Raw genomic sequence first — 72089 nt, 5'->3', positions numbered from 1 at the left:
TATTTTGATGAAATCATTCTTGGACATGAAATAAAATATTCATCAATATTAGTCAAATATAGTTATATAAAATAATACACGTCAATGAAAATTTTTCCTTGTGAATTTGTATATCCAGAGTTAATTATACATTGGAAAAATAATCAAATGTGTTTCAAATGTAGAGTTATATACACTAACAGATTGCAATATACTGAGATTGGTTGACATTATTTGAGCTGTATTTCAACATCTCATAAACTCAATTTATTTAATTATGCATTAATCCAGCTACCTATATAATTTTATTTCATGTCCATTATTACTATGAATTTATGAACAGTAAAACTAAACTGTAACTTTTTATCTTACTCTATGAATTGGTGATCATTCTTCATGACATTAATAAGAAGAAATTAGAGAAAAGGTGAAGAAAAATGGAAGTGGAAAATAAATATATGTTTCTATCTAAAGTTGTTCTCATTGCTTGGAAACATATGTTTCTGATTGATATTTCTAAAAAAAAAATAAAAGCTGGACTCAGATCACTGTGTTCTCCTTTTCAATGAATAATTTGCCTATTGTTCACAACTTGGATAAAAGATCAAGAGGAGAATAACACATTAGACATAGTTGATATCAAATTTTATTGGTAGTGGTATTCTTGAGCAGTTGGAACCTCATTGTATGTTCACAGTTATAATCACATCTGAATACTTACCACTATCAGGGCCAGAAGAATAGATCTGTTAGTCTTATATATCTATAGCTTAGTACTGTGACAATTTTACCTTCTGGATTAATAGGGCAGACAAATCTCTCTCTTCCACCAAACATTTCTTAAGTTATTAAGAATATATGTTACACAATTGTCTCCTTAAGTATTCATATGTTTTCCAGATTATTCATACTCAATTGCCTCAACCATATTTTATAATCACAGTCCAAATGAGAATAGAAAAAATAAACTTAATCTGTAATGTGTATGGTAATAATATGATGTTTTTAATATGAGATCTTTTTACTATATTTATTTTAAAAAGTGGTAAAGAGAAATTGAGAAGAAAGAGGTAGAGGGAGAGAGAAGAAAGACACCTGCAGCATTCCTTCACTACTCAGGAAGTTTTCTCACTACAGGTGAGGACAAGGGATTTGAACCAGGGACCTTGTGCACTGTAACATGTACACTCTACTGGATTTCCACCACCCGGAACCCATACCACTCTCTCACCCAACATCTTTCTAGTCAAATAGAAATGTGGGATACCTACAAGACCCCTTCATCTTACTTTTAATAGCAATCATGAGTTTTCAAAACATTTTCTTAGTTCACTTTTGTTTTACCAATGATGAATCCATGTCACATTGTGGCTCTTGCCATAACTGACAAAATTTTCCTGCTACATCTGGTAGTTTCACCACTATTCTTTACCACTGTCCTTCTCCAATCTATCATATGTTCCACTGAGAATTACCAGAATGTTTTCCTTTCTACTCTAGAAGATTTTTCTCTGTGCTATTGAAGAAAAATGTCCTTCTCCCACCTACAGTGCCATATGCTACAGAGCAGAACTGACACATGTCCTCATTTTTCACACATACACTCAAGTAGTATAGATTTTTACCTGATTCCCCCTTTGTTATAAACCTCTGATCCTTCAGACTCACCCCAACCTAAAAAAAGACAAAAGACAAGAAAATGTGAATGACATTTTGCTACCATGTAATCAATATTACCTCACCTCTGCCTCTGACCCTTGTCTCCCTTCAAGTTTGAGCACAGATCTCTCTTGAATGTGAACTCATTCCCCACCCACCCCATCCAGTATACCACCAAGTGCAAATGCATACAGTAGTTTCTCATATTTCTCAAAGACTATGGGCCTTAGTCCTTGTGAATTCTCTAATAAAATATAATTCTGGATAAAATTGAATGCCATCCTCCCAAGAAAGCTTCTTTGCTTTCAGATATTCAAGGGTACTTAGATGTTCTCCTTGGAATACCTTCCATAAAGCTGACAAGAGATAGAAACTCTTTAATCTCTGATATTTTAATAAGTCCTTTTAGCAGTAGAGTTCTACTTTGTCAAAGGATGATGTTCAAGTGCTTTATATAATTCAAGACAGAATTTTTTCCATGTCTGATCCTTTGCATTTTATGTGCAGTTACTGGTCTCCCTCCATTGGCATCTAGTGGAAGATCCATTCTTTGTTTCAGATTGCCTTATTAAATTAGATGCTTTATAAATATCAGTTACAGGTCACCATTTAGTACATGATATTGAACTGATACATAAAGCCAATGGCCTGCAAGTTGAAGTAATGACAGTCCAGCTCAACAAAATTAGAAGCTTTTTCAGTTTGAATTTTCCCTTTAGTTTGCAGATACACAGCATGTTTATTTTTATGTTCGGTAGAGTAACACATATTCCTTCACTATTTTTAAGGTGTTGTTTATGGAAAAAGAAGCAATGTGTACTCACCCTGTAGCAGGCCAGAGAAACAAAAGCAAAGAGAGATTTAACACTGTGTTTGAGTGGGTGTTGGGGGTATTTTGATTGGACTGACATACATGTAAAATGAAAATTGGTAAGGATTGAGTAAGTGCCTATCTTCTGGCATGAATATGTGGTCAAAGGTGATCATATACCCAACTATATGCATATCCCTTAAACTGTGATGCTGATATTAAAGAATCATTCCTCTGGGTGTTATTTCTAAAATGTCTCAGTAGAAATGCAAATTCTTTACCTAGAAGTAATGGAACATTAAGCCATTTATAGTCATTTAAATTTTAGGAAGCTTATAACATTGATATAAAGCAAAAATAAATTCTGGAAAAGAGAATATATAAAAGAATTATTAAGAAGATAGAAAGTAGTACCACAAAGAAAGCTCTGAAAAAAATTGGGAGTAGAAAAGATACAATACTCTCATGGTGCAAAAAATGATCAATAGGTTAATAAAAGGATGTAAAAAAAAAAAATCAAAGTACACCTTCTCAAAATTCAACAGATCACCAAAAGCTAACTCTGATATGATAGTTAAACCAAAACTTATTAAACAGAGTATTTATTCCATGTTAGCAATGATTATTTGTTGACTAAGGACAATCTAAGTTCCAAGAAATCTCAAACCTTAAACTTGTCCTTGGAATTCTTAGAATATGCCAGAGTGGGCGGGGGTAGATAGCATAATGGTTATGCAAAGAGACTCTCATGCCTGAGTCTCCAAGTCCCAGGTTCATTCCCCTGCACCTCCACAAGCCAGAGCTGAACAGTGCTTTGGTAAAAAAAAAAAAAAAAAAAAAAAAGAATATGCCAGAGTTCCCTTTATTTAATGGAAATAATTCCATACATTTTTTCAGTTGTCCTCTTCTTATTATTCAAATTTTCATTGATATAACTCAAAAAAGTAAAAGAAAAAAATTAATTCAGACCCAGTTTAATATACTTCATTCAACTATAGCAAAAATAGAGATTGAACCCAATGCCACTGAAAAGGTAGAGGATTTATAAATATTGAAATGAGCTAATGGAAAAGTATTGATGAACAATCTATGACACAAAGAAATTTGTCTGTGTGATCATCTCATCTACTTTTACTCATTGTTACTTATTGAATATAGATTCCAGAATCACACAGTTATTTATTTTCAAAAGACCATCATTCAAATCTTTGAAAAAGGCAATTTCGGGTTAAAGGGAGAAAGAACTTAAACTTGTCAATTTTCTGGTGTAAATGCCTAAGAATGGTGATGCCTTGCATTTGAGAAGACAGCTCAGCAATAAGTACAGTGCAGGAGTGGGAGGCATGGGGTCCCAGATTTTATACCCAGTTCTGCATATGCCAGAGTGATACTCTCTTTAGTTAATAATACATTAAAAAATAGTGAAGTCCTTTCATGTAGGTAGAACCTTGCGTACATTTAGTCAAATTGAGGGGACAATTAAGGCTGGCTTTGTCAAGAGAGAGCTTCCTAATGTTCCTTATGTTTTCTATGATTTAATGCCAGCTTAAATATTTTCTCCTTTATTCTAAATAACCACTTAAATGCACAAAGACACATATAATACACGCTTACACGGTATTTGATAATTTTTGGTTATTAATCTTTTATCTGTATGCAATTTATAAATTATTTTTTACAATTACTTTTATTTTTACAAAGCTACAGTATAACTTTTTTCTCTTTATCACAAACTCAATAAGAATAAGAAGTATTAGTTCTGCAGTTTGGAATACGAAGTTTTTATAATGCCAAGTAGTAATTACCACTAAAGAGCTCATTCATTGTCTAGTCTTATAAGACTCCTCTTCTTTTTTTAACCATTATATTGAGGATTTAATGGTTTAAAGTATAGTTGCTGGTACATGGGTACAATTTCTCATTTTCATACAACAGGTGTCTGCAAAGCACTCTCATCCCCAACTTAGATCCTTAGGTCTTTTTCCAATATCGTGCACCAGGGCCTCAAATCCTATTCCCTCAGCCTCCTTGCCTTCCAACCCTAGACTCCTGTTTTGGTAAAATACACCAAACCCGGTCTGAGTTTGACTGTGTTTTCCCTTTCTGTTCTTGTTTAAGTTCATCTGTGAATGAGATAATTTTGTATTTATCCTTCTCGTCCTGGTTTCTTGAAATGCACTGAAGCATTTCATCTTTTTTATTTTATTTTTACTTATAAAAAGGAAACACTGAAAAAAACCATGAGATAAGAAGGGTACAACTCCACACAATTCCCACCACCAGAACTCTGGATCCCATACCCTCCCTTCCCTTGGTAGTTTTCCTATTCTTTAACCCTCTGGGAGTATGGACTCAGGGTCATTATGGGGTGCAGAAGGAGGAAGGTCTGGCTTCAGTAATTGCTTCCCCACTGAACATGGGCGTTGACAGGTCGATCCCTACTCCCAACCTGTCTCTTTCTTTCTCTAGTAGGGTAGGGCTCTGGGGAAGCGGGGCTCCAGAACACATTGGTGGGGTCTTCTGTCCAGGAAAGTCCATTTGGCATCACAGTAACATCTTTTTTTAAAACTCAAAATAGTATCTTTGTTCCATGAACAAAGAGAAATAGTGCCAGTGGAGTTAATGAAACCAGGACTGAGCTTGATAAAGGCAACATGTAAAATGGTGAATCTTTCCATTTTATTCTCTGAGGAATAAACTTTCATGTTCTTGTCAAGTGACTATGTGAGTGGTAATTCACTCTTAGAAAAAAATATAGAAGAAAGTGGAATTGCTTAGCAGCTGCCCTGCACATACAAGTGTTAATGTCAGTTAACAGACACTGCTGATTAATCGTCGTAAGTCTATCAACAGAGCAACAGTCATTTTTAATATTTTTTCATGGATCTAGATTTAAACAAAACAGTAATTTCCTTAAATTGCATAAATTCAATATTTTGCACTTTCTTGGATATTTTGCCTTTGACAGTTAGATATAATTTTCATGAGCTCAGTACTATCCTCAATAATCATTGCACAACTTTATTGGGCACTTACTGTTGAAGACGTATCATAGTAGTAGTGAACTAGACACACATCTGGAATTAAGGAAGCCCTAGGTTCAAGGTCTAGCACCACTGTAAGTCAGAATTAAACAATTCTCAGATCTCTTTCTCATTCTCATTAAAGCGAGCAAGTGGGAGTTGGGCGGTAGTGCAGCAGGTTAAGTGCAAGTGGCGCGAAGCCTAAGGACCTGCATAAAGATCCTGGTTGGTGGCCCGGACTCCCACCTGTAGGGGTGTCCCTTCACAGGTGGTGAAACAGGTCTGCAGGTGTCTTTCTCTTCCCCTCACTTTCTTCCCCTCCTCTTTCCATTTCTCTTTGTCCTAACTAACAACAATAACTACAACAATAAAAAAGGGCAACAAAAGAGAAAATAAATTTAAAATAAAGAAATTTTAAAAAAATGTTTAAAAAGTGATTAAGTAAATCAGTAAAAAGAAAAATGAATGAAAAGTTTTTACTCTTAAGATAGGGTGCAAAAATGGCTTTTACTTTTACTAAATACAGACATGATGTTCATAAAGATTGCTAAAAAGTATTTTTTAAACTAGAATTTGACGTGGTTTTATGATTTTAGTCATTTGGTCTTTCCTCTCTTCACTAATACCTTTATTCCTCATCTTAGAATGATATTCCAATGTACTCTTGAAAGCCAGAGAGATTGTCAAATAATAGTTATTATTTGTTGTTAATTAAAGAAGACTTATTCTTGCCTGAGAGCAGAAAGAGTCAATCATAAGTGAAAATACTTGATCTGGAAAGTGATGAGGCAAATTGAGTAATTCTTACAGGTTAAGTCTGAAGTCTACTCATTTTTAAGAATTTTTATAACACTAAAACAATAAAAATGCAGCTAAAATATTTCGTTTTTTTCTTTAAATCACTTTTTTTTTTTTTTTGCCTCCAAGGTTATTACTGAGGTTCAGTGCCTACACTACAAACCACTGCTCCTGGAGGCCATTTTCCCCATTTTGTTGTCCTTATTGTTGTTGTTGTCATCACCATTGCTATTGTTGTTGGATAGGACAGAGAGTAATCAAGAGAGGAGGGAAAGACAGAGAGGGGGAGAGAAAGACACCTGCAGACCTGTTTCACTGCCTGTGAAGAGACCTCGCTGCAGATGGCGAGCAGGAGACTGGAATCCGGATCCTTACTCCGGTCCTTGAGATTTGCGCCATGTGCGGTTAACCCGCAGCGCTATTGCCCGGCCTCCTATTTTTTCTTTACAGCTTTAAAACTTGCATATATTCATACATTCATGTAATTCTTATAGAAATTTCATGTGACAATCAGAATTACTATATTCCTTTTAAAAGTAGGGTACTATAATGCCATTTAACTTTGTAAGAATGGAAGTATGGGGATCCATGGTGTTCCCACTCTGATCCCTATTATATTAGTGTGACTGCCACACTACTATATTTAAACAATTATGTTTACTAAAAAATGCAATAATGGTCTGTAGATTAGAACATAGACAAAACAGTCTTAGATGCAATTGTAAAGCTGAAACAGCATATTTTTGAAGGTTCTCGATGATTCCCATTGTGAATATATTAAAGTATTAACAGACTAACTGTTTAGTTCATGCCAAGGTGAAAAAAAAAAATGGGAGTGATGAACTCTAAAATGAAATAGGTAAAAAGATGTGATTTGATCAACACTCTCCCAACAGCCATCCAGTTTCTCTCTTCTGACATCAAGGAGCTTTTAGTTGCAATTACAATCAACTGAATTGAAGCAGACCACCTGGAGGCTGGCAAAGTGTCATTGGTTCAAGCCCCAAATTCATCTCATTTGGTACTATTTTTTGAGTGCTGGGACATGTTTTTCTGAGATTCATTTTTAGCTTCTCCTCTCATATCCATGCCTCATGTTGAAGTCGGCTTCAAAGTACGTTGTTCCTCCTCTTAAATGTGATTCACTAACAATGAGCAGTCAATTGAAATTCTTGTCTTGCAAAATTCAACACATCTCAAGATTTGAAAAAAAAAAATCCTTTTATGTCTCTGAGGCTTATCTTAGTGACTAAAGATAAAAGAAGCCTGGGTCAAGAAATGGCTCAATAGAAAGAGTACACACCTCATTACCTATGAGGAACTGGGATTAAAGCATTGGCCACCATATTGGCAACACCACACAAAAGAAGTTTCAAGATAGGTGAAGTAGTGTTGTGTAGTCTCTGTTTATTCTCTCTGACTCTCCCTCTTTCTTTCTTTCTCTGTTTCGTGTTATTCATCTGATAAACAAAATAGACAAACATAATCTACCCTGAGCAGTAAAACTATCCAGGCATAAAGTCTGTGAAAACCTGTTGCAAGAAAGAAGGAAACACCTAGGAAACTAAATGTGTAAATTGTGTTTATAGATATTCAACATTTTATTTGAGAATAAACTGACCTAATTGTTTTCACAATGGTCTTGTCAAGTAAGACATGCATTATTATGATGATTTCTGCCTAAACAAGCTTGAGAGTATTGAGATATGAGTACACTGCACATTGATATAGAAACTTCCTGTGTTGAATAGTTGTTTTTCTTCTTGGCCCAAGGTTAATGATTAATACTGAGTGTGGGAGCAAGTGAAATAGCACCAATGGTAACACATCACATTTTCTTGCTTGAGCAAAGACGGGTCCTAGGTTCAATCCTTAGCACTATCACAAGCCATTTTTGAGTAGTGCTCTGATATAATTAATGAATGAACTTTGGGCCCGGGCACCCAGTAAAGTGCGCATGTTGCCATTCATGAACATCTGAGTTCAAGGTCCCAGTTCCCACCAGCCAGCGGGGTGGAAGCCAAAGAGAAAGTCTTGGACTTATGGTACCAGCATAGAATCCCAGCGATAACCTTGGTGCCATTTTTTTTAAGTTATACTTTGACAGATTCATAGTCCTTTCATAAATTGCAGATAAGTAGATACACAAAATAATTTTGAAATTTATGTTAATTTCTCCACTTATTGAAATTATATATTTATGTTTCTCAAAAGCTCAATTGATCATTCATTCTCTACAAAATTTTCTGGAACTAGTATTGTATTTCTGGGAATTTCTAAGACCACCAATTTAAATTTGTTGAATCTCGTTAGGAAAACTAACTTGCTCCAGAAACAATTTTTTTAAAATCTTTATTTATTTATTGGATAGAGACAGCCAGAAATCAAGAGGGAAGGTGGTGATAGAGAAGGTGAGAGACAGAGAGACACCTGCAGCCCTGCTTCACCACTCCAAAGCTTTTCCTATGCAGGTGGGGTCTGGGGGCTTGAACCAGATCCTTGTGAGTTGCCACATGTGCGCTCAACCAGGTGTGCTACCACCTGGCCCCAGAAATAAGTGTTTTTGTCTAAGTCTTTAAATTTTGTGGCACAGTTAATTAGCATACTGTCTTTGAGATAGTTATTCATTAGTTCTATAGTGTTTTGCCGGTCTATTAATATTTGCCTCTTTCTTGCTGTTTTACCTCATCAATTGTATTTGTTATCAATTATGGAATAATCAAATTTTGACTTTCCTAATTTAATTTTCTCCTTTACTAGATATTGTTTTATGTTGCTAAATTTCACTATCATGGGTTGGGCAATGGCGCATCAGATTAAGCACACGTAGTACAAAGCACAAGGGCTTACTCAAAGATCCTGGTTTGAGCCCAGCTACACAAATGGTGAGGCAGGTCTGCACATGTGTATCTTTCTCTGCTTCTCTGTCTTTCCCTCCCCTTTTACTTTCTCTCTGTCTTACCCAATAAAATGAAAAAAAAAAAAAAGTCCACTAGGAGCTTCAGCAATACCCCTAGAGGCAAAAAAAAAAAAAAAAAAAAAAAAGGCAGTCTGCTTATCTAATACCTTCCTTCCTGGATTACAGTTACTTTTAAAAGCATTGAACTAAGAGTTTAGTTTATTTATTTTAAACTATTCTGTAGCTCTAGTGTAATACTGTAAGATTATCAAAGTAAAGTTTTTAACTGTATTCCACAAACTGTGCAGTATATTTTAGTTTAAGATTAAATTTTGTAAAGGTTGAAATCTTTCTGGCTTGGAGAACTTAAAAATATATGTATTTCATTTGTTTTTTTAAATTCAAGAATAAATTTAAATATATTTATGTGCTGAAACTTTAACATGGTGGTCTGGGCAATGGCACAGTGGATAAAGCATTGGACTCTCAAGCAGGAGGTCCCTAGTTCAATCCCCAGCAGCAGCACATGTAGTAGAATGATGTCTGGTTCATTCTCCTTCTCCTCCTACCTTTATCATTAATAAATAAATAAAATATTTAAAATAAACCTTAATATGCAGGGGCCAGGTGGTGGCATACCTGGTTAAGTCCACACATCACAATGTACAAGGACCTGGGTTCAAGCCCTTGGTCCTCACCCACAGAGGGAAAGCTACACAAGTGGTGAAGCAGGACTGCAGGTATCTCTCTGTCTCTGTCCCTCTCTATTTCCCCTTCCCATCTAAATTTCTCTCTGTCTCTGTGCAATAATATATACATAATTTAAAAAAAAAACCTTAAAATGCAGTTCATACTGCTTCTTTAATTTTTATTGAAGGAATGGTACTGGGCTATCTTTCAGCTGGTACTGGGCTAGCTTTCACACCTGGGAGTGTGCCTGTTCCACCATGCATAGGACCCAAATTTGTCTTTCTAGAAAGTAGGCCTGCTAGTATATTGCACCAAAGTAAAAGAATCTGGGATTGGGGTAGGGGGTCAAGTCCTGGAACATGATAGCAAAGGAGGACCCAGAGGGGTTTAGATTGTTATGTGGAAAACTGAGAAATGTTACACATGTACAAACTACTGTATTTTACTGTTGATTGTAAACCATTAGTCCTCTCAATAAAGAAAAAAAAAAAAGGCAGAACTGTATTTGTTAAGTCCCAGGATAGACTAAAAGGGAAAAAAATGATACTAATATATTTTGAACTAGAGTAAGTGGATTTTGTCTTATTTTATAAAAGTGCTAGCTTTTATAAATGCTCAGTGTGAGTCCAAGAAAATTATGTACTTAACTAGTTTTGGGCAAATACTTCTGTACGTGCTTAAAAAGTCAAGAGTGTACATTTCGCTCAATAAAAAATAAGCTGTAGGGTTTTTGGTTGGTGGAGGGAGATGATAGATTCTTTGATTTTGGGAATATTCCTAAAATATTTAGTAAGATTGTGAATTTCCAATTATTTACCTATTTTTCTTTTCAAACTTTATCAACTTCAAAGATATTTTATCAGATGGATGCATTTGTTATAACATTATAGCTTTCTACTTAATTCTTTATCATTAATAGTTTCTGTCTAACCCTAGAACAAAGTAATTTTCAAGTCTACTTTGCTTAAGATAAATGTATTTACTTTGCTTTGATGAGTATTTTCTTAATCTTTGTCTATTTTTTTCTTTCAATATTTACAAAGCCTTATGTTTTAATTGCAATTCATAAATGACATATAATTAGATGTGAATTTTAATTAAGTTTAGATTTAATAGTAGATACAATTATTAGCATTTCATGATTATCAATTTGAATGTCTTCTTGATTATTTACCTCTTAAACTGTTGTCTAATGTTTTCTTTGCAGTTTTCTCCTTAATTTTTCTCTAAAAATTAAAACAATGTTATTTTATTTAAAGAAGTGTGCATTTAATTACTAGTGAGAAAATTAGAGCATCACACTGCTATACATGCTGTCAGGGATCAAACTGGCAACCTTTGGCATGGAAGTCCTACAAGCTACCAGTGAGCCACCTCCCCAGTTGCACAATTTGTTATGTTAATTCTCCTCCTCTTTCTCCTTCTCTTCTCCTTCTGCTTGTTGCTCCCCCACCCCCACCCCAGAATGTCACATAGTTCCAGAAGTTAGTATGTCTGGGAACTGAAATTTGGAACTCTTGCATCTAAGTCTTGTTTTTGTTTTGTTTAGTCTATTTTTGTCGCTAGGATTGTTGCTGGGTTCAATGCTAGCACTAAGAATCTGCCATTCCCAGGGCATTTTATGTTTTTTTTGTTTTGTTTTGTTTTGTTTTGTTTTCTATTCTATTTGACAGGACAAACACACACACACACACACACACACACACACATACTTGAAAGGGGTGAGAGAGATAGAGAGAAAGAAAGCTAGACACTTGCAGTCCTCCTTCACCACTCATGAAGAGATCCCTACAGATGAAGAGCTGGGCTCTCACCCAGGTCCTTACTCATGGTAATGTGTGCTCAGTGAGGTTGCCACTATCTGGCCTCCATCTTGTATCTACATCTTAGGATCTAAGACTGAACCATATCCCTGACTCTAAAATATCCTTAAGTGAGTTTTTTTTTTTCTCTCAATTTCTATTTTAAGTTTTTTTGCATCATATTTTACTAATTACTCTTTCATCATTAATATTTAAACTATAAATATTAATATTTTGACACATGTCCCCAAAATAAAAGGCCCATGAAGCAATTTATATCTGATCATTCTTCCCTTAGTGTATTGTAGTCTATTTTACTGTTATGTAATTATAAACACATAATATCTCTATGTTCATGCATATAACAACTTGTTGACATATGTACACACATAATTTGTAAAACATTTCATTTTTAATTTCAAACTGTGTACTTCATACCTTAATTATTCATTAGAATTACACTTGGTTATGGACACATTCTGGTACACTTTCCTTTCTTTCTTTCTTCTTTTTTTTTTTAATCGACTCTGGCTTAAGGTGGTGTGGGGAATTGAACCTGGGACCTTGGCGCCTCAGGCAGGAGAGTCTATTTATATAACTTCATTTCTCTATTTATTTATTTCAATGTCATCTTTGAAAGAGATTTTTGTGGGAACACATTTCTGTGTTCTTTACCATTTTCTGTCAAAACATTGAACACTTTTTCTTTTTTTTTTTTTTAAGAATTTATTTATTTATGAGAAAGGCAGAGAGAGAAAGAACCAGACATCACTCTGGTACATGTGCTGCTGGGGATTAAACTCAGCACCTTATGGTTGAGAATCCAGTGCTTTATCCACTGTGCTATCTCCCGGACCACTTGAACATTTTTTCTGACTATTAATATTAAAAAAATATCTTTATGTTTGTGCCATCTTTTCACTTTAAGATAATATTTTTGATGTCTTTCCTTTAAACTTACACTATATTTTGGTGTGCATCTTTGCATGAGTACTCAGTGGTAAATGGTATATTTCTTTTCTACTTATTATTCTGAATGATTATTCTGAATGATGCTCTTTGCTAATATTTCTTTTTTTTTTTCTACTTACTCTTGAGAATCCATACGAAAGTTATCTTAAGCCCTTTCATTCCATAGTTATCTTCACTTCTTATCTATATTTCTGTTTTCTTTTATTAGTATTGATTTTATTATGGACAATATAATGCTGATTCCTGGTAATCATGACTTGTGGATTCTATAATCTTGTGCTTGTTGATTTTTGTAGATTGGATATTAGGCAAGGGAAGCCATGTGTGCATACATTAGGAAGACTTTCCTACAGAAAATAGATTTCCATATACTTCATCTGGGCACCAGTGTCTGCTAATGGCAAAAATTCAGTGATCCTCTGAGAGCCCTAGATCAATGTGATGTTCTTGAAGCAATTTCCTTACTTCATTGGATGATAATGGGTCAGTATCAAGAGCTCAGTGAAGCTGTCAGCTCCTACTTGCAGAAAAACTGTCCTCCTGTCTACCCACTTATCACTCTTGCTTCTACCTATGACTACAGCTAATCCTTCCTTTTATTTTTCCCTCTCTCATATTTCCTGTCAACTAGATAAAGGAAGTTTTTATTTTCTCTCCACTTCTTTTCCAGTAGTAAGATTTTTTCAGTTTTAAAGCTGTTTTATATAAGTCCAAGATTTAAAATTAGAGGTATATATTACATGATTTAGCCATATGACATTTCTTCTATTTCTTCTTCTCCTTCTTCTTCTTCATCCTCTTCTTCTCCTCCTCCTCCCTCCTCCTCCTCCTCCATTTCCTCCTCCTCCTCCTTCTGCTCTTCCTCCTCCCCCTCCTCCTCTTCCTCCCTCCTTCTCCTCTTCCTCCTCCTACTCCTATTCTCCCTCCTCCTCCTCCTCCCCCCTCCTCTTCTTCCTTTTCCTCTTTTTTCTCCTTCTCCTTTTCCTCTTCCTCCTCTTCCTCCTCCTCCTTTTTTCTATTGACATCAGGGTTATCACTGGTGCTCAGTGCCTACAAGACGAATTTGCAACTACCAATGGTCTTTTTTAAAAAAAAATTAATAATTGTATTAACATAGAAAAAAATTAAAAAGGGAATGTTGAATGAGATATAGAGGGAGAGAGGAAAAAGGACACCTGCAGATTGGCTTCATCACTTGTGAAACTTTCACACCTGTAGGTGGAGAATGGAGGCTTGAATCCTTGCCCATTGTAATATGTGTGCACAGCTGGGTACACTCTCACCAGGCCCCTATCATATCACCTTTCAACCTAACAACAAACAAGACTGATTTTGGAGGCTTTTCTTTCATTGTACTTTAAGTAATTTGCCATGTCTCCCATTAGAGAAGTGCTTGTAATGGTAGTGGTAGATGTAGCAGTAATGGAAGAACAATCAATAGTACTAATGATAATACTGATAATAAGGTGCAGGGCACCCCTCTAGGTATTGTAAGTACCAATCTAGATGAGAACCCCAGAGTAGCCTTGCAGAATAACTCAAAGTATGTTAGTATAGCTGGTATTATAAAAGTTTCAGTCTAGGCAAAACAAATAGCTAATACTGGCCTTGAAATCTTTTGCAAGAAGAGGGGTCATGCTGTAACCACATAAATCAAATCGACCCTTCAACTGGGAATAGTTGATGGGGAAGCAGTACCTGAGGAAGAGTTATTGATTGCTTGGCCTCTAAGTAGAGATTTGGGATTAACACTGTTTTGAAAGATTAACATTTTGAAAAATCAGTAATATGGAAACTTGTGATCAGTATTCATTGTATTCATTCTCTTATAAATTAATTAATTGTCCTGTATTTTCCTCAATATCATCATACCCATGTTAAAATCCAATCATTTTTTCCTCTCACTTTGTAAAACTCAGAGTTAGATTTTCCACCATGTCTTCTTAATAGATTTTTACAATTTATTTACGTATTTACCAACTCAACAGGGATTACTGGTGGTGTTGGAGATAAAACCTGACATTTCTCACATACAAGTTCTATATTCTAGCCTTGTGCAATTTGCATATCTGAATGCTTCTGTGCATATATTTAATTATTTTATTTATCCCTGTTACCACTATGGTCATCACCACTCAGCAGGGTGATTGCAGCTGGATCTGTATGCTTCCCATTTATACAACTGATGTGTGTGTTTCTTATCCATATGAATAGCTTGTGTTTAATATTGTCTTCCGATTCACATCTGATCCTGCTACTTTCAGGACTTTGATGTTTTTTACTGACATCTCAGTCCTGTATCTTTTTTTTTCCCACATCACTACACTACATACAACTATTTCCCAAATACTGCTAAAATATGGATCTTATTCAAATTTTGGGAGATTGCAGTAAGTGGGTATGTCACAAAGTAACAATAAAAATAATTGTGACCACTTGGTAAGAATATATATATTGCAAAATGTATACTTTTTTCCTTGGGATCCCCCCCACATACACACACCAACTCCTTTTGTAATCAAATCAGTTAAGGGATGTAGCTATTCAAGTATTGTTTCCTTGAGTATATCATGCTCCACCCATAGGTGATAATTATGATTTTTCAGCTATACATTTTTTCTTTGATATTATGAAACATAGATCTTTTTTTTTTCTCTATGCTTCTCATTCTTTCTCATGTGTCTTATCACTTTTAAAATAGTTAAGACCTTGATTGCACATCATCCTCTGACTTAAATACTCTACCCTTACTCCTGGTCTAATTAAGTTATGTAAGTCTCAAGTCCAGTGAACATCTCTCTATTTTGGAGAAGATCAATTGGAAGAACATGAGATTTCCATGGACTTTAGTGTATATTAACACCTTTGTAATATTTACAGGGCAAATGTATGCCACGTTTCTTAAATTTTAGCTATCATTTTCTGGCACTATACAATGTCATTGATGGAAATGAGTAGGTCTTTTATATAATTTTGTGCAATGAGCTATTTTGTGCTCCTTAAACTTTTATAAATATATCCAGTTGATTAAGTATTGCTTTAAGCATAACAGAGGAAGACTTCATTTATTAATATACCATTTATGAAATCACAAGAAAACATTATAAAATGATAATTACTGGCATAAGAACACTAAAATATATTTATAAATGTCAAGCACTTTGTAAACATTGTCTCTAACCTTCATGATCACTCTGGGAAGTATACATTAACATCTTGATTTTGTAGATGAAGAAATTAGTCTGACGTCTAATAAATACAGAATCATAAGGAAAAAGTAGAATTGATATTAGTGGACATCCTAGAAGAAGGTCTTTTTGATGAACTGTAAAAAATTTAAGATTTGTTGTATATCATTTTGTAATTTATTTTATATTTCACACTTGACTATACTTTCAAGAAATGTTAGGAGGTTCAAGTAATAAAAATAGGAATTTCGAGTTTAACTGTCAAAGTGTTAGGCATATAATTCTTACTAATCTTTAGGCACAGAAAACAAAAATAAGGCAGAGAAGTCACTTTTGAAGTTGAGAAGGGAATGCAGGTCACCTAATTTACGGTTACAATGTTGAACATTAGGTCCTGGCTATCCACTACTCACTGCATGATGTTCTTCTGTGACTTGGTTAATCAGGTTTCTAATTATCTAAAGGAACTGATTAGTAAACATATCATTTCACAGTCTGAGAGACTTATATGAAGACTTTTTTGAAGAATTATAACACATTTGTCATTTCCTTCTCTTTATACTTTGAGTTTTTAAAGAATTTTTAAAAATATTTATTTATTCCCTTTTGTTGCCCTTGTTGTTTTTTATTGCTGTAGTTATTGCTGTTGTTGTTGCATAGGGCAGAGAGAAATGGAGAGGGGAGGGGAAGATGGGGGTGGGAGAGAAACACACCTGCAGACCTGCTTCACTGCCTGTGAAGCAACTCCCTTGCAGGTGGGAGCCTGGAGCTCGAACCGGGATCCTTACACCAGTCCTTGCACTTTGTGCCACATGCACTTAACCCACTACACTATCACCTGCCTCACTATACTTTGATTTTTATTGTTTGATTTCCTTTTTGTTTTTTTGCTACCAGATTTATTGCTGAGACTCAGTGCCTACATCAAGACTCCACCACTCTCTGTGACCATACCTTCTTCTTTTTTTTTCTGGAGGGTGAGAGGCAGAGTGGGAGAGATATCAAGAGGGTGAGAAAAACTTGGAACACTGCTCCACCATTAGTAATGCTTCTCTGTCTATGTGGGAACCCGATGCTTGAAATCTGTTCCTTGTGCAAGGTAATTTGTGCTCTGTGAAGTGTGCCACCTCCTAACTGGACCCTCCTTGTGTTAACTGTCTAGAGATACTACTGTTGAAGAGGGACAGAAAAGATATTTCAATTAAAATACACCTTACTTCAAATTGTGTATACGTCTTTAGGTCTGAGATGTATGTACCTGAAAAACATTGAGTAAGGGTAGAGCAGGTATTTCATACATTAAATGGAAAATAACTATTTTATATCTAATACTATGAGAAGCATTGGGAGAATACAAGTGAGAATAGGGAGGGAATACACAGAGAGCAAACAGCGTATCAGTGGCTTAACATGTGATTTAAAAACAAACTGAGAATTTCTGTGAGTGAGGCAGGTGGGAGAGGAATGCCCAGATGGATGTCACAGCAGGAGCACTTACATAGACTTCCAGGTTCCAGGGTGCCCTGTAAGAAGTGTCATTCCACCAGAGCAACCTTGGAGATGTGCAAAGAAGAAAAGTGTGTAGAAGGAAGGAAAAAAATTTCATGAAAAATGGTTCATGGCAATATCTTGTGTGTTTTGAAAAAGGTAGAGTATTTATGGCTGAGATGTGACTGCATACAAATTGTTGTCCAAGTCAATATATAAAGCAAAACAGGAATGAGGGAATGAAAGAGAACATCAGAAAAGTCTTCTCTGGAGCAGGAGACAGGTGCAGAGAATGAAAAACAATTATAGTGCTTGCTGCTACCTAATATTATGTAACACTTGAACTTTGTTTTTTGAGCCTTTTGTTACCTGTTATCTCTTAAAGTCTCCCATTAAAATGCAAATGTGTTTGAAAGGCATATTAATCACAGCCTCTTTACAACTAAGAACCTGGTAAATTTTAGAGTAACTGAGGAATATAGGTGGAAAATTGCCAAAGGAAGTTTCACCCATTATACAATTTTTGCTGCAGGCCACCTCTACACCTTCTTACTCCCTAGGAGAAACTGTACTAGTGCCTTAGTGCCAAGACCTTAAGGCGGGGGCTTCCAGGCTGGCTGGAAGCAAACAGAGAAAATGTCATCAGCATATCCTCAATAGATTTCTACCAATTTCTGCAGACTCCAAGAAGTGATTCTAAAGTTTTCCGGGTAAGCGTCCAACTCTGGCCTTCTGAGATTCACCCATCACCAGTCTTTAATCCTTTCAAATGTTTGGAAATGATAATCGTATCCCTCTTCCCTTGAGCTGTGAAGATTGCATTTTACTTGGTTCTTCATAAATCAATCCTTTCTGACAGATAGGCGAAGTCTTTGCAAGCAGACAGATTTACAATTGCATTGTTAATTTGGGACAAGATCAGTATATCTTCCACGTGCACGCTATTTTAAAAATATATATGAATGAAAGGACAGAAAGAAAAGTGTGTTATATTTTAATACAATGATATTGATTGATGCTGTATTTTGATATTAATCATTCATCTCTACCTATTAACTTTAAAGATTTGTTTAGAAACCTTTAAAATGGAATTAAAATGGAATATGCATATTAGTTACACAGTGTTCCTTTTTTTTTTGGTTTTCAGTTACTTTCTAAACTGTGACTTTCTGAGCCTAAAAAATGAATTTTTTTCCAATTTTTTTGGAAAGTAAAGAGAGTTTAATAGGGAGTAGGAGTATGTGGAGAGAAGAATTTTAAATGTGAGTTATTTACAGATATCTCTAAATAGTGCCCATAAAGATATCATGAACATTTAACTTTATCATAATTCATTTCCCTCTCTCCCTTCCATCCATCCTTCTTTCATTTTTCTCCTGTGATAATGACTGATAATGATTGATAAATTAGGCTAAGGCAGTTTGGAGCAGGAGGAGGAAACTAAAACATTAATTTCTATAAGGTTTGAACAAGGAGGGGTTTAATCTTCCAGAGGAGTGCTTTATCCTCTCACTGAGTGTGTATTCTTAGGATAATAGATAGAAAGCTGAAATAAGGATAAAAATTATAATGTGCATTTTATTTATTTGATTGTAAAGCATTTTGATAGAGACCACTAAGACTCTCTATACTAAATATATAATACTCTGTTTTGAAAAAGTGAAATATCTTCAGTATCTATTTTTTTGCACAAATACAATTACTGTATCATGTAGATATTTTATTTTATTCCCAGATGATTTTTTTTCAGATACAAAGAGAAGGATGGAGAAAAGAAAGAGACTGCGGTTCTGAAGCTTTCCCCAGTGCGATAGTAGCTGAACTTGAGCCTGACTTTTTTGTATGGTAAAGGGAGAACCTTCCCAAGTGAGCTGCCTTTTCAGCATTCAGTTCAGATAGTTTCGGTCTCCCCTCGTCATTCCCCCTAAGACTTTCTTTTTTTTTTTTTTTAACGTCAAACTAGATATATGCTTTTGGCTGTTGATTTGATGAAATGAACCAGATAATTGCCAAATTTTTACTTTATTATGTACCCATGTAGACACAGTCTAATTGGGCCATATAATGAAATGTTTAAATATATCGCTACATTTTGCTCAAAATGAAACCCTAGACCAATCCTTCTAAAACTTGGTCACTAGGGTATTTAAGGATGCACAACTGCAGCTGATGCAGAAGTTCTTTCCCAGATGTTCAATTTGACCTGGGGCAGCTCAATCAAAGTTTGTAAGGTTTCCAACATTCCTAGTGGGAATTTTTAGAAAAGAAGGCATATGGATTATTCTGGCAAATGAATATACTGATAGGAACTTGTGTACAGTGGCTTTAGAACTTGAAATGTCTCTGAAAACAAATAAAATAATACAATTAAGTGCAATGATAATATTAATAGATGATGAAAGGCAAAGTGGTTTCATAGTGCTGGCACCATACTCCAGCAATAACCCTTGAGGCAAAAAAAAAAAAAAAAAAAAGACTCAAAAGCAAGTATTCTCAAATCAATCAGCTTTTATTCTATGACTTAATGGCAAAATGCCCAGGTAATGTTGATGCTATGAGGAAAACAGGTAAACTGGGGCTAGGTGGTGGTGTACTTAGTAGAGTATACATGGTGCCATGTATAAGATCCTGGGTGCTTGCTCCTGGTCTCCACTTGCACAACGACCATTCATGAGCAGTGAAACAGTGTTGTAGGCTCCTCTTTTTCTCCTTGTGTTTCCTCCTTATTCAACCTCTTTAGTTCTCTCTGTCTGTACCAGAAAAGAAAAGGGGGAAAAATAAACAAAAGATTCACCTGGAAATGTAGTGTCTTTGTGCAAGCACTGAGCCCCAGAAATAATACTAGTGATACAAATAGATAAATAAAATATAAAGGTGAAACATAAATTTACAAAGAAATGCCTAAATGTGAACTGTTTCTAAGATCTTATGAAAATTATGTGGTTATCAGTAGGGGTTGGAGGCAAAGGACTTTGGTGTTGGATTCAGTGTGGAGTTATACTTTGCAATCTTGTGATAAAAAATAAAATAAAAAGGTTAGGGAAAAGAAGCATTGAAATCAAAATAGAAAATTTAAATTTGAAAAAAAAGAAAAAACAGGCAATTTGAGGTGTCAGTAATTTCAAACCAACAGATACACATTGATAACATCAAGTGTTTAGCATTGTCCTAAGCACTCGGGAGGAAATTAGTTCAGAGGTTTAGACTCAATTCTAAATATAATTAGACTTTTGTTATTTTCAAAACATTTAACTTTTAACTCCATTTTCTTCATTTTTAAATATAAAGATCAGAATTTCATAGCCTTTCATTTGTTATAGAATATGTATAATACACACACACACACACACATATCCTACTTCAAGTTTCTAGCAAACATGGGGGAGATTAAATATATTTGTTCAATTTCTAGAAAAGATAATGAACTCATGCACAATTCCCATATTCAATATTGTAAGGAAATACAGTTGTTCTAAGAATGGGAGAGTTCAATTATGATCATAAAAGATTGTAGAATGTCTTCTAAAGTGTACACATTGACCTGAGTCTGGAAGATCTTATCCAAAGAGGACTGAAGAGAGCATATTCTCAAAGTCCAAAACAAAGAAAAGTGAATCAATGGCACTAGGAGTATTACACTATAGACTTGGGTAAGATCTCTTTGATATGATACTTCATTGTGTTGAGAAAAACTATAGCAACAGTAAGGTAAGACTACAAAAGGAACTTAAATTCATAGAAATTAAAGAGATAACAAATGTTTAGAATTATCTCCCTCCCTATCTCACAAAATTTATGATGATTTCCTGAATCTTTAATTTGCTAATGACCTTCACTCCCCTACCATGTTGTGTTTCTCCCCTCACAAAATTAAGTCATTGACTCTCTCCTCATTGATGAAATCACATGGAATTGTAAGCATTATCTCTAGGAATTATGATGTAAGATAATGTGTGTTATGCATAGAACTGTGCCTTCCCTTTCCCACGAAGTAGACCAACCATGTCAATCTATGGTTGTAGGTCCAGATATATGGCAGAGAAGGGAGGTTGACTCAGAGACTGAGTCTATAGAAAACAGTCCTATAGCTAATAAGAAGAAAATAAAGAAAAATGGAAAGATTCCCCTCTATGTTCAGGTATAAGACAGGGATGCTTTGATTGCTATATAGCACAGTTTTGGAAGTTCTAGCCATAAAAATCAGGCAAGAGAAAGAGATTTAAGAGATTCCTATTTCAAGAGAATGAGTCAAACTGTCATATTCACAGATGATATGGCAATATACATAGAATATCCAAAATAATTTCTCAAGCATTATAGTAATGCTGTAGTCATAATAGAATGCTGCAATAACATACTAAAAAAGTGGCATTCTCCTATGAAAACACCAAGCTAGAATAAGAAGTCCCAACTAGTGATTCCATTCATTACAGCAGCAAAAACAATAAAATATCTAGAAATAAACCTAACAAAGGAACTGGTATGAATTAATACTGAAAAGTAGAAGACAGTTTTAAAAAAAGATAGAGGAAAAAGACAAGAAAATAGAAACTCATCTCATGTTCATGGATTGGAAGAATTAACGTCATCTAAGTGAATCTACTACCCAGATTCATATATAAGATCAATGTAATCCTTATCAAGGTTTGACTAAATTTCTCCAAAGAGTACAACAAAAGATGCAAAAGTTTATTTAGAGAAAGAAAATATTCAGGGTAGCTACTGCAGTCTTGAGAGAAAAGAACAAGAATGAAGTCATCATGCTTCCTGACCTTAAAACATACTACGGATCTACTATAATGAAAAAAGTCCTAGTTCTGGAATGAAAATAGACATACAGACCAGAGGAATAGACCAGAGGAATAGAACTGAGAACACAGAAATTAATCTCTATTCCTATGGACACCTAAATTTTGACAAGGGAGCCCAAAACATCAAATTAAGAAAAGATTGTCAATTAAGCACATGGTTAGGGAAAATTGAGTTGAAACATAGAGAAAAATGAAACTAACAACTTTATCTCACCACACAAGAAAGTAAGCTCCAAATGGACCAAGGATTTGGATGTTAAACCATCAGAAACAGAACTCTTTTCTATGAATGGCTTAGAAATATGTTGGCCAATTCAAATCCAATTTCAAGGAAAACAAAAGAAAAGCTGGCTAATAGGACAACATCAAACTGAAAAACTTCTATGTAACAAAAGGAATAACCACCATAAAAGAGAGACCTCTCAAGGACTGGGAGAAAATCTTTATGTGCCATACACAGGACAGATGGTTAATAAATAAAATACACAAAGAACTCACCAAACTCAACTTTAAAAGGACCAACAACACACTTAAAAATGGGTGCAGTGGGGAAGACATAAACAGAATCATCTCCATCAAAGAGATTCAGAGAGCTACCAGACACTTGAATAAATGCTCAAAGTTACTGATGAGCAAGGAACTGCAAATAAAAGCACCAGGGGATACTACTTTACACCTGTGAGAATGTCATACATTATAAAAGCCAAAAACACCAATTACTGGAGAGGCTGTGGTGGGAGAAGGACTCTCCATTGTTTGTGGGAATGTGAATTGGTCCAGCTTCTGTTTAAAATATTCTGAGTATTTATCAGACAGAACACTAGAAATGAACCTACCTTATGACTCAACCATCTGTTTCCTGGGATTTCACTTAGTGAAAACAAAGACACTTATCTGAAAAGATCTATGCATACCTATGTTCATAGCAGCACATTTTCTAATAGCCCAAACTTGGAAGCAACCCAGATGTCCAGCTACAGATGAGTAGCTAAGAAAGTACTGGTACAGATACACAATGGACTAATATGAGGCTGTTACTAAATCTTGATCTTAACTTGAAGGTATCATGTTGAGTGAGACAAGCCAGAAAGAGCAAGACTAATGCTGAATGATCTTACTTCTAGGTGAAATTTAAGAATAAAGGACAGTAAAGCAAAACATAAGGTGAAACTTGAACTGGGTGTTGTATATTGCACCTAAGCAAAGGACTCTGGGGAAGAAGGATTAGGGACAGGATAAGGGCCATTGGGGCTCTAGTGTAGTCTGGTGGGGGGAGCTCTAGGTTGTGAGAGTGGGTATCTCTCAGAATTTGTGGAGAGATGAGGAGTTGTACCTATGTGTAAGAGACTATACTGTAAACCATTAACCCCCTAATAAAAATAATTTACTTACATAGTAGTACGGGAGGGGGAAGTGAACCAGAGCACCACCCTGGAAAAGTGATTTTAGAGAAAATATTTCAAACATATGAATAGATCAGTTGTCTTTTTTTATGTTACACTAATACTCGAAGTATTTAAATTTTCTAACATGGCTTATTCTCTTTCGTCTACTAATTGTTCAATAATACTGTACAACAAGTCAATATTTGCATCAATTTTTGTTATCCAGTTTTTTTTTTAAATACTTAACCTTAGTATATGAGTTACTTCAGTATAATCTTTGCACGACAATTGCCATGTATATGTAATAAGTAGGATGGCATTATTGAATAAGTAAAAGAGAAATTATTTTTAAAATAACATTTTGGAAAATTGGATGCCTATGGATTAATTTTTTCAAAATTAATCATTTATATTTCTGTCCCTGTATCTTTAAGACAGTTGAAGAATGTTATTTTTTCCTTTTAGCTTAGAACTGAGCCTATACTCCAAGATTGTCTTCTACTAAAAAAATCAGTGTCATAAGATCATTCTTTCTATATATTTAGGCATACTGCCCATAGTTAAATTTAAAGTACTTTAATTCATGGATTCACTATGATATATTCACCCATCAGTTGGAACCAATTTTCCTTTGTCATCTTAGTGTAGGTGAAGCTCTTTGAACATATGACTGATTGAGTTTTTGGGTTTATAGACCCAAATCCAATGGTTGTGTGAGAGGCCTCCCTAGATCACTGGGCAATTCTCAGTTACCAGAAGGGTAATAGCATTCACCTCAGTTCTGACACAATCTAAGGGAGACAGCATGACATTCCACAAGTTAAAGGCTCCGTCTTCCCAAACTGTCCTAGACCTCAGAGGCTGACCACAAGCCCAAGCTGCCAGTGGGGTTTTGAAAAACTATATACACTGATGGATCCCATTACCCACCTTAACAGACTTCCCATTTTTCAATACAAGTACATGTGTGCTGCTACTCATTTGCTGGCTATGAACCAGAAATTTCAGAATATTCTGTTCAGGTTTGCTTAATATATTGGCATCATACACCAAAGTCAGGAAACTTTTTTACTCATTCTATCACCAAGTCACTTCACTAAAAATGTGTAGGGAAAAGATATGTAGCTCCCTGCCTTCTTTCTTTATTTTAATTTTTATTTATTTATTGAATAGAGACAGAAATCAAGAGGGACAAGGGAGATAGAAAGGGACAGAGACAGAGAAACATCTGCAGCTCTATTTCACCACTTGCAAAGTTTTCCCCCTGCAGGTGGGGACTAGGAACCCAAACCTGGATCATTGAACACTGTAACTTGCTCTTAGTCAAGTGTGCCAACACCCAGTCACTGCTTCCTGTCTTACCCAGGCACACCAGCACACCATTCTTCCTCAAGTCTTCATTTTGTTACCAATCCAGAAGCTCTTTAAAGACCGTCTTTAGGATTTATTGGAGGTTTCCTTAAAGAGGTGTGACTCATTACTCTTTGGCCTTTGGCTGTTGATCTACCTTGCCCCAGAAGGTCAGGAGAAAAACTGAAAGTCCTAATCCTATAGTCAAATTGGTTCCTTAGGCAACTCCACCCTCAGTGGTTTCCAAGGGTTAGGCTCATTAGCATTACAATAGATAACTTTAAACAGTTTCAACTCAGGGAATTCCAAGGTTGCTTGAAGCCTTAAACAGAACTCTGGATATAGGCCAAGTATGTTTGGGGAAGGAAAAGTCATATATATGTACATATGCTTCAAGATGGCAGTAGCTGGATATCAGAGACCCAAACTGGTGAGGATTATACTGTTTTCAACTTGAGGCCTACAAGGCACTGTCATTGGTACATGAAAGAGTAAAGAGTGGGAAATACAGAAAGTTTAGGACCAGAAAAGATTTCTTAACCAAAATCCACACACTGAAACTGCTAATATATTCTGGATGACTTTGATCACATAAACAAATCTAGCAGCTAGACTGTGAACACCAAAAACAAAGCTACACATAGTTATCATTTTCTGGTTCTGATTTTAACATAGAAAAAGGGGAAATGAACAACAACAACAACAAAACAATAACAAGGGATTAAGTAGTGGTGGTGCTCCTGGTTGAGGAAACATGTTACAGTGCAGAAGGACCCAAGTTCAAGCCCCTGTCCCCACCTGCATGGGGAAAGCTTTGTGAGTGGTGAAGCAGTGTTGCAGGTGTCTCTCTGCCTCTTCCTTCTCTATCAACTCAATTTCTAGCTATCTCTATCCAATAAATAAATATATTACAAAAAATTTAAAAAAATAATAAAATAATAGCAATTATTACCTTAGATGTTATTAAGATCTTTAAGGGTTGTAGAGGATGGAATACTATAGGAATATCTACAGAAGAGGGAAACAAACAGTGACACACCTGGTTAAGCACACATAGAAAGTACTAATGGTAAGGACCCAGGTATAAGCCCCCATTCCCTACCTGCAAGGAGTATGTTTCACAAGTGGTGAAGCAGGTTTGCAGGTGTCCGGACAACAACAACAACAACAAAGTTTCAGGACATTGTTGAGTGGCAAACTGAGTCTTTAGGAATGAATAAGTCTGTAGAATAACCTTCCCACCCATTCTAAAATCTCAACCCAGGGGCTGAGGATGTGGTTAACTAGAGCTTAGGCCTTTTAGCCTTGATACCCTTGGTTCAATCCTAGGAACCATATGGCGACGCCATGAACAACACCAAGGATGGAAACAGATGGAGCTCAGTGGACTGTGCATTTATTTTTCTTTCAAAATATAAAATAAAAATTGGTAAGGAAGTGAAGCAAAACAAACACACTATCTGGGTGAACTATTTGCTAGACTATGAAATTAAATTAGTTTAAAAACAGCTTTGGCTTTTAAACTTTTTTTTTTTTTTTGCTCCCTTAGGATATACCTTCAGGAGAGGAATTGCTAAGCCTACACTAATCTCAAAATTGTACCTAGACTTAGTGTTCAGAGAAAACCAACAGGACCTACAGACAACACAGAACAATTCTAGTGACAATAAGAAAGGCATAGCTTACAATCCTGAGCAGGAAGGACAGTTTATTTTTCCCTTTTGTTGCACTTTTTTTTTTATTATTGTAGTTATTATTGTTGTTATTGATGTCGTCATTATTGGATAGGACAGAGAGAAATAGATAGAGGAGGGGAAGATAGAGAGGGGGAGAAAAAGATAGACACCTGCAGACCTGCTTCACCACCTGTGAAGCGACTCCAGGGATCCTTATTAAGGTTCTTGCACTTTGAACCAAGTGCGCTTAACCCACTGTGCTACCGCCCAACTCCCAGGAAAGACAGTTTTATTGTTAACTCAGTGGACAATGCAAGTGTGTCTGGCCTTCCTTTTTCTCAGCCTGAACTAGAGAGCAGGTTAGAGTCAACCTGGTAGTTGTTGCCTCACCCCCTGAAGCAATCAGGGAACCACTCCTAAACCCACTTACCAACACAGCAGAGAATTGCAGAGATAAGTATTTTGGGAATTTGGAGAAGTCTTGTCAAACCAAAGGGCTCCTCAACTGGCAATAAGGTAAATAGGCTATTGCTTGCTTCCCACAAATCTTCTACACACTAGCAACATTATTACTATTGAGTGTGTGCATATGAGTACACTCAATTTGGGTTTTATTTTTCTTTTGTTTGTTATGTAGTGTGTATTCTGTTTGTCTTCTTTGCCTCCCATTTGAGAGTATGTACATGTTCTGTTAGTCTGTTTATTCCTTTACTGTGTGTGTTCCTTTGCTGTTGTAACTTTTTTTTTCCTCTTTGTTTACTTATTTGTTTTTATTGCTGTCCTGCTTATTTGTTCCTCTATACAATTTTAATACAGGAGGCCCACCTGCCTTGGTAGTAGTTACTCCCACCCTATCAGATTTCTGTTTCTTACAATCTTAACAGAACTAACCTTTCAGTGGTAAGAAATGTTACCTGGTTCAGCTTGACTTCAGGCAGTCTTTCTTTCCCATGCTGCCTCAGTTCAACATTTGAGATCAGTATTTCAAATTTTTGTTCATTACAAAAAAATATATATGTGCTTGTGAATACCACATGGATCCTATGTGATGATAAAATTGTTAAACATTAGAATCTAGTTAGAACAGATATTCTTTTTTTTCTTAAAACTTTCAAGGTCTAAACCCAACTCACAGTAAATAGCTCATAGTGTTCGGTATACATTTTATTAGCATAAACTTAGTTTCTCAGGACACTGATTTTTTTTTTCACTAACTTTGTGGGGGTGTGTAACAATGGGGTGTTGCATATGTATAGTTTCACCGCTCCTGAGCAGACTTCTTTCATTTATGTTTGTTTATTTGTTTATTTCAGAGAACAGAGTAAGACTCAGAGAGAGGTAGCAACACCATAGCTCCAGAGATTGATTTCTGGGGTAGTATTTCAATGTGCTACTGGAACTCCTATCTAGGCACATACCCTTCTGGGTGGACATTCTTCCGGTCCTCCTGGTCTTTTTTTTTTTTCCTAATTGTTATCCATGCTATTATCTTTCAGAAAATTATATGAAATTACTCAATGTGTAGTATAATATAATGTAGTACAATGAATGTGTGATGTAAAGATGCAAACATCTTTCACTTTTCAATAAATAATATTGACTAATATAACACTAAACTTGTGCTAACTATGCAATTGATAAAGCGAAGCAGGCTTCTGCAGATATTTAGTTAAAGTACATGGTTTGAGGAGGGAAAGTAAACAGGGTTAGAGTAACTGAAATAACGGCTTACTTCTCCATTGTACAGCAATCAAATTATATTTCAAAACTTGCCATCTAAACTGCCACTCTTAATAAGTATTTTCCACATGTGGAAATTTGCCACTTCTTCCCACTTGCAAGCAGATGGTATAATAAAGGAACCAGGAGAGTAAACAGCTACTTTTTTTTAAGAGTGCAATGCAGTACTTATAATCATTTCATTTTCCTCATCTCACTGGCCTACATATCTAGCCATAACTGACAACAACAAAGAGTATCTTAAAATTAACTATAGTGTGTGTGTGAGTGTGTGTGTGTGTGTGTGTGTGTATTAGAAGTGAATAAATATAGGAGTTTGGCAGTCTTTAGCACCCCTAATTACAGATAAAAATACTCTTAGTTTATTGAGGGGCAAATGCTTCATAGTTCTCCTTCTAGTTGTGCAGATGTCAGAAGATGCTGCCAGAAATGTAAATTGCCCTCAGGTGTAACTCAAGGATCTACTAAGTATAATCTTTTTCTCTCTCTTGATCTGCATCTTAAAAATCAAGCCCCTACTTTTTTCCCTTTTAAAATGCTACATTAGCAGAACAGTCATTAGAAACGTCCTTTTAAGAAAATAATTTGGATTCTAAGAGTTAGCTAAGCTAGCAAGGCAAGTAACTTGACTTGAAGGGTATATCACAAATGGTGGAGTGGTGCTGTGATATATCTCCTCTCTCTGCCTGTTTTCTTCTTTCAAAAAAAATAATAAATAACAGTAGGGAGCTAGGTGGTTGCACAGCAGGCTAAGTGCACATGGCTTAAAGTGCAAGGGCTGATGCAAGGATCCTGTTTCGAGCCCCTGGCTCCCCACCTGCAGAGGGGATCACTTTACAGGTAGAGAAGCAGGTCTGCAGGTGTCTATATTTCTCTCCCTCTGTCTTCCCCTCTGTTGGGACCATGTGTAAGCCTGATAGAGCTTAGGGAGAACCTCCCCCTTAGGGAGAACCGTCCTTGGATGGAGGTCTGAGAAGATAACCTCTTGGTAAGTCTCTCTCAACTGAGGTGAGCATAAGGGGGGAAACTCAGACTTGGTTCTTTCCTTCTTGACTCTCAGGCCCACAGAAACCCCAGTACTTCCCTCCATTAACCACAGGCCACATGGCCACAGATTCACTTATTCAAAGTCACCTTCTGATCACAGAAGAACACACCTATCACACACTTCATCACATACCTCAGACCCCAGACAAGAGAAATTCCAAACTATATGGCTTTTTGATATCCATCTTCTCTCTGTCTCACCCTATGGGTTTAACCCCTATGCTTCTCTTAAATACCTTTGGATAATTAAGTTGCTTGCGTCATGGAGAATAACTGTCTTGTATCTCATCAATTCCTGTCTACCAGCCCCCTACCTTAGGGGCATGCCGACCGTTAAGAAACCTGTAATTTCTGACATATTTCAACAATAATTCCCTTCATTGCTTTTCTATTTAACTCATGTCCACTTTGCAAATAAACGTATTCTAGGCACGCTAAGAGTCCCCTGGTGTCTTTTACTTCGTGTCACCCCTGTTGTGAGCGAGAAAGAACCAGCCCGTTGCCTTTCCCCTGGAGATCACCCCGCTAGACCCCTCCTCTCTCAATTTCCTTCTGTCCTACCCAACAACGACAGCAATGATAGTGATATAATAACCACAATAACAATAAACAACAAGGGCAACAAAAGGGAAAAAAAAAGCCTCTAGGAGAAATGGATTCGTAGTGCAGGCACCAAATCCCAGCAATAACCCTAGAGGCAATATATGCATATATATATATAAATTAACTTTAGAAAATCTGAGAGAAAGAAAAAGAAAAGACACTTGCAAATAATAATTATAGGAGTGAGCTAGAAAGGATGTGGAGGCAAGACTGTTGAAAAAAATGGAGACAAATAAATAAATAGGGCCTGGTGATAGTGCACCTGGATAAGTGCACATACTGAAGTGTGTGAGGACCCATGTTCATCCTACTGGTCCCCACCTTCAGGGGGAAAGTTTCAGATTAGTGAGGTAGGGTCTCTATATTTTATTGTACAGTAGTACTCCATTGAGGATAAGTTGCATAACTTATTTATCTAGTCATCTGTTGGCTGGCATGTAGGCTGCTCCCAGTCCTTGTCTATTGTGAATAATGTAGCTATGAATATAGAAGTGCATATGTCCCTTCAAATTAATGCTTTCATGTCCATTGGATATATGCCTAGGAGTACTATGGTTGAATCATAAGATATTTCCACTTTAATTTTTTGAGGGCTCTCCGTACATGTTTCCACAGGCGTTGCACCAGATTGTATTCTCACCAACAGTGTACTACAATTTGTTTTTTTCCACATCCTTAACAGCTCTTGTCATCTATTGATTCATTGATGTGAGTCGTTCTCACAGATGTGAAGTGGTATATTATTATGATTTTAATTTGCTTTCTTGAATGGAAAGTGAAGTGGTGTGGTGCATTTTTTTTTCCAGTGTGGGCAACTCTAGTTGTCTAACTCCAAATGCTTAATATAAAGATTTTTTATTAGTTATTTAATAATAATCAGCAAGGTTGTAGTATAAGAGGGGTACAATTCCATACAATCCCTATCACCAGTGTTCCATATCCCACCCCTCCATTGTAAACTTTCATATTCTTTATCTCTCTGGGAGTATTGACCAAAGATCTTCATGGGGTACAGAAGGTGGAAGGTCTGGCTTCTGTAATTGCTTCTCCACTGGACATGGATGTTGACAGTTCGATCCATAACCCCAGCCTATTTCTATCTTTCCCTAGTGAGGTTGGGCTCTGGGGAGGTGGGGTTCCAAGACACATTGGTGAAGTCATCTGCCCAGGGAAGTCAGGTTGGTGTCACGATAGCATTTGCAACTTGGTGGTTGAAAAGTAGTAAGGATATAAAACCGTGGAATGATAATTCAGGAGAATACAATGAAAAATCGGTAAAAGTTGTGTTGTGTAATAGAACATAAGTGTGGGAAGTTAAAAGAGAAAACCTATCCATGCCTTTACTAAAGGTATTCTTTAGTATGAAAACATGAACTAAAACATGAACTGGCAACATAGCTCAGCTGGGGAGTTCAGCTGCTGTGGAATGTGCACAAGTCAGGTTAGAGCCTGTCTACCAACATACTGAAGGAAACACAGGCGGTGTGATGTCTTCCCCCCTCTCTCTCCTTATCTAAAACAGTGAGCTTACAGCTGTGAATGATAAAAAGTAAAGCAGAATTTACATCCATTAAATTATTAACATAAAGGGGCTGTGCAGTTGTGCCCCTAGTATAGAGCCAAATATTATCATGAGCAAGAACTTGGGCTCAAATCTAGGCCCCCATTGTCATGGGGGAAGCTGCATGAATAGTCAACCAGTGCTGCAGATGTCTCTCTCCCCTTTTCCATTCCTCTCTTCCTTCTCAGTTCATCTATGTCTCTCTCAAAAATAAAGAAACAAAAAAAAATTTGACATAAAAATTTAAATGTGTCTTTCTATCTAAAACAGTTGATGTGGAGCTGGTGATGATGGAATGAAGGAGAATTTATTTCTATTAAGTTATTCATGTAAAAACATAGTTACTAGAGGCCTAATGTTGTGTAACATGTCACAGAGACCTTTAAATATACATAGAAACAAAATTATGCAAAAAAAAAAAAAAGAGAAGATAAGAGAAGAAAAGAAAGAAAGAGCAAACTGTCTTCCTTTCTCCACACTTTTTCCTATGCCTGGAAGTTGTATAATGGATGTTTGCTAAATGGATCAGGATGTTCTGTCTTGAGATAAAGCATTCAAATGGTTACTACTTAACTAAATGGTGCCAAATGAGAGGAATTGGAGTTAGATCAAGAGATGAATAAATAAAGAACAAAGTCCACATTGAATGAAAGATTAGAAAAACTACAGTAGGGGGCGGGCTGTAGCGCAGCAGGTTAAGCGCAGGTGGTGCAAAGCACAAGGACCGGCATAAGGATCCCGGTTCGATTCCCGGCTCCCCACCTGCAGGGGAGTCGCTTCACAGGCGGTGAAGCAGGTGTGCAGGTGTCTATCTTTCTCTCCTCCTCTCTGTCTTCCCCTCCTCTCTCCATTTCTCTCTGTCCTATCCAACAACGACAACAACAATAATAACTACAACAATAAAAAAACAAGGGCAACAAAAGGGAATAAATAAATAAAATAAAAATTAAAAAAAAAGAAAAACTACAGTAGGGAGTCGAACGGTAGCGCAGCGGGTCAAGCACACGTAGCATAAAGCGCAAGGACCAGCGTAAGAATACCAGTTTGAGCCCCGGCTCCCCACCTGCAGGGGAGTGCTTCACAGGTGGTGAAGCAAGTCTGCAGGTGTCTGTCTTTCTCTCTCCCTCTCTGTCTTCCCCTCCTCTCTCCATTTCTCTCTGTCCTATCCAACAATAACGATGACATCAATAATAATAATGATTACAACAGTAAAACAACAAGGGCAACGAAAAGGAATAAATAAATATTTAAAAAAAAAGAAAAATACAGTAAGTCAAACTAGGGTATATCTTTTTCAACACGTATTTTATTATTATTTCTTTTGCATTTATTTTGTGGTTATATTGTTATATTCCATTAGGCTGCCAAGTGTTCAGAGCCACTGACTTGTTCGCAGTGAAATCTCTGATCTAGATTATAAAATGCAATCAGGAAAATGTCAGTCTATACTAAAGTGCACAGTAGCTCATATTAGGATATATGTGGCCACTGGTCCACCCTGTTGATAGATTCTCTAGGTCTATGGAGAAGAGGTGCTAAGTTTGAGATAAGAGTTTGCTCTTGTTGGCCTCTGAGTGCTGTGTCAATGGAACACATCAGTTTTCCCCAGCACACTCAATTGCCCTGTCCTCAACTGCGTGAAAACCATGCTGGAAAATGTGATTTTCATAGAAATGTTCAATTTTGTAGCTTAGAGACTTTGTGAAAGGGAAAAATATCATTTTTGCACATGAAGTGCTCCTAAAATTGTTCAGTTAGAAATTTAAAATTGACCCTGGGTATAATGATATTAGACCAGTATGTGTGGAAATACTTAACACTTTCATTGTTAGTTTGTTTTTTGTAGGTTTTGATTGCTTACATCAGGTCAAATACCCAAATTAAGTCCTTCAAATCCGTATCTTCTTTAACCTCATTCAAGCAATTTTTTTTTTAGTGGAACACTAAGAAATGATTTTGTTTGTTTGGTTGGTTGGTTTTTTAATTTTTGGTCTTTAATTGACTGAATTTGATTGGCAATGTCGATACTAGTTTTTACATACTAGGATATAGGACCACAGAAATCTTTCTGTAAAAGAAACTTTGAATGTATTATCACACCACCCTACCATACACACATATACATACACCATGTACCAATGATTCCTGATTTTATTTTTTTCCATTCTCAGTTGGCTGATTTAACAGTTTATCATAAAGGAAGTTCCCTTCCTATAGTTCAAAGGCTTGTATAAAAAAGGCTCTGTCATTGATATTTAAAAGTGAAGTTGCAATGTCTTCACATTAGAAGATAAGGCTATATGTTTATCTTTCTTTAAAGAATCATTTAGTGGTTTCTAAAATTCTCTTTCACAACGTATTTATCATTGTTTATCTATTGACTGTTCTAACGCCTATTTAATCTTCTGAAGTAAACAAAAGTTTATTTTTTTTATATCTCCTACATGATAAAATTTGAGACTAACTGTCAATTTATTTCTGAAAAGCAACTAACCAAAGTAATGAAAATACCCTCAGTGAGCCAAATGTCTACAGAATGATGGATTCTCTTCTTTCTACCAGGCCCAACTTCAAAAAAAAAAAAAGTTTGATAGTCACTATGAAAAAACTCCCAGTGTGTGGCACTGTGGTTAGAAACATAATGGAATAAAAGTTACTGTTTTCAGAATATGGTTTACTATTTCCCTGGGCAGATAGTTCACCCAGGCCTTTCCTTATCTGACTCATTAATACTATTTAAGTTTAGAAATTATCCTATGATTTTATCATCTCTCCTTCTTTTATTTATTAGTGAGAGAGATAGTAGGAGAGAGAGAGAAAAAAAGAACAAAACATCACTCTGGTACATGTGCTACTGGGGATTGAACTCAGGATGTCATGCTTCAGAGTCCAATACTTTATCCACTGCGCCACCTCCTGGAACACTTACCTCATTTCATCATCTTCATCTCTATTCTCTTCAGTAAGCATTTGTTCCACATAGGATAATCACTATAAATGTTTTGTGGTTTTTAATCAAATAAGGATGGAGAGAAATTATAGGTATAGTTTCTATCTCTAAGAAAGAATAAAAACATATAATTGTATGATTTAGAAACAAACAAACAAAATTCAATCTTGGTTCCCAAGCTGTTCTTTGAAAGTGTTCTCTGTTGTGCTTTTCCAAAATATTTTTCTGAACCCATGTAAAGTGGAGATTACTTTTCATGGTGAAAACTCTGATTCATACATACCATACTGTGAACCAAATTTTAAGGATGTACCCAATTGGATTTTCTGGAGGATAGATGTAATAAGCCATATTGGTTAATTGGTTTGCCTGGAGAGGGCTCTAGTTTTGATCATTTATTTTTTTATGCAACTATGATCTGCTTTTTTTTTTTTTACAGATGAGAAGGAAAACAAAACAAATATAAAAAGACTTACTTGCCTTATTTTTCCTATTGAATAACATTCTATAAGGAGGTAGGTGGAAAATTGCACTTTTGAAAAACAGTTTAGGTGTTTCTTACTCAATCAGGTTAGACAATTTTTTTTTACTTTTTTCCATGTTGATTAAGATGGATTAATGCCTTATTAAGACAAGGGTGAATTATGTATGAGTTTATCACTCCGTTTTATAATTTCTTGTAAGTGTAGTGATCATTGGTGCTTTTCCTGTCTCACACACAGAATAGAACTGTGTTTATTTGTACTGTACTGTTATGTAGAGCTAAATACCAATTTCATCTGTAGGGAAAAAAGCAAATGAACTATCTATTTTTTTCCAGGATGGTGGCATTGTGATAACAGTGATTTAACATAGACTGGCCCCTTTAATTAAGCAAGTTTGCTAATAATCGTTTGGCTATTAAAAAGTGTGTTGGAGAGTAAAGAGATAGTTTAATGGTAGAGTACAAGACCTCATGCATGAGGTTTTGAGCTTTTGCTAGACTTGAGTAAGGCTCTGGTCTCACTCTTTCTCTCTTAGAAGTTAAATGAATGAAAAGATAATTAAAAACATAGTAATTACATGAAGATAGCAGTTAATTTGAAGGTAGAGAAGTAAAATACTCTGCATAGAGAAGTAGTTATTTTTAGAAATATTATAATAATGACTCAAAGAAGAGAGACTCCACAAAACTGTTTAGTAAGAATTCATGCAAAGAGGAATGAAAATAAGCAGAGGGAAAGAAACATATAGAAAGCTTCATCTGACACACTAACAGGTAATAAATTTTATGAAGAATAAATTGTAGTGAGACAAGAATGAAAACCCAGTTAACAGGATAAAGAATATTTAAGAATATTACTATTTAGTTTTAGTAATGCATCAATTTACCACTCAACTTTTAGTATAGCTTTTTGCAAATTATTGAGATGCATTGGATCGACCTTCTCGTGGTGCATCCCGTGAGTACCCATTTATTGGGGAAACTGATGATCCTTCCTAGCCGACTGAATCCACATGGATCCCAGTCACTTTCAAAGCCAGCAACAAGCAGACATCAGGCTCAACCTGACGCTGTTGACTGGTTACGGAAGAAGGGCAAACGCTAGAAGAAGAAGCAAATTATTTGTCTGTGTGCTTATCTTTAGTAATAGTAAACATATGTTTAATAAATATATATATTTTAAATTTAATGTTTTTTCCAGAGCACTACTTCAACTCTTAATCATGGCAGTGTGTGGGATTGAACCTGGGACACTGGAGCCTCAGGAATGAAAGTCTCTGCATAATTATTATGCTATCTACCCCTACCCAGTAAACATATATTAATCCTCAAGTTTCTCCAAATGAACTCTAAGAAAATGCAACTACTAACAACTTGGTAATAAATAGAAACTTTCTGTAGGACGAAACTGAAACACATCTTTGATGCCTGCTCATCCTCTATAAGTGAGCCAGCATCATCTATAGACTTACATTTTTCTTTTACTGCTAGTTTTTTGAAAACATCTGTGAGGTATCTTGGACTTTTTCCTAGATTTGTTTCCTATAGCTCTCCAACTATAGATAGATATAGATACAGATACAGATACAGATACAGATACAGATACAGATACAGATACATTACTGTTCTGTGTTATTCATTCAAGTTTATTTTTATTGGGAAATTTCATAAATTCATTTGTTAGCAAATATTTACAATTTATGAACATTTAGGTGTGTCATAACAATTAAGGCATGTAAGAAAGCTTGGTTATTAGGACTAAGAAAGCACAACACATGGATATTTAATAAAGTTGCTAGGCTATGTTGAATGAACTATCTTTCTAAATATTATATTATCTATTTATTTTCCTTTTTTTTCCTTTTGTTGCCTTTTTGTTGTGGTGGTGGTTATTATGATTCTTGTCATTAATGTCATTGTTGTTGGATAGGACAGAGAGAAATGGAGAGAGGAGGGGAAGACAGAGAGGGGGAGAGAAAAATGGACACCTGCAGACCTGTGAAGCGATCTCCCTGCAGGTGGGGAGACAGGGGCTCGAATCAGGATACTTATGCTGGTCCTTTCACTTTGTGCCATGTTTGCTTAACTGATGTGCTACCTTCCGACTCCCATATTATTTATTTTTAATGATAGAGGGAGAAAGAGCTAGAGAGACTGGAACCAGAGCACTACTCAACTCAGCTCTTGCCTTATGGAGGTGCTGAGAATTGAACCTGAAACCTCAGAGCCTCAGGCATATACATTATGCTAATTCCCCAACAGTGCATGAACTGTTTCAAGGGTTAACACTAGAATACTTGGGAGAGAAAGCTTGCACTAGGTAAGGAATTTTGCAGACATGTGAACTTCACAACAATCTCTAAGCTAGTTTTTTATTCTACTTCAACTCATGGATATCTTTCATCTCTATTGCACCAAAAGGCAGACTAAGACATCTGGGTAAAAGTAAAGGAGAAAGAGACTTTATTAGAAGATATTAAAACATGACACTAACAATGAAACAGGTTCATCAGAAGGATTTGTTCTGGAACACTAAAATGATGAAAAAGGATGACAATGACAAATCAGCCTGGGATATTATAGGAAGATTTCTTTCTTTCGTCTGGAGTTGGATTAGGTGTCAACTAAAAGCCCTTCTAAATTCCCAATCCTACACCTCAAGGGTCCTAAATTCTTTGTAGTGTGGTGCAGAATATAAATAAAATAAGAGAAGAAAGAAACCAAAAAGTATTTATTACATTCTTAAAAGTGTAGGGGACCAAGATTCTTTTATTATACTGTGAATACAGCTGTTCTTCCTGCTTACTTCCTGATTTCAAAAAGTGAGAATTAGTTTAGTGTCAGGAAGGAAGAAACCAAGACAAAAATATCTATTAGAAAACTCATCTGGGGAAAAAAATGTTAATTGGTAACTTGTTACCATTTGCTTAAATCTGGCTCTTCTATGAGAATCTTCTTAAAGTTCTATGTTGACCTCTCTCCCTCCCCTGGATGTCAGAATGTAGAGAAGAATCCTGCTGATTGACTCATGAAACACATTACCAGAAGCTCTCTATTTTAACAGTTAAGGCCACGGAAGCAATTTGTACTTTACTTAGAAGTTTATTGCATTTTGATAATTGCTTTTCCCCTTGAACTGTGGAGCTTTAAAATATATTTTTGACTGACTATGAAAAGGAAAAAAAAAGAATCCATATAACTTTAACAGCATTTTCAAAGCTTTAAGGATTCCACTAAACTAAAGCACCTCAAAGTTACCTTGTGGAGTTGCCGCAAGCTGCTACCTAAATCATTTGTTTTAACCCTTCACCACCTAAGATACCCAGAGAAAAAGAAATGACATAGAGTTTTGTCTTTTTACAGAGCACTGTATTAAGAAAAACTTTCTGAGTAATATAGTTAAGGTTCAAGAGCACCAAATACTTTGTCAGCTTGGAAGGAAGGGCTTTGCTGGTACATAAATAAATAATGAGTTTAGTCTGATTAAACTCATGGAGCTCAGTAGCTTTTCTAAAAGAAGCAATGAAATGAGCTAAGTGTATAAATTTTCCCACAAATAGTGATTTTTTTTCAAGAGTGAAAATTCATATAGATTTTTCGTTAACAACCTATGCTGAGTTACAGGCATTAAGGAAATTAGAGAAATATTGTATGAATTATAAAATACTTGCATAAATTTCTCGTGAATGTATTTTCTATGTGGGACATACTTATTTTGTACTGATGCACAGAGATAGCCCAGATAGTGGATATTGAAAACACTAGGCAAAGGACATAAAAATTCTAATTCAAAGAGACATATGCAACCCTGTGTTCAGAACTGCATTATTCACAATAGCCAAGGAGTAGTAGCCTAAATTTTCATCCATAGATAACTAAATAAAGAATTTATGAGAAATACATTCAAATGAATAAAAAATATGATCTTGTATCTTTTGGCACAAAATGAGTGGAACTTGAGGTAACTATACTTGTAAAGTAAATCAGGAGGTGAAGGAAAATTACCAGGTGGTTTTTCTCATATGTGGAATATAGAGAATTAAAATAAATGAACATGAATAAAGAAAAAAAATGCCCAAACTGCCTCTAAGATTTTTGTGAGAACCACGGCGGGGTGGTAGTTATACGGGTTGGGTACGCCTATGGAAATATACCCTGATGATCTTATAATCTTATAAGCTATTATTAAATATCTAATAAAATATTAAGAACAAAAACATAAGAATAAATAAAATAATTATAAGCTTGTTTTATTTTTTATATTTAGGCTTGCTTTTCATTTTTTTCACATTTCTTTATCTGTGTCTGTATTTAACTTAAATATAATTAAGTCAACGAACTTTTGTTTAAATACAAATCTGCACATGCCAGTGAGTCATGTGAAAATCAAAAGAATTTGTTAACCTGCCCATGCTAATTTACAGTAAGCCAACTGTTTTCATACTTTACTTATTATGACAGTCTTTTGTGATTTTACAACTTTTATTTTCTCTAGAAGGCCACCAAGTTACATTCAGGTGAAATATAAATATTTCAGGCAGCTGGAAGTTCATGGAGTACTCTCACCTTAGAAACACTTCTTTTTCTAATGAAACTACTCCCCAGTTTATGACCTTGTTTATTCAATAAATTTCCAGATGATAGATCCATAATGGGTGATAGGAGGAAATTAGGTTAATAACAATAACTCAGTTACCTAGTGCTCTGGTGTTTTCAATTATTAAAGCTATTTGATGAAATACCCTAGTGAGTTTGATTAGTGATGTTGAAAATCAGAGGTGGTAGTTTGTCAAGAGCACTAGCTAAGTGGCATAATACTTTGTAAACTGAAAGTGTTTTGAATGCTATATAGCCTAGGAAAGAAAGTATCCTAAAATGCAAAATAAAGTCTTTCACACCTTTGCAATGTGTCTGTGTTTTCAGTTAAAAGATGAGGAAACAAAGACTGTTTGAAATGCAGACTTATTTACTTAAGCAGTTATAACAATACTCGCAATATATTGTTTGAGGTTTTGAAACTAAGATAGTAAAGGATGACCACACTTTTTTTTCATCATATCCCCTTCTACCTGAGTCTGTGAGAAAAAATATTGCTAGGTAGATTATAATTCTGATCAGTGAGACCATTCTTGCCATTTTTGATGAGAACCAATATCTTAAAAGTATATATGTGTGTGTATATATATATATATACATATATATATATATATATATATATATATATATATATATATACACACTTTCTTTTCCCACAGGTTTTGTGGAAGCTTTTTCTTCTTCTACATTACAAAGTTGCTCAATATTGTATTGGGAAGCACTTTGAACTCCTAAAACGATAAGTGCTATTTAATTGCAAAGTTTTATTAGTCCTGTGACTGTCATTATATACACCAGCACAATTTTACACTTAATGCATCTCAGCATTACTGCTGTTGACATCCTTCACTTTTTTTAATTGGCTCAGTGGCAGAATCAGTTGTCTCAGGAGACTGGTTACTGGAAATTGGACTCAGAGACTCTTGATTTTAGGTCTTTAATATCCAGTGTGTTGCTATATTACCCTATGTTGAATGGTATTTTAGTAGCATCAATATTGTCCTCAAATATGGTTCACAACCCTGCAACAGTTCATGCATCATGTTTACCTGATAGAAATGATCAATTTACAAAGATTATAGCTCTTATCCAGGCTTAGTGATTTAACATTTCTACTTAAAAAACAACTTGTTTCACTAATTTCACTATTCTCTTTTTTATTTCTTTGTTAAAAAAAAAAGAAGTTTGTAGTGAAAATTTGTACTCTGTACACCCTAAGCCAACCTCAAATGGTGTATTCTTTTAGTCTACCCATCCATTCTCCAAAGCTCCATCAATTCTACCCATCTCCAACTCCAAAAGCAAACGATTCTGAGCTATAAGTACTCAGCTTTGGCATCTTAGCTTCTGAAGAAAAAGTCAATAAGTTCCCAGGACATGTCTTAGATTTCATTTGTCATTTTCATCATCTATGCAGTCACCTCTCTGACACATTTCTCAGTTGATCTTGTCAACAATTAATCCTGAATTTTTAAATCACCTCTTTACTACCACACATTGTTACGGACTATTTATTTATTTATTTTACTCTTTAACATTTTACTTGTTTTATTTTAATGAGAAAGGTAGAGAGTACTGTATATATAGAGAGAGCTATTGCCCAGCTCTGATTTATTCTCCTGGTGATGGGAGAGGGAGAGGTTGAACCTGAGACGTTAGAATACCAGGCATGATTTTTTTTTGTCTCCAGGGTTTATCACTGGGCAGATGACCTCACCAATGTATCCTGGAACCCCACCTTCTCAGAGCCCTACCCCCCTAAGGAAACATAGAAACAGGTTGGTGTTATGGATCAACCTGTGCAGTGGAGAAGCAATTACAGAAGCCAGACTTTCTACCTTCTGCAACCCATTCCAATGGAGAAGATGGGATATGAAACAATGGTGTTGGGAATTGTATGGAATTGCACCCCTCTTATCCTACAATCTTGTCCATAATTACTAAATAAATAATAATAATAATAAAAGAACTAGTTGTACAATCGCCAAAGAGGTAAATGACTATTTCAATTTCCAAAACAAAGCTACAGAAGAGAAGTGTCATTTGTGATGCTGGTGATATTACTGGAGGATTTTGTCTGTATAAATACATGTAAAAATTAGAAGTACAAAAAAATCTGTCAAATAGATATGGTACATGAAAATGAAATACATTTTGCAGTTAATAAGAGTCAGGGAAGAAGTTTCGATTTTGTTCCTTACCAATTGAGAGAATTTAAGACATTTATTTCAGTTTCCCAGCTAGAGTTAGAAATCATATACCACACATTGTAGTATCTAAGTATGTAATATCCTCAACATCCTTAATATTGTACAGCTCACAATTATGGTAATACTGTGTCTAGATTATATAGTTAGCTTAAAAACCTTTTGTCTCTTTATCTTCCATTATTATCCTCATTATGACTTCCTTCTTCTTTCTTTTATACCTTCAATGTACATGTCAGTGTATCAGAGAAAGAGGAGATGGTAGGAAATAACTTCCTTAAGGATGACAACTCTAAAATATTGACATACTGTTACTTATAATGATACATAGGTAATAATCATCAATAGGGACTACCTTGGTAAAATATAACATTAAATAGATATAGTTATTATGAATTCCATAGATTATGAAACCCAGGTTTACAATAGTAGAAGTAACTTCCAAAGTCCAACTTGCTAAGGTCAGAAAATCTTATTTTTCCAAATCAAAGAAAAGTCGCTAATTTATATTTAGTAGCAATTGATTGGAGGTAACTGGAGAATTACTTGTTCTCCTTATCTTAGTCCTTTCTCTACTGCAATGAGATAAATCCCATGGACAGCTGATTAGATGAGAATGATCACTATAATGATCACACATTTTCTTTTTTTTAAAATTTTTTATTTAAGAAAGGATTAATGAACAAAAGCATAAGGTAGGAGGGGTACAACTCCACACAATTCCCACCACCCAATCTCCATAACCCACCCCCTCCCATGATAGCTTTCCCATTCTCTATCCCTCTGGGAGCATGGACCCAGGGTCATTGAGGGTTGCAGAAGGTAGAAGGTCTGGCTTCTGTAATTGCTTCCCCGCTGAACATGGGCGTTGACTGGTCGGTCCATACTCCCAGTCTGCCTCTCTCTTTCCCTAGTAAGGTGTATCTCTGGGGAAGCTGAGCTCCAGGACACATTGGTGGGGACTTCAATCCAGGGAAGCCTGGCCAGCATACTTGTGGCATCTGGAACCTGGTGATTGAAAAGAGAGTTAATATACGAAGCCAAACAATTTGTTGAGCAATCATGGATCCTAAGCTTGGAATAGTGGAGAGGAAGTGTTAGGGAGGTACTCACTGCAAACTCTAGTGTACTTCTGCTTTCAGGTATATATTTTGCAGTAGTTTATGGATACGTGTGAACATAAGCTCTCTCTCACAGAAACTGGTGTATATCTAGGTTATGGGACTTTGTTAGAAAGTGAACTACCTGAGATGAAATTAGAGTGTACTATAAAAGGAAAGGTCTCACCCGAGTAATGAAGCTGAAGGGTTGTCATTCCACACGTGAAGTCTCTGGACACAGTCTGAGGTGAAGCATGTTGAGGTAGCAATCATTGCGTTGGTTAGGTTGTGATCGGCGGATGCAATATTATTTGGTTTGGATTGGGAGAAGCATTCGGGAAAGCGGGCCCTATCCGAGGGTTCCAGGACTGGGGGAAGTAGGAGCTCTATAGTGGAGATGTGAAGTTCCTGCTGTCTTAGGGTTCAAAAAGACAATCGATAGTTAATGTTATCATCACATTATTTGGTAATTGGGTTAACTTTGAAAAGCACTTTTGTTATGTTTTGCTGTACAGTATCCAGTATCTTGTATATAGCTGTGCTATTGGATGCTTCTAATCTACTTGGTCTAGGCTTTTGAGAGAGTCCGCATATCAAATACACCGCCTATATATTAAAAAGATTCAGTTTGTGTTTTGAGAAACTTTGAGACATACAACTGATTTTCCCCCTCATATTAATTAACTACTGATTTATATGTCTACATTTTGCTAGGAGTGTACATAAACACCATTCCCACCACCAAAAGACTGTGACCCATCCCTCCCGCCCACACCCACCCCCCACTGGCCCAGGAAGCTGCATGTCTACCCCTCACCACAGGGTTTTTACTTTGGTGCCCTACTTACAATTTTATCAGGTCCTGCTTTTAGTTTCCCTTTCAGATCTTCTTAGTCAACTTCTGTTGATGAGTGGGATCATCCCATACTCATCTTTATCTTTCTGACTTAGTTCACTTAACATAATTCCTTCTAGCTCTGTCCAAGATGGGTCAGAGAAGGTGGGTTCATTGTTCTTGATAGCTGCATAGTATTCCATTGTGTATATATACCACTGCTTTCTCAGCCACTCATCTGTTGTTGGGCACCTGGGTTGCTTCCAGGTTTTAGCTATTATGAATTGTGCTGCTATGAACATAGGCGTACACACCTCTTTTTGGTTGGGTGTTATGGCGTCCTTGGGGTATAACCCCAGGAGAGGAATTACTGGATCATATGGAAGGTCCATGTCTAGCCTTCTGAGAGTTTTCAAGACTGCTCTCCACAGAGGCTGTACCAATTTACATTCCCACCAGCAATGTAAAAGGGTTCCTCTGTCCCCACATCCTCTCCAGCATTTGTTGCTGCTGTCCTTTTTGATGTATGCCATTCTTACAGGAGTGAGGTGGTATCTTAGTGTTGTCTTGATTTTCATTTCTCTGACAATCAGTGACCTAGAGCAGTTTTTCATATGTTTGTTAGCCTTTTGGATCTCCTCTGCCCATTTTTGGATGGGGTCATTTGCTTTTTTGCGGCTAAGTTTGCTGAGCTCTTTATCTAGTTTGGTGATTAGTTTCTTGTCTGATGTCTGGCATGTGAAGATCTTCTCCCATTCTGTGAGGGGTCTCTCTGTTTGTTTAATAGTTTCAGCTCCGCCTGCAGCTTCTGCGTTCCTGAACCCCACCCCTGCCCCTGCCGCCCTGGTTTCAGCTCCGCCTGAGGTTTCTGCGTCCCTGAACCCGCCCCCGGCCCCTGCCTCCCCAGTTTCAGCTCCGCCTGCAGCTTCTGCATTCCTGACCCCGCCCCCAGCCCCTGCCTCCCCGGTTTCAGCTCTGCCTGTAGCTTCTGCATTCCTGACCCTGCCCCCGGCCCCTGCCACCGCGGTTTCAGCTCTGCCTGAGGCTTCCTCATCCCTGACCCCGCCCCCTGCTGATATGTCACCATTAAGGGACCCAGTGGCTGAGATACGAGAGCTAAAGGACATTTTTTCAGCCTTTAAGGATTTTAAACCATGTGCAGTCCACCCCAGGAGCTCTGTCCCCATAGATATGCGTTTAGTCTCCCCTGCAGCCACTACAGCAGTTTCTACAGCACTTTCCACTTCTGTAGCTCCCTCTCCCACGCCATCGGACCAAATCCACACATTCCCGGTAAACTTGGCCCCTTCTAAACAAAACCCTCAGCCGTGGCAGCCATATTCCTCTACAGAAATTGGAACACTCAGACAAGCAGTCAGGGAGGACGGAATGCATTCTACATGGACCAAGTCTGTCTTGAGGAGTTTTTACCAGCATTTAAATACACTACAAGACTGGAAAGATCTGGCTCGTGCTGCACTCCCAGACCCACTCTATCTTCAATAGCAGGCATGCTTCCACGATGAGTGCTCTAGACAATCGCAGGAAAATAGTAACAAACAGGTAGAATGGAATTCTGATGCTTTGTTTGGAGCAGGAGCTTATGAATCTGGAGCTCAGCAGGCAGAAGCCAGGCTTCCAACTGGTTATTTTGAACAGGTACGCATCTGTGCAACACAAGCATGGGAAAGGGTGACCACACCTGATGTAGATCCGTCAGCTCCCATTAACTCTTTTCACCAAGTCTCTGATGAATCATTGGCGAGCTTCATCTCAAGGGTGAAGAGAAGCTTAGAGAGAAAGGTTTATAATCCTGATGTCCGCAAACTACTCCTGCGCTCTATTGTCTGGGAAGGCATGACACCACAATTCCGTCAGGTATGCCTTAATCTTAAACACCTACACCCAGATAATTGGATTCTAGCGACACAGGAACTTACATCAGGCAATTATGGGGCACCCGCTACGACACAGGTCTATGCAGTTGCCCCACGTAAGCAAAACGGGGCCTGCTTTCAGTGCGGTCGCCAAGGACATTGGCGTAACCAATGTCCTGATAAGTTGCGACCACGCCTCCAGTCAGGGAAACCACGCCTCCAGCCAGAGCAACCCCGCTTTCAGTCAGGGAGCCAGAGACCACGTACTGTTTGTCCAAAATGTCGTAAGGGGTTTCATTGGAAGAGAGATTGTTGGTCCCAATTTCATAAAGATGGTTTGCCCCTGAATGGTACAAATTCGTGGCATGAGATATTGTGGACCACTCCTGTTTTAGAATGGGGCCACCCTTCTATGACAGTAAAGATTGGCAATATTCCTTTTAAATTTTTGATTGACACGGGGGCAGAAAAGACGATTTTAAGGCAAGAAGAGGTTCCCCAAGATTGGGAACTTATCCCTGGACCCAGTTTACATGGAATAGGAGGGATGACCAGAGCATTTTGCACACGAGACTCGCTCATGTGGGAAGACCCAGAAGGTTCTACCTGACACTTCTGCCCTTTGGTAGCTAATATTAGCACCAACTTACTGGGCAGGGATCTTCTGGAATTTCTTGATGTTAGGATATCCACAGATGCCTCTGCAGAGCGTAAAACTCATTCCCGTGATACCAGGTCTATTCAGCACCCCCAATACTAAATGCCACTGTTCGTAGCCAAACACCCAGCTTAAGCTGGCTTTCTAATGAGCCTGTCTGGGTGGAACAGTGGCCTTTACCTAGGGATAAGCTAAAAATTTTAAAAGAGCTCATCTGAGAGCAGTTGTCCTTGGGACACATTCGTCATTCTCGAAGCCCATGGAATACTCCTGTCTTTGTAATTAAAAAGCGCTCAGGAAAATGGCGCCTCCTTCAAGATCTCCGTGCAGTAAATAAAACCATGCAGGTCTGGGGCTCCCCCCAAAGGGGTTTGCCTCTTGCTTCTGCAATTCCCACGGGAATTCCAATCATAGCTATTGATATACAAGATTGTTTTTTCTCTATCCCCTTACATCCGCGAGATTTTAAACGTTTTGCCTTCTCTGTTCCGTCTATTAATAATGCCAGTCCTGCTGATAGATTTGAATGAGTGGTGCTGCCCCAGGGTATGGCCAATAGTCCTACAATTTGTCAGGAGGCTGTTAAATCTGCCCTTGTCCCATATATTCATAAGGGCCTTAATATTTTTCATTATACAGATATTTTAATATGGGGAAAATCAGATACAGATCTCTATGCCTTACGTGATTTTCTCATTCCTGCATTAAAGAAAAGCGGCCTTAATGTAGCCCCTGAGAAGATACAGCTAATCCCTCCAATATCCTTCCTAGGTTCAGAGATTTCTCTAACGCAAATTCGTCCCTTAAAACGTAATGTTACCTTCCCTTCTAACCTTACTCTTGCTTCTTTACAAAGTTTTCTAGGAAATTTAAATTGGCTTAGGCAGTATCTCTATCTGCCCACAAGCTGCCTCCAACCACTGTTTGACCTGTTGAAAGGAAACAAACAGCCCTCTTCAAAACGTAAGTTAACTCCTGAGGCCTCCTTGGCACTGGAAAGGGTTAACCAGGCCCTCCAGGACATGCACCTTGTTCGATTCTCCCCCTCCTCTCCGGTAAACCTTCTAATCTTCAACTCCACCCCCACAGTAGTAGGGGCACTGTGGCAAGACCATGGGGTTCTCGAATGGCTTCACACACCAGTAGGAGGAGCTCCAAGACTCCTCACTGAAATAGACGCGTTAGCATTCTTGGTTCGCCGAGGGAGAAATAGGTCTGTGCAGGTCTTAGGGAAAGAACCGGATTTAATCATTCTGCCCTTTTCTCTCACAGATACAGAGTGGCTTATACGCCATCATTCCCGCTTTGCCATAAGCTTCGTGGGGTTTCCAGGACAAATAGATAACCATTTTCCTTCTAATAAATTGATAGCTTCTTTACCTCTTCTGCCTCTACTAGCACCTAAACTTTTCTCTCGGGATCCCATTCCCTCTGCTCTTTACAATCTTTACTTATGGTGGAAAAAGGGGAGCTGCTGCCCTTATATATTACCCAGACAAACAATCTCCTAAACCTCTCTTTGCTGAGCTTCCTGATAATTCCCCTCAGTACAAAGAACTTTATGCTGTTTTTCTTGCACTAAAAGCTGTACCAGAATCCTTCAACCTTTTTTCTGACAGTGTGTATACTGTTAACTTACTTCCATGGCTTGATCGTTCTTATGTGAAAATTGATGACAACCCACTTTCCCCTCTCTTGATTCAAATCGCCTCTATGCTCTGTTCTCGAACCCAACCAGTGTATATTCAACAACTTCATTCCCACAGCCCTCTTCCTGGTTCCCTGTCCGAAGGGAATGCCGCAGTTGACCGCCTTGCCTCCACAGGAACTTTCCCAGTCTCTGTCTCTGATCCTGCTAATTTTCACTCTCTAACCCATGTTAATCTTAAAGGCCTTCGAGCTCGATTCCCTGATATTCCTGTACCACAGTTAAAACATATCCTCGCTACATGCTCTTCTTGTGCAAGTCTCATAAAGACACCTGCTATCCAGACCCTTGGGGTTAACCCCCGAGGTTTAAAAGCTAATGCTATTTGGCAAATTGATGTCACCCACATACCAAACTTTGGCAAACAAAAATATGTGTTTGTCTCAATTGATACCTTTTCTAAATTTATGTGGGCTACAGCTCAGACAGGAGAAAGTGCTAAAAAGCTTGTAAGCCATATGCTCTCTTGTTTTGCCGTTATGGGGGTCCCATTATTTTTGAAAACAGACAATTCACCTATGTTTACAAGCAAACAATTGAAAGATTTTTGTTCCCTCTGGAATATTACTCATACCACGGGCATTCCCTACAATCCACAGGGACAAGGCATTGTCGAGAGGGCCCATCAAACTCTGAAGGCTCAACTAAATAAAGATAAAGGAGGAACATATCCCCCCAATATCCAGCTAGCAAAAACCTTAACTACATTAAATATCTTTAATATTTACAATAACTCGGCCTTACCCCCTATTATTCTTCACTGGCAAACACCATCTACCCTCCTATCTATTAAGGCCAAATGGAGAGACCCACTCGATAAAATTTGGAAAGGGCCTGACCCATTATTGACCATGGGAAGGGGTTTCACATGCATTTTCCCTCAAAATTTCTCTAAACCTGTCTGGGTTCCTGCCCGCCATGTCCGACAATACCCGCAGGATGGCGCTGTTATTCCTGAAGAACAAGAAATACTACAAGAGGACCAGATGCAGGATACATCCCAGGACCCGTAATACGACATGGCAGAACCTGCAAAATCTGGCTCACAGAGACCTCTCTCCTACCCTTTCCCTGTATGTCTTATGTTATAACTGGCCAGTTGTTTTTGTGAGTGAGTGTGTTGAATGACAAAATTTTTTTGTGCATAACCCATCTGCTTGGAGTACTCTAAAAGGTAATTGGCTTTATATAAAAATGCTGGATGCAGCCAAAGTTTCTGGAGACATCCAGAAACATTCCAAAATTTTTTTTTCTTTCTCCCTCTTTCGAATTTTATATATAGTTTTGGTTTATATGTAAGTGTTTAGTCTTAAACTGTGTGACTAATGACAGATTTAAATTTGTTTTTAAATAATGTGTTTTTATAACAAAGGTTCTTTTTCCTCCAGTTTGTTATAACTAAATGTTTATGGGTATGTCTCAAGTTTGGTAACACTAACTTAACGGTCAAAAGTGTAACCCTACAGCTACACTTTTACCAGACAAGGTAAAAATTAATTTGTTAAGGTAACTTACTATTTAGGTAAAAGTCTAAATGTTCAACGTGACTATTCATTCCCAAAACTAAACTATATAAATTTTATATACAGGACACCTTTGAAGGACCCCCAAAGGTGCCCTGTAAACTATCTTGTGGAAATTAATCCACAACAGATCTGGCATCAATCTTGCACTGTAAACGTTAAAATCATTGTCACGAATATGCGTTAACTCTCTAAGCAATTTGAGTCTGTTTAAAATACATATTTTAGCTAAAATTGGTCTCAAGATCCTGCGGTAGAGGCTGCTACAGGAGGTCACATTAGATGACCTTTAAATAAAATCATAAAGAGATTCTAAACCAATTATAATCATCAAGGTATCAACCATAACAAACCTATAACTTGTTACAAGTTCAAATTAACCACGAGAAGCAGATTGTTTGTGTTTCTTTCACAGGAATCCCGGAAAAACCATCTGAACCCCTGCACACCCTGATGTCACCCACTAGATGGCATGACTACCGTGGCACACCCCCCGAAACCCTAGATGTCACTCAATGCGATCTGAAGAACCTGATACACAGACTCCAAGGACAGAACTTTCTTCATGCCTGGTTACTGTTCCTGCTTCTGACCTGCTTGTCACGTGTTGGCAGTTCCAGCTGGCTATCTACAGAAAAGCAACATTCCAGGGGCTGACCTCCCTCATGCAGCTTTGCATCCCCTGCCAATTCTTCCCCTAGCCATCTACTTCGGACTGAGACTTGTATCGGACTTTCTGACATACCCTATATACATTTTACACAATTTTGAAGCAGCTTATTTCCCTTCACGCTGCTGGTTTTTCATAGACTGATCCTGAGTAGTTCATAGACTTCACAGAGTATTGCCTTGAGGACTATACAATGCCAAATTGCCCCTCTGTTTGGTGGGTCACGCCTCCCGCCTCCCCCTCATTATGTACCCTCTCCCCTTTCCCCACCCAAGCAGGGAATGTTCCTTTACACACCAATCCTTCCCTTCACACCACACTGGCTTTTACTACTCCCCTACTTGTCCCTTCCTATTTTGTTATATCATTTAGGCTATGCCCAAAAGGTTTCTGCCCCATGATAGTCTTTTACAGACTTTGTATATCTTATGCAATTACTAGATAGAAAGATAGAAAAGATGTAGAGATATTGTGAAGAGATGGTTAAGCAGGCTGTGCTTAAACCTATGAGATGAGTCTCTCCAGGTAAGTCTCTCTCTCTAAAGAGGGGTTGAGCACAGGAGGACGCATAAATCTCACAAGGATCGCAGCCATTTAAGCCTTCCATCCTCCACAGAAAGTCCTACATCTTCCCACCTGAGCATGGCATTCCTCTAAAACATTTAAGCCTGCTCCATTCCATTTTTCTTTACTGTGTCCATTTAGATATAAAGGGATAGGAGGAGATGTTGCTGAGGAGTTATTCTGATGCAGTCTCCGCCCCCAGGTTTTACTATGCCGCGCGAAACCCTAGCATTGCCCCCTTCAACCAATCCTGGTCCTACATGTCACGCCGCGCATAAACCTAGCATTGCCCCCTTCAACCAATCCTGGCCCTACACGTCACGCCGCGCGAAACCCTAGCATTTCCCCCTTCAACCAATCCTGGCCCTACATGTCACCTCTGGTTGTCGCCCAATAAAAAGGCCCCTCACCCCACCCTCTCTCTGGGCTCTCAGCTCTCCCTCTCTGAGGTCTCGCTCCCTGCTCTCCCCCCGTGGTTGGCCATTGCTGGCTGGCTCCACGTGGTCTGAACCAAACCCCCCCATCCTATAATAAAGATTTGTGTACCCCTTTGCTCTGGACGTCCGCTCTCTTCTCCGCGGTGCAGCACGACACCAGACCACCTCAACAACAGATGTGCAGAAGCTTTTCAATTTGATGTAGTCCTATTGGTTTGTTTCTGCTTTAGTCTTCCTTGCAATTGGGTTTGATTCATCAAAGATGTCCTTGAGGTGTAGGTGGGGAAGTGTTTTACCAATGTTTTCCTCTAAGTATTTGATTGTTTCTGGTCTGACATCTAGGTCTTTGATCCATTTGGAGTTGATTTTTGTTTCTGGTGAGATAAAGTGGTTCAATTTCATTCTTCTGCATGTTTCAACCCAGTTTTCCCAGCACCATTTATTGAAGAGAACCTCCTTTTTCCATTTAATCCTTTGGGCCCCCTTATCAAAGATTAAATGCCCATAGGTGTTGGGATTTACTTCTGGGCTTTCAATTCTGTTCTACTGGTCTGTGTGCCTATTTTTGTTCCAGTACCATGCTGTTTTGATGATGATGGCTTTATAATATAATTTAAGGTCTGGGAGTGTGATGCCTCCATTTCTGTTTCTTTTCCTCAAGATGGTTTTGGCAATTCTAGGTGTTTTCAGGTTCCAGATAAATGACTGCAGTGTTTGTTCTATTCTCTTAAAGAAGCTTGGTGGAACTTTGATGGGTATTGCATTAAATTTGTATATGGCTCTGGGGAGAATATTCATTTTGATGATATTTATTCTTCCAATCCATGAGCATGGGATATCTTTCCATTTCTTGGTATCAGTTTCTATTTCCTTGAGTAGCGCCTCATAGTTTTCAGCATACAAGTCTTTCACTTCTTTGGTCAGCTTTATTCCTAGGAATTTGATTGATTTTGCTGAAACAGTAAATGGGAGTGATTTCTGGATGTCTTCTTCAGATTTAGTGTTTGCATACAGAAATGCCACTGATTTTTGTACATTGATTTTGTAGCCTGAAGCCTTGCTATATTGCCTAATAACTTCCAGTAATTTTCTGCTGGATTCTTTAGGTTTTTCTATGTATACTATCATATCATCTGCAAATAGTGAGAGCTTGACTTCTTCCCTTCCAATCTGTATTCCTTTGATTTCTTTCTCTTGCCTGATTGCTATGGCAAGAACTTCCAATACTATGTTGAAGAGTAACGGTGACAGTGGACAGCCCTGTCTAGTCCCCGATCTGAGGGGGAATGCTTTCAGCTTCTGTCCATTGAGTATGATGTTGGCTGTAGATTTGCTATATATAGACTCCACTATCTTGAGGAATTTCCCATCTATTTCCATTTTTTGTAGAGTTTTGAGCATGAACTGGTGTTGGATTTTGTCAAAGGCTTTCTCTGCATCTATTGAGATAATCATGTGGTTTTGGGCTTTGCTTTTATTGATGTGGTGAATGACATTGATTGACTTATGGATGTTGAACCAGCCTTGCATTCCTGGGATGGATCCCACTTGGTCATTATGAACAATCTTTTTGATGTGTTGCTGTATCCAGTTGGCCAAGATCTTGTTTAATATTTTGGCATGTATGTTCATCAGAGATATTGGTCTGTAGTTTTCCTTTTTTGTTCTGTCCCTGTCAGCTTTTGGGTGATCAGGGTGATGTTGGCTTCATAAAAGGTGGAAGGTAGTATTCCTGTTTCTTCAATCTTATGGAATAGCTTAAGAAGTATGGGTATTAACTGTTTCCTGAAAGTTTTGTAGAATTAGTTTGTGAAGCCATCTGGTCCAGGACTTTTGTTGTTGGGGAGATTATTAATAATGGTTTCAATTTCTTTGTCTGTGATTGATGCATTTAGATTTTGTAGTTCTTCTTGGTTCAGTTTTGGAAGTGCATAGGTTTCTAGGAATTGTTCCATTTCTTCCATCACACATTTTCTAAGTGTGTAATAATAACTGCAATAACAATGAGTATATAAAATATGTTAACTAATGTTCACTGAGCATATATTATCTTCCAGTTGCTATTATAGACAACTTATAGATATGAATTGCATGCAATGGAGCTAGTACTATAATTTCTAGTTTTACTGATGAGATAGCCACTCTGATCAACAGTCTCAACTTTGATTTTGCATGGAATGTCCCCATCTTTATCTGCTTCCTAGGCACCAAACCTATTATTGTCTTTATATTTTCATCCTGGTCATAAATATGTGCCAGGTCTGTTTCCTGAACTGTCCTCAGATTTATCCATGTCTTCTCAAAGTATGAGGAATTTCAGATGTTATCTCACATCAGGCTGACACATGGCATTGTTTAAGCCAACTCTAGTTGCTCACATAATATGGTATAATTGGTTCTTTCATTGAATGGACCATGCCACCATATGACTTTCCTTAGTGAACATTTTCTTTCTTTCTTTCTTTCTTTCTTTCTTTCTTTCTTTCTTTCTTTCTTTCTTTCTTTCTTTTTTTTCTTTCTTTCTCTTTCTTTTTTTTCTTTCTTTCTCTTTCTTTTTTTCCCTTCTTTCCTTCTTTCTTTCTTTAAAGCAGAACAAATTGTTTAATAATCAGGAAACAAACGGTAAAGGTATAGCAGATGAAATTTGGGATCTTCATGTTGAAAGGAACTAGGAATTCTGCTTTAGATATATCCCAAGGGACCCATGACTATATATATATATTTAATTTTGTCCTTTATTAGGGGATTCATGTTTTACTTTTGACAGTAAATACAATAGTTTGTACATGCATAACATTTCTTAGTTTTATACATAACAATACAACCCCCACTAAGTCCTCTGTCATCCTTTTCCAGGACCTGTATTCTCCTCCGCACCCAACCCCAAAGTCTTTTTTATTTATTTATTTATTTTATTAATTTTTTTATTTGTAAACAAAGGAAACATTGACTAAACTGTAGGGGATGGGATACAGAATGAATGTTTCTAATTGAAAATGTAGCTTAATACCTTCTTACTACCACCTGATGAATTTAACATTTAAAATTTATGCAAATGAAGGATTAGCCACTGTGAAATGGACTAAACCCAGAAAGAAACTCCATTTTTCCCGCTAGGCAGAACCTTAAGTTCTTTGGGAACCCAAATAATATAGAATAATAAATTAGGACCGGTTCTTTTTAAATCTGAAGCATGGAACTGAAACATCCACAGGGAGACTCTGCTAAGTTTATTCTCAAAGTAATTCTACTTCCTGTAGGAGAATTAGACGTCAGAGAACATAGTTGTCAAAGCATGATATTGAGTCAAAAATACAGAGAAGTAAATATAATTCACTGGATTAAAATTTTAGTGGAAATGTGAATTTGGAATGGATTTTATAAAGGAGAGACTCTCAGTAACACTAAGGAATTAATAAACTGATTTCCATCTACCTGGACAAAGGAGGAGAGTAGAATGAATCACAATTTTGCACTGTAACAGTGACAGTTGGAAAACAGTTAAGACTCTTCCGATGATAATAATTTCCATTTTGATAGGCTCCTTTTCCAAGATGTCTAAAGTATTTGTAAGTAATTTTTGCCATCCATCCTCATGTCTCTAAGAAGAGAGCTACAAATACTCACATCCTCATTTTATAGGCAGCAAATGTATCTGAAGACTTCTGAATACACAGTGCTTTTTTTCCAAAGAACTATTTAATAAGGTATTCTGTGGAAACTGAAGCATTCAGTCATATCTAGTGAAAAAAAGAAAAGACAGAGTTGTAACACATAGTATAAAAACATTTGTAAGTTCTTATTATAATTTTCAGAACCAGTCTTTAGCAAAGAGGAGAATCATAGAAAAATTATGTTTATATTATGCTCTGACTTTTGATTATTATAAATTTAAATCTTTTAACAACCCATAACATTTCTCAGATTCTGATGTTGTCTTTCTATTGTTATGCTGTAATTTATCTTCTATCTATGCCAAAAATACAGAATGAAATGAACAAGCATTAGGTATTCTATAATATATGTATTTGGTGAGTGTACACAAAGTATAAAGTAAAGATTCAGAAGACCACTGAGGGCACAGAGGAATCTGCAGAGTATCCCCTCTAGTAGAAGAGAGAAAGATCCTGCAACTGGTGAGGATTTCCCAGCTTTCTCTTACACTTAAATGTAATTACAAAAATGATCTCTTATTTCGCTTCCAGTTTTTTAAGTTATTTGAAAAGGTAGGATATCTAGTAATTGTGTACAGCTCACAGAAAAATAGCTGCCCAAAAGGTTTGCTCCCAAATCTACACCTCCTAATCCTCATCACTCCTGTTCATGTTACAAGGAAAAAGGAAATTAAGGTTATAAATGAGATTAGGATTGCTAACCAGCTGGTGCTAATCAGCTACTTATTACATTAGCAATGGCTGCTAACCTAAGTCATGCAGGTGCCTTCAGGTAGAGGAACAATTATACCACAGAGTATGAGAAGTAGGAGCTGGCTCAGACAACTTCATTTAGGTCGGCATGATGCAAAAGTATATGCTGGTTTAACTTGAATAGGTACAATATAATAAAAAGCCCACTTAAATATAGAGGAAGAAGTGGTCAACATCAGAATGAAATAAGAAAGACTCCACTAGTCATTGCTGGCATTGACTTTTTTTTAATTTATTTTTTATTTAAGAAAGGATAAATTAACAAAACCATAGGGTAGGAGGGGTACAACTCCACACAATTCCCACCAACCAATCTCCATATCCCACCCCCTTCCCTGCTTTCCCATTCTCTATCCCTCTGGGAGCATGGACCCAGGGTTATTGAGGGTTGCATAAGGTGGAAGGTCTGGCTTCTGTAATTGCTTCCCCGCTGAACATGGACATTAACTGGTCAGTCCATATTCCCAGTTTGCCTCTCTCTTTCCCTAGTAGGGTGGGGAAGCAGCGCTACAGGGCACATTGGTGGGGTCTTCAGTCCAGGGAAGCCTGGCCAGCATCCTGATGGCATCTGGAACCTGGTGACTGAAAAGAGAGTTAACATACAAAGCCAAACAAATTGTTGAGCAATCATGGACCCAAAGGTTGGAATAGTGGAGAGGAAGTGTTGGGGCGGGGGGTACTCACTGCAAACTCTAGTGTACTTCTGCTTTCAGGTATGTATTTTGCACTAGTTTATGGATAAGTGTGAACATATGTTCTCTCTCACAGAACCTGGTCTATATCAAGGTTTTGGGACTTTGTTAGAAAGTGAACCACCTGGGATGGAATTAGAGAATACTATGAAAGGAAAAGTCTCACCCAAATAACGAAGCTGGAGGGTTGTCGTTCCACACCTGAAGTCTCTAGACACAGTCTGAACTGAAGCATGTTGAGGTGGCAATCGTTGCGTTGATTAGGATGCGATCGGCTCATGCAATATTATTTGATGTGGCTTGGGAAAGGCATGTGGGAAAGTGGGCCCTATCCTAAGGTTCCAGGACTGGGGGAAATATAGTCTCTGTAGAGGAGATGTGAGGTTCCTGTTGTCTTAGGGTTCAAAAAAGACAATGGATAGTTAATGTTATCATCACATTATTTGGTATTTGGGTTAACTTTGAAAAGTCCTTTTGTTAGAGTTTGCTGTATAGTACCCAGTATCTTGTATGTAGCTGTGCCATTGGTTGCTTCTGATCTACTTGGTCTAGGCTTTTGAGAGAGTCCGCGTATCAAATACACAGCCTATATATTAAAAAGACTCAGTCTGTTTTTTAATGCATTAGTGAAGCTATTAGAGTTCTCACACTAAGCTGGTTAATGTGTATTGGCTTATGTCAAGTGTAGTGACATAGAGACAATGAGGTGTGGAGTTTGATGAGAAAATAATGATAGTCTTACAAATAATGGGGACTGGAGTTCTGAGAGGGGAAGGACTACTGTGTGGGACAGAAAAAAGTTTAGATGTAACAAACATGAGGGAGAAAAAACTGACTTACAGGTCTCTCATAGAAACAAGCACTGGTCCAACACTCATGAAGCTTCCCTCCTGCAGGTGAGAACTGAGGGATTAAGCCTCTTCACATTCCGTGGTTTCTTTTCTTTTCTTTTCCATATATATATATGAAAATACATATATATTTTCCACGTATATATGACTGACAAAACCATAGGATAAGAGGGGTTCAACTCCACAAAATTTCTACCACCAGATCTCCATATCCCATCTCCTCCCCTGATAGCTTTCCTATTCTTCATCCCTCTGGGCATATGGACCCAAGGTCATTGTGGTATACAGAAGGTGGAAGGTCTGGCTTCTGTAATTTCTTCCTTGCTGAACATGGGAAGAAATTCATACTCCCAGCCTTCTTCACTTTTTTCCTAGTAGGGTGGGGCTCTGAAGAAGCAGAGCTCCAGGACACATTGGTGGGATCATCTATCCAGGAAAGTCTGGTCAGCATCATGCTAGCATCTGGAACCTGGTGGCTGAAAAGAGTTAACATACAAAACCAAACAAATTGTTGAACAATCATGGACCTAAAGGCAGGAACAGTGCAGATGAAGAGTTGGGGGGGGGGTCCTCCATTTTGTAGATAGCTAGTAGGCATATTTTAGTTATATTCCAAAAGGCCTATGGCTATACTAGTTTTTTTTCCCTGAGGCTGAACTCTGATATGCAGGTGGATCCAAGTTATTGTTTGGGAAAATGATATCATGGCTAGAAAAGGAACAGAAAGCTGGATCAGGGAAGAGATTAGCTCTAATATGGGGAAGGGGTTTAAATACTATTGACTATAAACCACACTGATTTGATTTGATTTGGTCTGGGGCCCATATTCAGCTTAGGAGCCTATGTGACCTCTGCATCCCTGTAGATCTGAGCTCACATTCTGTGGTCATGAGTAGAAACATTCCAGGCTTCCCCAATATTGACCCATCTTCCTCAGGTGTAGCATAGGGTATATTGTCCATCCTCCCTTTATAGAACATTCTCTACTGTTGTTGATCCAAGTTGAGGGCAAGGTCCTACGGGGGGCCCACAAAGGGGTCTATTTTGTTGTTTCTGATAGAGATGATAGATATTGTTTCTCTCCAATAACAATGGAGAGAGCGATTTATTTGAGGTCTAGGCCCATCATGTCTGTTTGGGAATCTCAGGACTCCCTGACTAGGGCCCCAGCTGATGGCGTGGCCTGATGGTGACTCGAGTCATTGTTAAAGTATGCCAGTCTCTTGCAGTCCTTGCTTTGCTAAGGTTAGCTCTGGAGTGAGTGAGAAAACTGTAATAGGATGTAGGTGAGGATGGTATCTAATTAGATATTATTTCATTATGAACTTTATACTGACTCACTGCAGACTATTGTGTACTATTGCTTTCAGGTATATATTTTGCCTTAGTTTATGAATACATGTGAACATATGCTTTATCTTATGGGACCTGGTCATATCTAAGTTTTGGGACTTTGTTGGGAAGTGAATTGCCTGAAATGGAATTAGAGAATACTATGAAAGGAAAGGTCTCACCCAAGTAATGAAGCTGAAGGGTTGACATTCCACACTTGAAGTCTCTGGACACAGTCTGAAGTGAAGCATTCTGAGGTGGTACTCATTGCGTTGATTAGGTTGGGATGGGTGGTTGCAGTATTCTTTGGTATGAATTAGAGAAGCATGCAGGAAAGTGAGCCCCACCCTAGAGGTTGCAGGACTGGGGGAAATATGGGCTCTATAGAGGAAATGTGAGGTTCCTGCTGTCTTAGGGTTCAAGAAGACAATAGATAGTTATTGTTATCATCACATTATTTGGTAATTGTGTTAACTTCGAAAAATATCTTCATTAGGTTTTGCTGTATTATACCCAACATCACCATAGTTTATGTCCTTTGACATTATTTGTATATAGCTGTGCCACCGGTTGCTTCTGTTCTCCCTGGTCTAGGCTTTTGAGGAGTCCACGTATCAAAGGCACAGCCTATGTATTAAAAAGACTCAGTCTGGGAGTCAGCTGTAGCGCAGCGGGTTAAGCACAGGTGGCGCAAAGCACAAGGACTGGCATAAGGATCCCGGTTCGAACCCTGGCTCCCCACCTGCAAGGGAGTCGCTTCACAGGCGGTGAAGCAGGTCTGCAGGTGTCTATCTTTCTCTCCTCCTCTCTGTCTTCCCCTCCTCTCTTAATTTCTCTCTGTCCTATCCAACAACAACAACAATAATAACTACAACAATCAAACAACAAGGGCAACAAAAAGGGAATAAATAAATAAAATAAATATTAAAAAAAAAAAGACTCAGTCTGTGCTTTTAAAAAGTTTGAGACATTCAATCAATTTTCCCCTCTCATATTAATTAAAATTTGATTTATATGACTACAGAATAATAGGTGTGTACATAAACACCATTCCCACCCCCCCATCCCTGCCACCCTGGGAAGCTGAATATCCACCTTCACCCTCACCCAGGGTATTTACTTTGGTGCCCTCCAGATTTAGAAAATCCCACTTCTAGTTTCCTTTTCTGTTCTTCTTTCTCAACTTCTCTTTATGAGTGGGATCATCCCATACTCATCTTTATCTTTCTGACTTAGCTCACTTAACATAATTCCTTCTAGCTCCATTCAAGATGGGTCAGAGAAGGTGGGTTCATTAATCTTAATAGCTGTGTAGTATTCCATTGTGTATGGAATACCACAGCTTTCTCAGCCACTCATCTGTTGTTGGGCACCTGGGTTGCTTCCAGGTTTTAGTTATTACAAATTGTGCTGCTATGAACATAGGTGTACACATGTCTTTTTGGTTGGGTGTTGTGGAGTCCTTAGGATATATCCCTAGGAGAGGAATTACTGGGTCATATAGAAGGTTCATATCTATTCTTGTGAGGGTTCTCCAGACTGCTCTCCACAGAGATTGGACCAATTTACATTCCCACCAGCAGTGCAGGGTTCCTCTGTCCCCACAGCCTCTCCAGCATTTGTTGCTGCTGTCCTTTTTGATGTATGCCATTCTCACAGTGGTGAGGCGGTATATCAATGTTGTCTTTATTTGCATTTCTGTGACAATCAGTGACCTGGAGCAATTTTTCATTTGCTTGTTAGCCTTTTGGATTGCTTCTATAGTGAATGTTCCGTTCATCTCCTCTGCCCATTTTTTGGATGGGGTCATTTGCTTTTTTGGTGCTAAGTTTGCTGAGCTCTTTGTATATTTTGGTTATTAGTCTCTTGTCTGATATATGGCATGTGAAGATCTTCTCCCATTCTATAAGGGGTCTCTTTGTTTGTTTAATAGTTTCTTTGGATGTGCAGAAGCTTTTCAATTTGATGTAGTTCCACTGATTTGTTTCTATTTTAGTCTTCCTTGCACTTGGGTTTGTATCATCAAAGATGACCTTTAGGTTTAGGTGGGAAAGTGTTCCACCAATGTTTTCCTCTAAGTATTTGATAGTTTCTGGTCTATCATCCAGGTCCTTGATCTATTTGGAGTTGATTTTTGTTTCTGGTGAAATAAAGTGGATCAGATTCATTCTTCTGCATGTTTCAACCCAGTCTTCCCAGCACCATTTATTGAAGAGAGCTTTCTTTATCCATTTAATATTTGGCCCCCATTATCAAAGATTAAATGTCCATAGGTATGGGGTTTATTTCTGGGCTTTCAATTCTGTTCCACTGATTTATGTGCCTGTTTTTGTTCCAGTACCGGACTGTTTTGATCTTCTTCTTCTAGCGTTTGCCCTTCTTCCGTAGCCAGTCAACAACATCAGGTTGAGCCTGATGTAAAGTTTCGAGACCTCCTTTGAATCTGGAGAGGTGGCAGTCGTTGACTATGTGGGTCATAGTCTGTCTATAGCCGCAGGGGCAGTTCGGGGTTGTCTCTGGCTCCCCAGCGATGGAACATAGCGGCGCACTGGCCATGGCCTGTTCGGTAGCGATTGAGGAGAGCCCAATCATAACATGCTAGGTCAAAGCCGGGTTGATGCTTGCAGGGGTCTGTGATGAGGTGTTTGTTCTTTACCTCAGCTGACTGCCAACTCTGTTTCCAAGAGACTGGAACAGAGAAGTTCAGTGTAGGCGTAGGGGACCAGATTGGGTGACGAGACGTCAAGCGTTGAACAGGGTGGGCGAAGATATCCGCGTATATTGGCAGGTCCGGTCGAGCATAGACGTGGGAAATGAACTTAGATGATGCTGCATCCTGACGAATATCTGGCAGGGCGATGTTGCTAAGAACTGGCAGCCATGGAACCGGGGTAGAACGGATGGTTCCAGAAATTATCCTCATGGAGGAATATAATTTGGAATTGACCAAGTGGACATGGGGGCTACGGAACCATACTGGGGCACAGTATTCTGCAGTGGAATAGCATAATGCCAGAGATGATGATCGTAGTGTGGAAGTGCTCGCGCCCCATGAGGAGCTGGCCAGTCTTGCAATGATGTTATTCCTCGCGCCCACCTTTGCTGCAGTTTTTATGAGATGTTTGTGAAATGACAGAGTGCGATCTAGAGTAATGCCAAGATAGACTGGCTGGGCTTCATGCCAGATTCTCGTATCGCCAAGCTGCACATTAAGCTCATGAGGGGCCGAGGATTAGTCGCCATTTTTTACAGTAATCAGATATCAGAGACATGTCTTTCGTGAGTGTTTCCTCGAGGATGTCGAACTTGATGCCTGAGTTGCACAGCAGATGTCATCGGCGTAGATGAACTTCCTTGAAGAAGTTTCTGGGAGGTCATTGATGTAAATATTAAATAGCGAAGGAGCCAGAACAGAGCCCTGGGGGAGGCCACTTGAGACACGTCTCCATCTGCTAGACTTTTCACCCAGATGTACCCGGAATCTTCTGTTTTGGAGAAGAAACGATATAGTGTTGGCCACCCATGGAGGCAGGCATCTTGAAATCTTGACTAGGAGACCACAGTGCCAGACCGTGTCATAGGCTGCTGTGAGATCAACAAAGACAGCACCCATTTTTAAATTCTTCTGGAATCCATTTTCAATGTAAGTTGAGAGGGCCAGGGCTTGTTCGCAGGTAGATCTCCCTGGGCGGAAAACAGCCTGGGCGGGTGATAGGAATTTCTCTGTAAGAGGAGAAATACGTGACCGAAGCAGCCTCTCAAGGAGTTTGTAACACATGGAGAGGAGAGAAATTGGTCTATAGCTGGCGGCCAGTATTGGGTCTTTCTTTGGTTTCAAAACTGTTTTGATGATGATGGCCTTATAATATAGTTTGAGATCTGACAGGGTGATGCCTCCATTTCTGTTTCTTTTCCTCAAGATTGTTTTGGCAATTCTAGGTGTTTTCTGGTTCCAGATAAATGACTACATTTTCTATTCTCTTAAAGAAGCTTGGTTGAACTTTGATGGGTATTGTGTTAAATTTATATAGCTCTGGGTAAAATATTTATTTTGATAGTATTAATTCTTCCAATCCATGAGCATGGGATGTCTTGCCATTTCTTGGTATCATTTTCTATTTCCTTGAATAGTGACTCATTGTTTTCAGTATACAAGTCTTTTACTTCTTTGCTCAGGTTTATTCCAAGGTATTTTAGTGATTTTGCTACAATAGTGAATGGGAGTGATTTCTGGATGTCTTCTTTTTCAAATTTAGTGTTTGCATAAAGAAATGCCACTGATTTTTGTACGTTGACTTTTGTAGCCTGACACCTTGCTTTATTGTCTAATAACTTCCAGTAGTTTTCTGCTGGATTATTTAGGTTTTCATTTTTAAAAAGAAATTCTTTATTGGGGAATTAATGTTTTACATTCAACAGTAAATACAGTATTTTGTATATGCATAACATTTCTCAGTTTTCCATATAACAATTCCAATGCCCACTAGGTCCTCTGTCATCCTTCTTGGACTTGTATTCTCCACACCCACTTCAGAGTCTTTTACTTTGGTGCAATACACCAATTACTGTTCAGGTTTAATTTCACTGTGGTCTGAGAAGATGCTTGGGAGGATTTCAATGCTCTTGACTTTGCTGATGCTGTCTTTGTTGCCTGTCCTTTAGAATGAGCCATGTGGACTTGAGTAAAATGTGTATTCCAGTTTCTTGGGATAAACGACTCTGAAAATATCCAATAGTAATAGTTTATCTATCTCCTCCTGTCTTTATTGATTTTCTGTCTGGATGATCTGTCAAGTTGAGAGAGGGGGGTGTTGAAGTCCCCTACTATGACTGTGTTGCTGTTAATATATTGCTATAGCTCTTCCAGTAGATGTTTGATATATTTAGATGGCTTCTCATTGGGTGCACAGGTGTTAATAATTGTTAAGTCCCCTTGATTGACTGATCCACTGAGCATTAAGTAGTGTCCATCCCTATACTTTTTAATTTTATTTACTTTAAAGTCTATCATGTCAGATATGAGAATAGCTGTTCCTACCCTTTTTTGATAATGGACAGCCCTGTCTAGTCCCTGATCTGAGGGGGAATGCTTTCAGCTTCTGTCCATTGAGTATGATGTTGGCTGTAGGTTGGCTATATATGGACTCCACTATCTTGAGGAATTTCCCCTATCTATCCCCATTTTTTGTAGTGTTTTGAGCATGAATGGTTGTTGGATTTTGTCAAAGGCTTTCTCTGTATCTATTGAGATAATCATGTGGTTTTTGGTTTCGCTTTTATTGATGTGGTGAATGACATTGATTGACTTACGTATGTTGAACCAGCTTTGCATTCCTGGGATAAATCCCACTTGGTCGTGATGAACAATCTTTTTGATATACTGCTGTATCTGGTTGGCCAGGATCTTGTTTAATATTTTGGCATATATATTAATCAGAGATATTGGTCTGTAGCTTTCCTTTTTTGTTGTGTCCCTATGCTTTTGGTATCAGGGTGATGTTGGCTTCATAGAAGGTGGGAGGGAATGTTCCTGTTTCTTCGATCTTGTGGAAGAACTTTACAAGTATAGGTATTAGCTTTTTCTTAAGGTTTTGTAGAATTTGTTTGTGAAGCCATCTGGTCTAGGACTTTTGTTGGTGGGAAGATTCTTAATAACTGTTTTGATTTTTTTTTTTTTTTTTGGTCTGTAATTGGTGCATTTAGGTTTTGTAGTTCATCTTGGTTCAGTTTTGCAAGGGTATATGTTTCCAAGAATTCTTCCGTTTCTTCCAGATTGTCTAGCTTGGTGGCGTATAGTTATTCCTAGAATTCTTGCATGATTTTCTGGATTCTGTGGCATCACTTGTGATATCATCTCTATTGTTTACAATTCTATTTATTTGAGTCTTCTCCCATTTTTTCCTAGTGAGTCTGGCTAGCGGCTTGTCAGTCTTGTTGATCTTTTGCATGTTTCTCTTATTTTTGATGTTGCTTATTTCTAGTAATTATGTAATTTCCTTGCCTATCTTTTATTACTTTATTTAATTTAATATCTATCGTGTCTGAGATGAGAATGGCTGTTCCTGCCCTTTTTTGTGGTCCGTTAGCCTGTATGATAGTTTTCCATCCTTTCACTTTAAGTCTGTGTTTATCTTGTTGGGTCAAGTGGGATTCTTGCAAGCAGCATATGGTTAGGTTATGTTTTCTAATCCATCCTCCCACTCTGTGCCTTTTAATGGGTGAATTTAAGCCATTGACATTTATTGATATTATGGATTGAATGTATTGTAGTGCCATCATTCAGCATTCTTAATTTGCTCTGATATATGGCAAGTATTACAGTGATGTCCTTGTTTATAAGAGGTCTTTTAGTACCTCTTTCATGGCAGGCTTGGTGATGGTTGCCTCCATTTTAACTGTTGTCTGTCTGAGAAGGTTTTGATCCCTCCATCTAGTTTGAATGAAAGTCTAGCAGCATATATTATCCTTGGTTGAAACCCTTTTTCATTCAGGGCTCCATAGATATCTCATCTGGCTTTTAGAGTTTGAGTGGAGAAGTCTGCTGATAATCTTATGTATGTATGTGACTTTTTGTTTTTCTCTTGCAGCCTTTAGGATCCTTTATTTATCCTTACTTCTTTTCATTGTAACTATGACGTGTCTTGGTGTCTTCAGGTCTAGGTTGATTCTGTTTGGGACTCTCTGAGCCTCTTGACTCTTAATGTCCTTTCTGTTTTTTAGGTCTGAGAAGTTTTTTTCCATTATTTCTTCTAGAATGTTTACTTTACCTTCCTCTCTTTCTTCCTCTGGTAGGCTAAGTATATGAATGTTACTTCTTTTAAGATCATCCCATATGTCTCTGTTGTTGTTTTCAGTGTCTCTCAATCTTTTTTTGAGCTCTTTTACCTCTTTCTTAGTTTTCTCTAGCTCATCCTCTGTCTGGATAATTCTGTTTTCTGCTTCTGTTAGTCTGCTTTCCCTTCCCTCATCTTCTTTCTTCAGTTCAGTTATATTATTAGCTTGTTCTTTTTCTTGGTCTTTTAATTCAACTATTTCAGCTTTCATTTCTCTAATTAACTCGAGATAACTTGTATTTTCTTTGAAGGTCTCCTCTACTGTTTCCCTAATTCTGGTTGCCCTTTCTTCCATAGTTGACTTCATTTCTGTGACTATTAGGTTTACTATTGCTTGCATGCTTTTCTTATCTATGGTTACTTTTGACTGATTTAGAGTTTCTTCTGGACTCCTGTCCTGATACATTTTGGTAACAGTTTTATTTGCTCTTGATTTAACCATTTTTTATTGATGTGTTTTTTATTTTTCTGTTCTGTCATTCTTCAGTTGTGTTTTGAGGACAAACCATGCTATACTAAAGACCTTTATGACAAATGCAGTCAACAACCTCAAAATTACAACAATAATAACTAAAGCAATGATTTATGTGGCTCATTCAATACCAGTTAGCCAAACAACACCTCTAGTCCATGAAAAATAGCAACCAAACAAAAGAAAAAGAAAGAGGAAAAAAGGGAAAGCAAGAATAGACATTTATGCAAGTCTACTGTCCACTATAAATTCTAGGGATAGAATGGGAAGTAGAGGGGACACACACACACACACACAAAACTAAGAACACTGAAAGAGGTGGTTTTTTTTTTTTTTTGGTTTTGTTTTATTAGCTAGGAGGGGGGGAAAGGAAAAAGGAGAGTGGAGAGAAGAGTTAGAGAGAAATAAGTTCCTCTCACAGTGGGTAGGATACCCAGTTACCTAGCAATGTAAGAAACAACAATGGTTAATTTTGGTCAACCTGAAGAAGGTGGATGGAAAAGGGACACGTTTATATAATAACAGTAGTAATAAAATAAAATAGAGTGAAAATCCCTAACAGTTAGTCTGCAACTTATATTGGCTGCAGTCACCCTTAGCAAAGACAGCCAATTGTAAGAAGTATCTAATAAATAAATAAATAAATAAATAAATAAATAAATAAACCCTCCAGGTAGTCTTTTCCAGGTAGGGATGAAGTTTTGATTGGTCAGATATTTTGTCACTCAAACAGAGCTCCAGCCACTTAAAAGAAAAGAGAAGTTAAAGGAAGAGGCTTGGAATGACACCCCTGGTGAGCCAGGAATCTTGTTAAAGAAAATAGCTCAGCAGGGAGCCTGCTAGGAGCAGCTGTCCAGCCTCTGAGGGCTGGTTTTGTGGTGGGGGGGGTGAGCTCAGAAATAATCAAAAGATTTTCCTCTGTACCCCTGGCCTCCATTTGTCAGCCCAAGACAGAGTTATGGGACTGTATTTTGGTGTCATTCTTACCAGCCTGTGTTCACCCTCCTAGACAGCCCACTATCCTACCCTATCCAATGAATCCTAGTTTGCAAGCTGCTGTCTCTTTGAGCTCATGGCATCTGTGACTCCAAAGTCGCTATCTTGGCTCTGCCACATTCATTGGTTTATATAAGTCAGAGCCAACAAAGATTAGTGGGAGCCTTCATTATTTCATTCTGACATTGACTCTTCTACTTCCTTATATATTTAAATGGGGCTTTTTATTATGGTTTTGAGCATTTGGGTGAAGGATGACATCTGAACACAAGTAGAGGCAGCTTACAGAACTAGGAACTAGAACAATTGTGTCTGAGAGTATAGGACATGAATTATAAGTTCCTTGGTTGTGACTGACTCTCAGATATTGAAATTGAAACCTCCTTCCATAAAGTTTCTACTTGGAATCTATTCATATAAATCTCATTGATTGAATGTATCCTTTCACTGGCACTAAGTATCAGAGTCTCACTTTTGTTCTTAGATACTCTGTCAATAGTTGCCAAGTGGTTGGGAGGTGTAGCCACAAGAGAAGCTCTGGGCTTGCATGTTTGAGGTTTCAAGTTCTATTCCCACTACTACACAGGCCAGAGAGATGCTCTGATTCTCTGATTAGTAAGCGAACCTTAAAAACATAATAACTCCTAAGTCATTCTGCCTCATTAGTTGAACAAATCATCTACTAAAACTTGGTGATTGTTCTACTCACTAAGAGGAGAATGCCCTGATCAAACAATCATTTTAGATAACAGTAGCTTCTCTGTTAAGTGTCCAGATGCAACTACACCATCTGTACCAGGACAAGAACTCACCACTATCCTTAGAGATCTTCAGGAATCCCAAAGATCAATGTGTCAGCTATTCTATATGACCATACATTTTAGCTTCCTAGTACAGACACATAAGACTTAATAAAAACCTTGAAATATAGCTTTTCTATCACCACAATATTCAACTTTATGTATCTTCAGTGCCTATCTCTAGAGAGGTAGATGCCTCAAACATAGAAATAGGACACTATTTCTGTGCACTGTCCTGTTGGAATCTGTTTCTTCACTGCTGTTACAAACTGCTATGCTATGGATATCTATAATGCTGTTTGGCAATTTTCTTTCAATTGACTGTCCTATTTCTGTGAAGTTTAAAAATCCATCATAGTTGAAAGTCATAATGGATGTGCAAATTCTCATTTTTGTTGGAATCCATCATAATGCCTCACAATCTATTGTAACAATTACATTAAATCATTATAGGAAAGCTCTCACAAAGTTTATTACGATAATGTTAAATACATTTTCTCCAGTGATTTTTAGCCAAAGAAATTTTTTTATTGTTAGAATAGTTTTATGAATGCTTGTGAATGCTGATGTTCTCTGCTAGATCAAGGAAAATTCCAAACGAGTGTTCGCTTTTTGATCTTATGTGCCCAAACTCCAGTTGAATTATTCTCTTTTTCTTCTCTTGTGCCATTAAAACATATCTATATTTTTTATTTCATACCAATAAGGATTTAGATTTTTATTTCCACATATATTTAATTTTCTCAGTGATCTACAAGATCTCTGAGGACTGTATGATTTGATCCTTGTACTATTATGAAAGGCTAATCAAATTCCATCAGCTCTTCATAATAGGTAAACTCCAATCTTCCCTTTCCTAATTTGAAATATCATTATAAAACTGATTTCAAAACAATTTGTTTCAAATTCATTTCAAAATATTGTTGTGTAAATCAAATGTAAATTATTTATGTAAGTTGAAAGTGTGTGAAAGATACTGATCTGATTTTCACTTGCCAACCTATTTCCCTTTCCTGGCTAAGTCTTCTTGGAACATCCTGCCCCAGTACTGACGCTATTAAAATGGCATGTGTGTTTGTTAGGAAATAAGAGATTAATAACAATAGCAAGAGTACACATTCATATTTGGAGATGTATGCACGACTGCTTCCAAAAATGTCCCCCCCCCATCTTGAACAGAAAGAAAAATGTCAAATATTCCTCTTGTATGCAAGAACAGTGATCCACACCACTGCCAGGCCCTTCCCACAGCCCTCTGGGAAATTAGACCTTATCAGTGTCAAACATCAATTCACAATCACCACAACAAAGTGGCAGAAGTTGCTAGAGTGACATGCTCTGCTGCTGAGGCCAAGACTCTGTCACAGAGAAATGAAGGACAATTATCTTGAGATTCAAGTCTGTGTAGACAGCCACCTTATATCATTCAGGACCAAAACTTTCACATTGTTAGAGTTCCCCAATGACTGTCCCCAACTCTACCACATTAGTCCCTGCAGTTCTCAATACTTTTTACAGTGCAAACTGGGCCTGAACTTGGAGTCTAAAGAGTTAGGAAGGGTCACCAACAAATTATACTTGGTAAACTTTGACAGCTCTAGGCAACTGGAGAAGCCTAGAGTTGTTGTCCCCCCTGGGGGCCCATTTAGAAAATGACACATGTATCTCATGAAGATATCCTACCAGGTAGCATTTGAAAATAAATAAATAAGTTTCACTGTAGTATCAAGTGGCTATAGCAACTAAAGACATCAGCCTCTTGGGGATATGTTCATCTGCTTTTGTCTGCTAAGAGGAAGGATGAGCTGATAGATGAAAGTCTAAAGCTGTCTGTGCCTACAGTGAAGTGATGAGTGACATCCAACCTCAATTCAGATGAACATTTCAACACCTGGGTAGGAATTTCACTGTCGGGATCAGTTGATTGGGAAGAGTGGAAAGGAGAGGAAATAAATCAACACTGTTCCCTTATAAGCTCCTTCACCAGGGAGCAACACTTTAATGGCAAAGCAGAATTTTCATAAAGGGAAAAATAGAAAAGAAAGGTGCTGCATTGAGACCTCTACGCGACCCCTCAACAAATGGTAGTGCTCACAGAAAAGATGCTACAGTCCTGTCCATAATGAATTCTACCCATAATCCAGTTCAGTTCACTGGCAAATAAAAACACAGTTGAGATGAACATGCTTAGAAACAAATGAAAAACTTCAAATTTAGGCAGAATGCTTATGCAATGCAATGCTCAGTATTCAGTGTAACTAAGAGCAAACTGGGAAGGCACTATCACTGGAGAAAGTCTCACTTTTAAGTATCAGTCAGAAAAGAATGATATCAAAAGTCATTTTTGCTCTATTCGTTTTGTCCTCACATTTCATAATTTGTTTTGTTTAATTTTTTGTCTTTAAATATTTATTCCCTTTTGTTGTCCTTGTTGTATTATTATTGTAGTTATTTTTGCTGTTGTTACTGATGTTGTCGTTGTTGGATATGACATAGAAAAATGGAGAGAGATGGGGAAGATAGACAGGGAGAAAGAAAGACACCTGCAGACCTGCTTCACCACTTGTGAAGTGACTCCTCTGCAGGTGGGGAGCCGGGAGCTCGAACCAGGATCCTTAAACCAGTCCTTGCACTTTGCCCCACTTGCGCTTAACCTGCTGCACTACTGCCCGACTCCTCATAATTTTGTTTGTTTACATTTAAATTTTATAAATAAAATTTTAAAGAAAGTGATAAGTAAAACTCAATTTTAGGGGTCACGCAGTGGCACACCTGCTTAAGCATTCTTGTTACAATGAGCAAGAACCAGGTTTGAGCCACTGCCACCATCTGCAAGGGGGAAAGCTTCATGAGTGGTTGACGCAGTGCTACTTCTTCTTCTAGCGTTTGCCCTTCTTCCGTAGCCAGTCAACAGCATCAGGTTGAGCCTGATGTAAAGTTTCGAGACCTCCTTTGAATCTGGAGAGGTGGCAGTCGTTGACTATGTGAGTCATCGTCTGTCTGTAACCGCAGGGGCAGTTCAGGTCGTCTCTGGCTCCCCAGCGGTGGAACATAGCGGCGCACCAGCCATGGCCTGTTCAATAGCGATTGAGGAGGGCCCAATCATAATGTGCTAGGTCAAAGCCGGGTTGACGCTTGCAGGGGTCTGTGATGAGGTGTTTGTTCTTTACCTCAGCTGACTGCCAACTCTGTTTCCAAGAGTCTGGAACAGAGAAGTTCAGTGTAGGCGTAGGGGACCAGATTGGGTGACGAGATGTCAAGCGTTGGACAGGGTGGGCGAAGATATCCGTGTATATTGGCAGGTCTGGTCGAGCATAGACGTGGGAAATGAACTTAGATGATGCTGCATCCCGACGAGTGCTACACATCTCTCTCTCTCACTCATTCTGTTTCTCCCTCTCCTCTCAATTACTCTCTGTTTAATCCAATAATAAGTTTAAAAATATTTTAAGAAATTCAATCTTAAATTTGTTAAGCCCTACATGATCATTTAGAGACATAGCTTGACAGAATTTCCTTGTATTTTGTGTTTTGTACTAATGGATATAGGACTTTCAAACATCCTTATAACAAAATGACAGTAAACATATTTGGAGTATTGTTTTGTTGTTTTTTTAAGGTCTTATAGTCACCACTTAAAATTGACTATGCCATCTAATCTTCACATTCACTACATAAAGTTGTGTTATCATTTATTTGTTATAGGGATATAACCAGTGCCTTATCCTACTTATATAATATAATCAAGATGTTATAATTTGTAATGAGTAGAGCGATAATTTGAACCCAAAGTATCTATAACCAGAGACTCTATATTGGACGCATTTATGTCACATTTATCTTAACTTTTAAAATCAAACTTGTGGATTTATTACATTTTAATAAAACACATCCTCTTATCATGTAATATGATAATATATATCATACCTCCACTTCTTCAGACAAGATTTAATCCACCAAACATTTTGATTAAACAGATCAAAACCCAACAGTTTAGGAGAAAAAAAAAAAAAAACCTGGAAAACTTCAGCCGTGAAGACCATTAACAATCAAAACTTTTTAATGGCATTTTTTCCCTCTTCTAATTTGAGATGTGAGAATTGAATGCATTTTCACTGAAGAATTTCAGCTCTGTGGAGGGCATACTCCTCGCCAGATAATATTGCTCCATATTTCTTCATTTTCCCAAGGTGTGTCCTGGAGCTCTGATTCCCCAGAACCCCACCCCACTAGGGAAAGAGAGAGGCAGGCTGGGAGTATGGATCGACCTGTTAATGCCCATGTTCAGCAGAAGCCAGACCTTCCACCTTCTGCATCTCACAGTGACTTTGGATCCATACTCCCAGAGGGATAAAGAATGGGAAAGCTATCAGGGGAGGAGATGGGATATGGAGTTCTGGTGGTGGAAATTGTGTGGAGTTGTAACCCTCTTATCCTATGGTTTTGCCAGTGTTTCCTTTTTATAAATAAAATTAAAAGAATAAAATAAAACTTTTTATGGTATTTTTCCCTCTTCTAATTTGGGATATGAGAACTGAATGCATTTTCACTGAAGAATTGCAGCTCTGTGGAGGAAGGTTGTCTCAGGGACATAC

Source organism: Erinaceus europaeus, chromosome 15, assembly GCF_950295315.1.
Source record: "Erinaceus europaeus chromosome 15, mEriEur2.1, whole genome shotgun sequence".
In the NCBI taxonomy this organism is placed as follows: domain Eukaryota; kingdom Metazoa; phylum Chordata; class Mammalia; order Eulipotyphla; family Erinaceidae; genus Erinaceus; species Erinaceus europaeus.
This window is presented reverse-complemented; position numbering follows the sequence as displayed.